This window comes from Hordeum vulgare, chromosome 1H (assembly GCF_904849725.1).
Source record: "Hordeum vulgare subsp. vulgare chromosome 1H, MorexV3_pseudomolecules_assembly, whole genome shotgun sequence".
NCBI lineage: Eukaryota > Viridiplantae > Streptophyta > Magnoliopsida > Poales > Poaceae > Hordeum > Hordeum vulgare.
The window spans coordinates 501,164,854-501,236,942 of record NC_058518.1 but is presented as its reverse complement, the minus strand read 5'-3'; the positions used below and the strand labels follow the sequence as shown (position 1 = coordinate 501,236,942).

Genomic DNA, 72,089 nt, shown 5'->3' with positions numbered 1-72,089 from the left:
ATGCGCGAGTATTCACTCCCTTCCTGCCCGACGGCGCCACCGCTGCTTTGCCTAGCTTCCGCGCTGACCGTCGCATCCGGCGGTTGCTGGATCCAAGCGGAGGAGGTGGGGAGAAGGGACCAACTGAGGGAGTAGTTGCAATGCGGAGAACTCCGCGAAAGGCAGACAATCCTCCCACTTCATGCCAAACGAGATAACACAGGCTCTCAGCATGTCCTCAAGAACTTGATTCACTCTCTCCACTTGACCACTAGTCTGAGGATGGAACGCTGTGCTGAAGCGGATCTTCGTGCCCATAGCAGACTGAAAAGAGTCCCAGAACTTGGAAGTGAAGATACTCCAACGATCTGATGAGATCATCATAGGTACACCGTGCAACGAGACAATCCTCGAGGTGTACAACTCTGCCAGCTGAGCTGCTGAAATGGACTCCTTGACTGGAAGGAAATGCGCCACTTTACTCAATTTGTCGATGACGACGAAGATAGCGTCATTGCCCTTCTTGGACTTCGGAAACCCTGTGACGAAGTCCATCTCAATGTGATCGAACTTCCACTCGGGAATCGGCAAAGGCTGCAAGAGGCCCGCTGGTCTTTGATGTTCTGCTTTCACCCTTCGACATACATCACACTCATTAACGAATTGAGCAATTTCACGCTTCATACAGGTCCACCAGAACGACTGCTTCAAGTCATGGTACATCTTGGAACTTCCCGGATGAATAGAAAGCAGAGAATTATGAGCTTCTTCCATGATCATCTTCCTGAGATCACCTTTCGGGACGACAAGGCGGTCCTCGAAAAACAAAGTGTCCCTGGCATCAGCAGAGAAACACTTATACTTGGGAAGGCTCTTTCCCACACCAATCTTGACCTTCTTCACCATAGTATCAAGTAACTGAGCTGCTCTGACCTGATCTTCCAAGGTAGGAGAGATCTAAAGGTTCGCAAGAAAACCCTGAGGAACCAGCTGAAGATTGAGCTTCCTGAAAGACTCAGAGAGACCCGGCTGGAGAGGTTGCAAAATCAGACTGTTGCAATATGCTTTCCTGCTCAATGCATCTGCCACAACATTTGCCTTGCCTGGCGTGTACTCAACACTCGTATTAAAATCCTGGAGCATTTCCACCCAACGTGTTTGCCGAAGATTCAAGTTAGGTTGAGTGAAGATATACTTGAGGCTCTTGTGATCGGTGAAAACTTCAACCTTACGTTCCAACAAGAGATGTCTCCAAGTCATCAACGCGTGCACAACAGCTGCTAGCTCGAGATCGTGCACAGGATAGTTCTTCTCCGTAGGCTTCAGCTGCCTGGAGGTATAAGCCACCACCTTCCTATCTTGCATCAAGACTGCACCAAAGCCCTGGAGAGAAGCATCGCAAAAGACCTGGTACGGCTTGGAATCATCCGGAGGAGCCAATACCGGAGTAGAGGTAAGCTTCTCTTTGAGTGTATCGAAAGCCAGTTGACACTCTGGAGACCACACATACTTGACACCCTTCTGAAGAAGACTAGAGAGCGGCTTGGTGATTTTGGAGAAGTTCTCAACGAATCTTCTGCAATATCCGGCAAGACTGAGAAAGCTTCGAAGCTGCTTCACATTCTGCGGAGGTTCCCATTCAACAATGGCTTGAACCTTGGACGGGTCAACCTTAATGCCCTCGGCAGAGATAATATGCCCAAGATACACCACTTCTTTCAGCCAGAACTCGCACTTGGAAAACTTGGCATACAGCTTGTATTCTCTCTGTTTATCAAGCACCAACCTGAGATGTTTCTCATGTTCTTCCTCATCCTCAGAAAAGACCAGAATGTCATCGATATAGAGCAAGACAAACTCATTCTTGAATGGCGAGAAAATATAGTTCATCAACCGGCAAAAAGTCGGAGGAGCATTAGCCAGACCGAAAGACATGACCGTATACTCATATGAGCCAAAACTGGTCCTGAATGCCGTCTTCGGAATCTCTTCCTCGCGAATGCGAATCTGATGATAGCCCATTCTGAGATCAAGTTTGGAGAATACTTTAGCACCTTTCAGCTGCTCGAACAACTCATTTATGTTCGGAAGTGGGTATTTGTTCTTGATTGTCTTCTTGTTCAATGGGCGGTAATCGACACACAGCCGTTCCGTACCATCCTTCTTCTTGACAAACAGAACACCACATCCCCACGGAGACGAGCTTGGTCTGATCAAACCCAAACGCTCCTGCTCATCGAGTTGCCTCTTGAGTTCCTTCAACTCTTCTGGACCCAGCTTGTACGGCCGCTTGCACACTGGCTTCGTGCCTGGCTCAAGCTCAATGACGAACTCCACTTCACGGTGCGGAGGCATCCCTGGCAACTCTTCAGGAAACACGTCCTGATATTCGCAGACTACTGGAACTTGCTCAATGGGATTGATCTCACCCTTTTCATTCAAGGAGAACAAACGGATTGTGTCATCGCGCGCCGCGAATATAATCACATCCTCCGAAGAGTGGGTCAGTTTCACTTCTTTAGCTGCACAATCAATTGATGCTTTGTTCATGGCCAACCAGTCCATACCAAGGATCAAATCAATGTTGGACTTGCCCAAGACAATAGGAGATGCCAGAAAAGCATAATTGTTCATCTTGACAGAAACGTCCCGAACCACTCTGTTGGCGCTCATAAGCGTACCGGGTGACACCACACGCAATGCCTTCTTCAAATAATCAGAATCAAAATCATGCTCGGCAAAGAATGTACTAGACATGAACGAATGAGAAGCACCAGAATCAAACAAGACTTTAGCAGGAAAATCATTGACTAAGAGATTACCCATGATCACATCCGATGAATTTTCTGCCTCAGCTGCATTCACCATGTTGAATTGAGCTGATCTGGGGTTGAACTTCACAAGAGCGTTGCTAGGAGGTTTGCCTGGAGGAGGAGGCGGCAGACGAAGCTGAGAAGTGCATTTGTTGGCATAGTGACCCTTCTGCCCACATTTGTGACAAGTGACATCTGCTGGCTGCCGGAACTGAATCTGAGGAGGCCCTTGCTTCTGATGCTGATATCTCTGCTGGAATCCAGGGTTGGGTGGGCGGGAAGAACCACGTCCACCTGAGTGCTTCGGCTGCTGAGAGTGCCGAGGAGGAGGAGGAGAAACCCAAAACCTCTGTTGCTTCTGAACCATCTGAGTCGAGGAAGAGCTGGAATCTCTGAAACGTTTCTTGGAGTTCTCCACCCTGAGCAAGGATGCCTCTGCTCTGAGAGCTAAGTTATAGAATTTGTCAAACTCCTCAGGGTCGTGCAAAGCGAGTGCTAACTGCAAATCCTCCTTCAAGCCACCCCTGAACTGGTATATCTTGCTCTTCTGATCCGGAACATCCTGCAACGCGTAACGGGCCAGCTCGTGAAACTCAACATTGTACTTGTACACAGAATTGTTGCCCTGCTTCAAGCGCCTGAACTTCTCGCGCATCTCCTCAACAAAACTGGAAGGAATGTAGTGGGACCTGAAGTCACGACAAAACTCGTCCCAAGACATCACCCTGCCACCTCTGGAGTCCTTAAGCTGCTGCCACCAAATAGAAGCCTGCCCCTTCAACTGGAATGTTGCAAACTTGACATAATCCTCTGGACGCACATTGCTACACTCGAAATGCTTGTTCATATCACGGATCCAATCTTCCGCATCAAACGGCTGGTCGCAAGAAGTGAACGTCTTAGGCTGATTTGACAGGAACTGACTCAGACTGGCGAAGTGATTGCCACCCTGCTGGAAATTGCCTTGCTGATGATTGGCTCTCTCCTGGATCAATTGCAACAGCATCTGAGTATTTGCATTGGTAGCTGCCATCATCGCCTGCCAGGCCTCTGCAGGAGGAGGCGGCGGCGATGGCGGAGGAGGAGGTGGAGGCGGCATATCCTCACGCGCTGGGGTCTGACGAGTTGGTGGAGCCATCCTGAAGACGGACAGCATATTAGTCCACAGAATATTTGAAGATAAGCTGAATCAAAAGACAGAATATCTGAATAGAACTTAGCATTGCACTCGAACAACATAGCAAGAGTGCATTCTCAAAGTAACAGACGACAAAATTCCGATAAGGGCCACAACAAACAAGTGTGAGCTAGAACTGCTCGGAACAAACATATGATCGAGATTTCCCAAACCTCAATCAAGCGTCTGTAGGAAGATAGTCCTATAAGATACTACCAGATATCCCACCTATGAATTCCCGAAATAACTGGTCATGCAATCAGGCACCCGGATACAAGGAGTATTTCACACAACTCCTAAACTAAGCCGTCACCTGTATCACACCCTTCAACACACGACCAGCATCTCGGACCTTCGTCTACCACAGATCCTCGTGACCACCACGATACAAAGTGTGGTAGTACCCCCGAACAATCTACACCAGTACTGGGGACGTCAGGGTTATCTCACCACTACCCGTATTGAAGCAACAACGAACACCCTCCGTTCTTAGGTACTCAGAAATCTGAATGATGGCAATGTGCGCGATAATCCCTGGAGCTCAACTCCCCTGATACTTAGAGCAGATAGGAGGCACCAGGACATGATTCCGTCACATCGAAATCATATAGATTTCGAAAATACCCGCGTGATCCTAAAAAAAAATTTTGAGCGAGAAAAGGAGTAGAGTTAAAGATTTCCTAAGACGGAAGCCTCACCAGAGCAAAGAAGAGGAGAAAAATGAAACCTACTCTCCGATATAACTAAGACTCAAAACATTTACTAGACTCGACTCGGCCAAATACGATCACACAAAGGCTCCTATGGTCGTAAGGCTCTGATTACCAACTTGTAACGACCAAGATGCGGTCCTTTCCGATCTGGGGGTCGAGGCCCCCGAATAGGAAAGAAGCGCATCTAAGTGTTTCGCAAGCAAGTAAACATAGCACATAATAATAATTACAGTAGACAATCTGGGATCCAACTGTCTTCTTATTAATAATGCAGAGCACAACGCAGATACAAACAAGGTAGTTCCGGTACGGACTACAAAACAAGGAAAATGCTATGCTACCCGCTGCAGGCCCACGATCACGACCACGGCTCAGTCCTCTGGATAGTTCACGTAAAGGCGATCTGTCTCCTCGTCGTACTGCCATGCCAGCTGGGTACCGTCGGGATCATCAGTCTCTGGGGTACCTGTACCTGCTGGGAGTGTCGGAGGAATCCGTGAGCCACGGGGACTCAGCAATCTAAGACCTTGGTGCCAGAACTAGTCATGTTAATGGGTAAGGAAGGGGTGAAGTGTTTCAGGCTGCTGCATCCTAAGATTGAATAAGTGGCTAGCTTACGCGAAGGAGAACTGACAGTGGTGTACGCTAACGATCGTGAATACTCGATCAGAAAGTGATCCTGAACACCTACCTACGGCAATCATAACCCCACCGTGTTCCCGATCGAAGAGAGGTCTTCGAGGGGACAGTCACGGTTACACACACAGTTGGCATATTTTATTAGTTTATGTTTAAGTTCTCTAATACCGGATGTTAACAAAATATTCCAAGTTGCCACATAACCGCGGGCACGGCTTTCCGAAAGATTAAACCCTGCAGGGGTGCTCCAACTAGTCCATCACAAACGAACACAGGCCGCAAAGGCATCCTCTATCACGAATCTCGTGATCTCGTCGGATTCCTTAGAGGAAAACCTCAACTCTGGGGAAACCAAAGCTTCACTGGGATTCCTATACGCAAGATATACCGCTAAGGTAAGACAAGACTAGCAGGACCTCCCGACGTGTCGACGACCCTGATAAGAGCCGCGTATCTCAGTCTCAGGACACGACGGATGAGCGACGCGTACAGTGGCCTGATAGAAATCTCTCAAGTTGCCTTGAGTTGGCCCCGCCCAGTGCTCTAATTTGGACCAACACTCATGAGGAGCACTGGCCCGGGTTGTTGATTAAATTCCTCGGGGTAGCCATTCCCTATGCAGTTTATTATTAGGTGATTAGCAAATAGTACCAAAGTTGGGTCCTGCCGGACAAGCCTTAACACAACGCGATTTATCAAGGGGGTCCCCATAACAACCCCGAACGTGTTAGGAGCGATCCTTATGGAATCAAACGCCGGTAACCGGTAACTAAGGCGGCAATAACGGAACAAGACACCCGGCAAAAGGCTAGGCCTCCCGTCATTTACCAGGTATACAGATATATTAATTAAATAACAGAAATTAATATAATGATATCAAGCTCATGTCATCACATGAGTTAAAAACACCTGCAACTAACAATGCTAACATTAGTAGCTGAGCAAGCCTACCTAGCCATGCAAGTTTGCTGGGAAAGAGTAAGGTGTTTAGGCTCATGGCATATGAAGAGGCAATATATTTTCAGTGGTAGGAAGCAAGCAATATGACGTGGAATCGACACTAACATAACAAGTCTAGATATGGGATCAAGGTCATGTCATCTTGCCTGTGATATCCTCAGCTTGGAATGGTTCTGGATCGTCCTGCACGTACTCTCCTGACTCCACGTATTCGTTCTCCGCTCCCGGTGCTACCCAACACAAGAATAACAGCCAATGAACAGAAGCACCACAAAATGCAACAATCACATGATGCATGAGATGAAAGTTGAGCATGCAACACTATTCCTATCGCTAGCACAAGCAAAATAGACTACAACAAGTTTCTGGACAGAACTTTGCACTAACTTATTTGGACATGCATTAGAATGATATGAACAGATGCATCTCGTAAAAATGGTGCAAAACCATGTAAAGAACTTTGCAAACGGAGCCAACGAAACACGATATGAAGCCCTACGTGAAAGATTCATCACCACACACACAATTGGCACAAATCTGGTGTTCCCAGGTTGCCAAGACATATATTAACCCAACATGAATGAAATGGAGCAAGGTAGAACACCCCAACAACAATTAAACACAAACTTTGAACAAAATGGCAAAACTACATAATCTGCCAGTACGGATGACAGGCTTCCCCCGGGGTTCTGCCTTGCCATTGAAATGCTTGCCTTTTTTTCTTTAAGGGATGCTTGGGCGGAAGAAAACGATGATTGTACGGGTACACATTCGTCCTACATTTGTCTAGATATATACTTTCTGTCTGATCCAAACAGTGCGAGCATGCATTGTATCCCTTGTTTGACTGTCCTGAAATGTTACTAAGAGCAGGCCAATTATTGATGGTTACGAAAAGCAACGCTCGAAGGTCAAATTCCTCTTGTTTGTGCTCATCCCACACACGTACACCTGGTTCGGCCCACAGTTGTGAAAGTTCATCAACTAATGGCCTTAGGTACACATCAATATCGTTGCCAGGTTGCTTTGGACCTTGGATAAGCACTGACATCATAATGAACTTCCGCTTCATGCACAACCAAGGAGGAAGGTTGTAGATACATAGAGTAACGGGCCAGGTGTTGTGACTGCAACTCTGCCCCCCAAAAGGATTCATGCCATCTGTACTCAGACCAAACCATAAGTTCCTTGCATCAGCTACAAATCTCGGGAACTCTCTCTCGATTTTTCTCCACTGCCGACCATCAGCGGTGTGCCTCAACTTATCGTCTTTCATACGATCTCCCATGTGCCATCACAACAACTTTGCATGATCTTTATTTCTGAACAGACGTTTCAACCGTGGTATTATAGGAGCATACCACATCACCTTGGTAGGAACCCTGTTCCTGGGTGGCTCGCCCTCAATATCACCAGGGTCATCTTTTCTGATCTTATACCGCAATGCAGTGCATACCGGGCATTTATCCATATTCTCGTACTTCTCACCGCGGTAGAGGATGCAGTCATTAGGGCATGCATGTATCTTCTACACGTCTAATCCTAGAGGGCAGACAAGCTTCTTTGCTTCGTACGTGTTGGCGGGCAATTCGTTCTTTCTTGGAAGCATCTTCTTCATCAGCACCAGCAACTTTTCAAATGACGAGTCAGTCACACCGGTCTCTGCCTTCCACTTTAGCAATTCTAGTGTGCTACCCAGCTTCTTCTGGCCATCTTCACAAGTTGGGTACAACAATTTGTTGTGGTCCTGTAACATCTGCTCGAACTGCAACCTCTCCTTTTCTGTGTCGCAACCTCGCCGTGCATCAGAAATGACCCGGCCAAGATCATCAGCAGGCTCATCTGGTGTAACGACCAAGATGCGGTCCTTTCCGATCTGGGGGTCGAGGCCCCCGGTTAGGAAAGAAGCGCATCTAAGTGTTTTGCAAGCAAGTAAACATAGCACATAAAATAAATAAAGTAGACAATCTGGGATTCAACTGTCTTCTTATTAAAATACAGAGTACAACGCAGATACAAACAAGGTAGTTCCGGTACAGACTACAAAACAAGGAAAATGCTATGCTACCCGCTGCAGGCCCACGATCACGACCACGGCTCAGTCCTCTGGATAGTTCACGTAGAGGCGATCTGTCTCCTCGTCGTACTGCCACGCCAGCTGGGTGCCGTCGGGATCATCTGCCTCTGGGGTACCTGTACCTGCTGGGAGTTTCGGAGGGATCCGTGAGTCACGGGGACTCAGCAATCTAAGACCTTGGTGCCAGAACTAATCATGTTATTGGGTAAGGAAGGGGTGAAGTGTTTCAGTCTGCCGCATCCTAAGGTTGAATAAGTGGCTAGCTTACGCAAGAGAAGAAGTGACAGTGTTCTGTACTACCGGTCGTGAATCCTTGATCAGAAAGTGATCCTGAACACCTACCTACGGCATTCATAACCCCACCGTGTTCCCGGTCGAAGAGAGATCTTCGAAGGGACAGTCACGGTTACTCACACAGTTGGCATATTTTATTAGTTTATGTTTAAGTTTTCTAATACCGGATGTTAACAAAATATTCCAAGTTGCCACATAACCGCGGGCACGGCCTTCCGAAAAGATTAAACCCTGCAGGGGTGCTCCAACTAGTCCATCACAAACGAACACAGGCCGCAAAGGCATCCTCTATCACGAATCTCGTGATCTCGTCGGATTCCTTAGAGGAAAACCTCAACTCTGGGGAAAACCAAAGCCTCACCGGGATTCCTATACACAAGATATACCGCTAAGGCAAGACAAGGCTAGCAGGACCTCCCGTCGTGTCGACGACCCTGATAGGAGCCGCGTATCTCAGTCTCAGGACACGACAGATGAGCTAGACGTCGGGATGGCTAAACCTCTGGGTGACCAGTGGGGCCCCGGACATCGCTCAGGTGGGACCAACACTCATGGGGAGCACTGGCCCGGGTTGTTGATTAAATTCCTCGGGGTAGCTATTCCCTATGCAGATTATTATGTGATTAGCAGATAGTACCAAAGTTGGGTCCTGCCGGACAAGCCTTAACACTACGTGATTTATCAAGGGGGTCCCCATAACAACCCCGAACGTGTTAGGAGCGATCAATATGGAATCAAACACCGGTAACCGGTAACTAAGGCGGCAATAACGGAACAAGACACCCGGCAAAAGGCTAGGCCTCCCGTCATTTACCAATTATATAGGTACATTAATTTAATAACAGAAATTAATATAATGATATCAAGCTCATGACAACTCATGAGTTATAAACACCTGCAACTAACAATGCTAACATTAGTAGCTGAGCAAGCCTACCTAGCCATGCAAATTTGCTAGGAAAGAGTAAGGTGTTTGGGCTCATGGCATATGAAGAGGCAATATATTTTCAGTGATAGGCAGCGAGCAATAACGTGGAATCGAAACTAACATAACAAGTCTAGATATGGGATCAAGGTCATGTCATCTTGCCTGTGATATCCTCAGCTTGGAATGGTTCTGGATCGTCCTGCACGTACTCTCCTGACTCCACGTAATCGGTCTCCGCTCCCGGTGCTACCCAACACAAGAATAACAGCCAATGAACAGCAGCACCACAAAATGCAACAATCACATGATGCATGAGATGAAAGTTGAGCATGCACCACTATTTCTAACACTAGCACAAGCAAGATAAACTACCACAAGTTCCTGGACAGAACTTTGCACTAAATTAGTTGGACATGCCTGGGAATGAAATGAACAGATGCATCTCGTAAAAACGGTGCAAAACCATATAAAGAACTTTGCAAACGGAGCTACGGATCAACGGAATCAACGAAACACGATATGAAGCCCTACGTGAAAGATTCATCACCACACACACAATTGGCACTAATCTGGTGTTCCCAGGTTGCCAAGACATATATTAACCCAACATGAATGAAATGGAGCAAGGTAGAACACCCCAACAACAATTAAGCACAAACTTTGATCAAAATGTCAAAACTACGCAATCTGCCAGTTTCTGCATCTTAGCTGTTTGTGAGCAACATGCAACATAGCTACAGGTCTTCAAATATGACAAATAATATATGTGGCTGTTGCCAACCAAGAACACTACAAGCTCCAGCAAGAATCACAGCAAAAGGAATTAAACTCTAGAAGATACAAGGCTACAAACTTTCCCAAAACCATCAGATCTCAGGGACTTAGTGAAAATTCCTGCACCTGAGTTTCTGTTTCTGTTCTGAAGCTTTTTGACAGCAATCAAAACACAAGTTACTGGACTCCAAATGACTTGAAAATTGACAGGCAGCTTCACAAACATACCAGGTTCAAAACACTAGCACTGAACTAAGTCCAGTTCTCAACAGAATGACCAGCACATCCTCATCTACAGGGGAAGAAAATGTTTCCAGCATTCCAGACTTAGTGAAATTTTCAGAGTTTAAAAATCTGGAATTTTCCAGCCACATGCCCACTTTGTCTAGGCATAGTTTGCACACACATGTCACCAAGAGGTTATTGACAGCACTATGGTGTTGAGCACAAACCCCTACTACTAACACACAAAGATCCATGCCCTTGGGCTCCATCTATACCATGGAAACAAAGCCCAAACTTTCAACAAAATGTAAATGCAGCTCCTCAAGGTATTCTTCTAAGATGACAATTACATAGGTGAATATTATGTGCACAATGAAAAAGTGACATGGGGGTTTGAACCCCATGTTTGTGTCATGCACATGAACAACACCCACACCCATATCACAATATTATTAGATCAAACACATCACAATGGAACCCTAGGCCATCAAGAGAGTATGCACCCCCCACATATGGGCATGTGATGGTACACACTCTCACATGCATTACTAGGATCTTCCTAGGAATCATGTCTTACTCAAGGAGCAACCCCCACAACGTTCTATTCTAGCTTAACTAGTAAGCTCCACCTTCACATGCTACCATAGTTGGCCAACTAGATCATCACTTCACATCAAACATGTGATGAGGGGGAGGCACCCACACCCCACTAAATCAATGAAAACAATTAAGACTACATGATCAACTTAGCCCACACCAAAGTTCAAAAGTTGGGGCTATACAAGAGTAGCTAGTGCATCTTATCACCTCAAAGCACAACACACACAATTGTCAAGGCATCTAGCATCATCCACTTATCAAGGTTAACTCCACTTCACTAAGGTGCAACCACCATAAACATCACAAGGATAGCGATATCATCTATCACCACTTAGTGTGCAAAACACACACATAACTAAATCTACCCTAACTATATTAGCAGGAACAAAAATACAACACCACTGTGTAAAAGAGTTAGCTAAACAGTAGAATTAACAAAACTAACAAGCCACTTTGTATAGGAGTTAGGAAAAAAGAAATTAAATAGGCAGAAAAAGAAAAGAAAGCAAAAAATAGAAACAGGGGCTGCTGGGATTCGAACCGAGACCCCTGGTGTCCAGCAACAGCAACACTCCACTGCGCTGCTGCACTAGTTGTTGCCAGGAGAAGAGAAACTGCAAGGTAAGTCGCGTGCAAGCCACTAAACCGAAATAATCCGAACAAACTTAGCAAAAAGGCGCCGAGGGGGGGACTCGAACCCACGCCCTCCCACAGGCGCATGCATATGACAGTGCACTTCTACCATCAGGCTACGGATCGATGACTGGCTAGAACGGGAAGGGAAAACAGGTAAACCAACTCCGCTGCGGAGGAGAGCTCCGCCGGCGGCCGGACCAGAGAGAGCTGGCGGCGCCACTCTCGTCTACCACCGGCAGGGGTAGCTCCTGGCGGGGGACGCGGGAGCCTCAGGGGATCCATTCCCGCCCTGAGCACGGGAAAAGGCTCCCCCTTGGCTGCCCGGAACTGCATCGGCGCTACCTGCTGCTGCCGCTGCTAAGACCACACCGACGTGTTGCTGCTACCACTGCTAACGCATGCTGCCGGCTGCTGCTGCTACCACTACTAACGCATGCTGCCGGCTGCTGCTACGAACACACACGCACACCAACTCGCCCAGCTACTGCACCGCACGCAACTGTTGCCGAACTACTGACAGGGAAGAAAACACGAAGCACCACGGCGACTCCGGCCGACCTAAGGAGGAAGAAGCACAGGGGCGACGTGCAGCCTCACCTTGGGGCGAAGAGGGGGCGCCGAACTGACTGAGAGGAAGCCGGACCGGGGAAGGAGACGCCGAAGAAGTTCCTCCGCCGTAGACCGAAGCAGGGAAGGAGTTCGCCCGGTTCGCCCCATTGACGAGGACGAGCTCGACGGGGGGGGGGGGGTCGCTCCTCGGGGGTCCTAACGCCGGGAATGGGATGCGGGGAGCCGCCCCGAGCCCCCGGACATGGCGGCCGTGCCGCCCGACGACGCACGCGGGGGTAGACGCCGGCGACTCTCCCTTCTCTGTACTCTCTGCTACCTACAGGAAGCTTACCTGGGGAGGAGAGGAAGAGATGGAGGGGGAGGAAGGAGATGGCGGCGGCAGGAGGAAACCCTATTCGAGGGGAGGCTCGGACGCCCAAATATATAGGGCCCTCGACGTCCGCGCTCATGGCACCGTCAGTTCTCCCTCTCTCTCACGTGCTGACGGAAAGAAGAAAGCGGGGAAGGAGATGACACGCCGTCAGGGGGAGAAGGAAAGGAGGCTCGCCTGGGCTCCTCGCGCTGGAAGGGAGTCCTTCTGGCCCAGCACGGGAGAGAGACCTACTGGGCCAGGGAAAGGAAGTAACACATAGGAGGTTTTTTCCAATTAGATAAACAAAAAAAAATGCACCCAGGGAAGAGAATATTACCCAAAATAAACTACTAGGATAAAAACTAAAAGGAAAATCCTGCTGGTCATAAGGAATTATGGCCCAATAGAAAAAAATAGGAAAGCAATATTTGGACCCTTTTGAAATAAATGCAAAACAGAATTTTTTTTTACTGTTTTGAGTTTATTTGCACCTCTAGAAATCAAAGAACAAGCCAGAAAAATTGCACCTCCTCATAAACACATTTTATCTAACCACCAGACATTTTAGAATCATTTTTGGGAAGAAGGAATTTTGACATGGAATAATAGGAGGGAAAAGGAGTTTAAATAGCAAGAGCTTAAAATGACTAGCACTCACTCCTACATTACACACACCATTATCACATGCATCACAAGATAGTGCAATACCACCCCATAACCCTAGCAAGATCACATGCACTCACAACACCACAACACAACTCCTAGTAAGAACATATGCAACATGATCATGACATGCAATCAACAGGTATGGCAAGGAATGATATGTTATGCATGTATGCAAGGGAAGTAAGTACTAAGGAACACACATGAAATCATGGCACAAAATGATATCATCACAATCTCTGACAAGGTGGCCCCACATGGAAGGTTACAAAAAATGGAAAGTCCTACACTTGGGGCATTACAAGCCCGACCACATACCTCCACGGTTTTACCTCTAGATCATGTCTCTGCGAAGCTCGGGCGGAGCCCTGCCGAGATTAGATCATCACCAACCTCCGGAGCACCGTCACGCTGCCGGAGAACTCATCTACCTCTCCGTCTCTCTTGCTGGATCAAGAAGGCCGAGATCATCGTCGAGCTGTACGTGTGCTGAACGCGGAGGTACCGTCCGTTCGGCACTAGATCGGAGCGGATCGTGGGACGGATCGCGGGACGGTTCGTGGGACGGTTTGCGGGGCGGATCGAGGGACGTGAGGACGTTCCACTACATCAACCGCGTTTCTTAACGCTTCTGTTGTGCGATCTATAAGGGTACGTAGATCGGAAATCCCCTCTCGTAGATGGACATCACCATGATAGGTCTTCGTGCGCGTAGGAAATTTTTTGTTTCCCATGCAACGTTCCCCAACAGTGACATCATGAGCTAGGTTCATGCGTAGATGTCTTCTCGAGTAGAACACAAAAGTTTTTGTGGCGGTGATGTGCGTTTTGCTGCCCTCCTTAGTCTTTTCTTGATTCCGCGGTATTGTTGGATCGAAGCGGCTCGGACCGACATTACTCGTACGCTTACGAGAGACTGGTTTCATCGCTATGAGTAACTCCGTTGCTCAAAGATGACCGGCGAGTGTCGGTTTCTCCAACTTTAGTTGAATCGGATTTGATCGAGGAGGTCCTTGGATGAGGTTAAATAGCAATTCATATATCTCCGTTGTGGTGTTTGCGTAAGTAAGATGTGATCCTACTAGATACCCATGGTCACCACGTAAAACATGCAACAACAATTAGAGGATGTCTAACTTGTTTTTGCAGGGTATGCTTGTGATGTGATATGGCCAACGATGTGATGTGATATATTGGATGTATGAGATGATCATGTTGTAATAGTTAATATCGACTTGCACGTCAATGGTACGACAACCGGCAGGAGCCATAGGGTTGTCTTTAAACTAACGTTTGTGCTTGCAGATGCGTTTACTATATTGTTAGGACGTAGCTTTAGTAGTAGTAGTATGAGTAGCACGACAACCCCGATGGCGACACGTTGATGGAGATCATGATGATGGAGATCATGGTGTGACGCTGGTGACAAGAAGATCGTGCCGGTGCCTTGGTGATGGAGATCAAGAAGCACATGATGATGGCCATATCATGTCACTTATGAATTGCATGTGATGTTAATCCTTTATGCACCTTATCTTGCTTAGAACGACTGTAGCATTATGAGGTGATCTCTCACTAAAATTTCAAGACGAAATTGTGTTCTCCCGATTGTGCACCGTTGCGACAGTTCTTCGTTTCGAGACACCACGTGATGATCGGGTGTGATAGACTCAACGTTCACATACAACGGGTGCAAAACAGTTGCACACGCGGAACACTCGGGTTTAGCTTGACGAGCCTAGCATGTGCAGACATGGCCTCGGAACACATGAGACCGAAAGGTCGAGCATGAATCGTATAGTTGATATGATTAGCATAGAGATGCTTACCACTGAAACTATTCCCGACTCACGTGATGATCGGACTTGAGATAGTGGATTTGGATCATGTACCACTCAAATGACTAGAGAGATGTACGTTTTGAGTGGGAGTTCTTAAGTAATATGATTAATTGAACTAATTGTCATGAACATAGTCTAATGGTCTTTGTGAATTACGATGTAGCTTGCGCTATAGCTCTACTGTTTTTATATGTTCCTAGAGAAAATTTAGTTGAAAGTTGATAGTAGCAAACTTTGCAGAGGATTGTCCTCGTTGCTGCGCAGAAGGCTTATGTCCTTAATGCACCACTCGGTGTGATGCACCTCGAGCGTCGTCTGTGGATGCTGTGAACATCCGACATACACGTTTCTGATGACTACACGATAGTTCAGTGCAAAATACTTAATGGCTTAGAAGCAAGGCGCCGAAGACGTTTTGAAACGTCACGGAACATAAGTGATGTTCTAAAGAGATGAAATTGTGATTTCATGCTTGTGCCCTTGTTAAGAGGTACGAGACCTCCGACAAGATTCTTTGTCCACAAAGTAAAGGAGAAAAGCTCAATCGTTGAGCCTGTGCTCAGATTGTCTGAGTACGACAATCGCTTGAATCAAGTGGGAGTTAATCTTCCAGATGAGATAGTGATGGTTCTCCAAAGTCACTGCCACCAAGCTGTGAGAGCTTCGTGATGAACTATAACATATCAAGGATAGATACAATGATCCTTGAGCGATTCGCGATGTTTGACACTGCGAAAGTCGAAATCAAGAAGGAGCATCAATAGTTGATGGTTAGTAAAACCACTAAGTTTCAAGAAAGGCAAGGGCTAGAAGGGATACTTCGTGAAACGGCAAAACAGTTGCTGCACTAATGAAGAGACCCAAGATTAAACCCAAACCCGAGACTAAGTGCTTCTGTAATGAGGGGAACAGTCACTGAGGCGGAGCAACTCTAGATACTTGGTAGATAAGAAGGCTGGCAAAAGTCGAAAGAAATATATTTGATATACATGATGTTGATGTGTACTTTACTAGTACTCCTAGTAGCACGAGGGTATTGGATACCGGTTCGGTTGCTAAGTGATCAGTAACACGAAATGAAAGCTACGACATAAACGGAGACTAGCTAAAGGCGAGGTGACGATACGTGTTGGAAGTGTTTCCAAGGTTGATATTATCAAACGTCGCACACTCCGTCTACCATCGGGATTGGTGTTAAACCTAAATAATTGTTATTTGGTACTTGAGTTAAGCATGAACATGATTGGATCGTGTTTATTGCAATACGATTATTTATTTAAAGAGAATAATGGTTACTCTATTTGCTTGAATAAATCACCTTCAATGGTTTATTGAATCTCGATCGTAGTGTTACACATGTTCATAATATTAGTGCCAAAAGATACGAGGTAATGATAATAGTACCACTTACTTGTGGCACTGCCGCTTGAGTCATGTTGGTATAAATTGCATGAAGAGGCTCCATGCTGATGGATCTTTATACTCACTTGATTTTGAATCACTAGTGACATGCAAATCATACCACATGAGCAAGGCCTTGTTTTCATTGAGATGAAACAAGATAGTAACTTGTTGGAAGTGATACATTTTGATGTATGCAGTCCAATGGATGCTGAGGCACGCAGTGGATATCATTATGTTCTTACTTTAATGACGATTTGAGCAGATACAAGGGTATTTACGTAATGAATCACAAGTCTGAAATATTGAAAGGTTCAATTCTGTTTCAGGAGTGAAGTTCGTCGTAACAAGAGGATAAACTGTCTACGATATGATCATAGAAATGAATATCTGAGTTACGAGTTTTGGTACGCAGTTAAGACAATGTGGAAATTGTTTCTCAGTTCATGCCACCTGGAACATCATAGTGTGATGATGTGTCTGAACGTCATAGCCACGCACTATTTGGTATGGTGCATGCTATGATGTCTCTTATCGAATGACCACTATCGTTTATGGGTTATGCATTAGAGACAACCGCATTCACTTTAAAATAGGGCACCGCGTATTTCCGTTGAGATGACACAGTATAGACTAAGGTTTAGAGAAATCTAAGCTGTCGTTTCTTGAAAGTTTGGGGCTTCGACATTTGTGTGAAAAAGTTTCAGTCGAATAAGCTCAAACCCAAAGCGAATAAATGCATCTTCATAGGATATCCAAAACAGTTGGGTACATCTCCTATCTCAGATCCGAAAGCAAAGTGTTTGTTTCTAGAAACGGATCCTTTCTCGAGGAAAGGTTTCTCTCGAAAGAATTGAGTGGGAGGGTGGTAGAACTTGATGAGGTTATTGAACCATCACTTCAACCAGTGTGTAGCAGGGCGCAGGAAGTTGTTCCTGTGGCGCCTACACCAATTGAAGTGAAAGCTGATGATGGTGATCATCGAGCATCGGATCAAGTTACTACAAACCTCGTAGGTTGACAAGGTCGCGTACTACTACAGATTGGTACGATAACCCTGTCTTGGAGGTCATGTTGTTGAGCAACAGTGAACCTACGAGTTATGGAGAAAGCAATGGTGGGCCCGGATTCCGACAAATGGCTGGAAGCCATGAAATCCGAGAGAGGATCCATGTATGAAAACAAAGTGTAGACTTTGGAAGAACTATTTGATGGTCATAGGACTATTGAGTAAAGATGGATCTTGAAAAGGAAGACAGACGACGATGGTGATAAGTCACTATTAAGAAAAGCTCGACTTGTCGCAAAGATGTTTTCGACATGATCAAACAGTTGACTATGGTGAGACTTTCTCACTCGTAGTGATGCTAAAAGTCTGTTAGAATTATGTTAGTAGTTGTTGCATTATTTTTCAAATATTGCACATAGGATGTAAAAACATTGTTTCCTCGATGGTTTCCTTGAGCAAACATTGTATGTGATACAACCAGAAGGTTTTGTCGATCCTAAAGATACTAACAAGTATGCAAGCTCCAGCGATCCTTCAATGGACTAGTGCAAGCATCTCGGAGTTGGAATATACACTTTGATGAGATGATCAAAGATTTTGGGTTTGTACAAGGTTTATGAGAAACTTGTATTTCCAAAGAAGTGAGTGGGAGCACTACAGAATTTCTGATAAGTATATGTGGTTGACATATTGTTGATCAGAAGTAATGTAGAATTTCTGTGAAGCATAAAAGGTTGTTTGAAAGAAGTTTTTCAAAGGAATACCTGGATTGAGCTACTTGAACGTTGAGCATCCAGATCTATGGAGATAGATCAAAACGCTTAATAGAAGTTTCAACAAGATGCATGCCTTAACAAGTTTTTGAAGGAATTCGAAATAGATCAGCAAAGAAGGAGTTCTTGACTGTGTTGTAAGGTGTGAATTTGAGTAAGACTCAAAACCCGACCACGACAGAATAAAGAGAATAGACGAATGTCGTCTTCTATGCCTTGGCCGTAGAATCTGGAGTATGCCATCCTGGGTACCGCACCTGATGTGTGCCTTGACTCAAAGTCTGTTGATAGGTACAGAGAGTGATCCATGATTGAATCACTAGCAGCGGTCAAAATTTATCCTTAGTAACTGATGGACTAAGGAATTTTTCTCGATTATGGAGGTGGTTAAAGAGTTCGTTGTAAAGGGTTACGTCGATGCAAGCTTTGACACTAATCCGAATTACTATGAGTAGTGAAACGAATTCGTATAGTAGAGTAGATATTTGGAGTATTTCCGAATAGCACATAGTAGCAGCATCTATAAGATGACATAAAGATTTGTAAAGAATGCACGGATCTGAAAGTTTCAGAACCGTTGACTAAAACCGCTCTCACGAGCAAGACGTGATCAGACCCCATGACTATATGGGTGTTGGATTCGTTGGAATCACATGGTGATATGAACTAGATTATTGACTCTAGTGCAAGTGGGAGACTATTGGAAATATGCCCTAGAGGCAATAATAAATTAGTTATTATTATATTTCTTTGTTCATGATAATCGTTTATTATCCATGCTATAATTGTATTGATTGGAAACACAGTGCATGTGTGGATACATAGACAAAACACTGTCCCTAGCAAGCCTCTAGTTGGCTAGCCAGTTGATCAAAGATGGTCAAGGTTTCGTGACCATAGGCAAGTGTTGTCCCTTGATAACGGGATCACATCATTAGGAGAATCATGTGATGGACTAGACCCAAACTAATAGACGTAGCATGTTGATCGTGTCATTTTGTTGCTACTGTTTTCTGCGTGTCAGGTATTTGTTCCTATGACCATGAGATCATATAACTCACTGACATCGGAGGAATGCTTTGTGTGTATCAAACATCGCAACGTAACTGGGTGACTATAAAGATGCTCTACAGGTATCTCCGAAGGTGTTCGTTGAGTTAATATGGATCGAGACTGGGATTTGTCACTCCGTGTGACGGAGAGGTATCTCGGGGCCCACTCGGTAATACAACATCACACACAAGCCTTGCAAGCAATGTGACTTAGTGTAAGTTGCGGGATCTTGTATTACGGAACGAGTAAAGAGACTTGCCGGTAAACGAGATTGAAATAGGTATGCGGATACTGACGATCGAATCTCGGGCAAGTAACATACCGAAGGACAAAGGGAATGACATACGGGATTATATGAATCCTTGGCACTGAGGTTCAAACGATAAGATCTTCGTAGAATATGTAGGATCCAATATGGGCATCCAGGTCCCGCTATTGGATATTGACCGAGGAGTCACTCGGGTCATGTCTACATAGTTCTCGAACCCGCAGGGTCTGCACACTTAAGGTTCGACGTTGTTTTATGCGTATTTGAGTTATATGGTTGGTTACCGAATGTTGTTCGGAGTCCCGGATGAGATCACGGACGTCACAAGGGTTTCCGGAATGGTCCGGAAACGAAGATTGATATATAGGATGACTTCATTTGGTTACCGAAAGGTTTCCGGGCATTACTAGTAATGTACTGGGAATGACGAATGGGTTCCGGATCTTCACCGGGAGGGGGGACCACCCACCCGGGAGGGCCCAAGGACCTTGGGGGTGGCGCACCAAGTAGGTGGGGTTAGCCCAAGGTTGTCTTGCGCAAGAGAAAGAAAAACCAAAAGAAGAGAAAAAAAAGGAAAGGTGGGAACAGAGAGGACTCCACCTTCCAATCCTAGTTGGACTAGGATTGGAGGAGGACTCCTCCTCCCCTTGGTGGCGCAGCCCTTGGGGCTCCTTGACCCTCAAGGCAAGCCTCCCCTCCCTCCTCCTATATATATGGAGCAATTAGGGCTGATTTGAGACAACTTTTTCAAGGCAGCCCGACCACATACCTCCACGGTTTTACCTCTAGATCGCGTCTCTGCGGAGCTCGGGCGGAGCCCTGCCGAGATTAGATCATCACCAACCTCCGGAGCGCCGTCACGCTGCCGGAGAACTCATCTACCTCTCCGTCTCTCTTGCTGGATCAAGAAGGTCGAGATCATCGTCGAGCTGTACGTGTGCTGAACGCGGAGGTGCCGTCCGTTCGGCACTAGATCGGAGCGGATCGTAGGACGGATCGAGGGACGGTTCATGGGACGGTTCGCGGGGCGGATCGAGGGACGTGAGGACGTTCCACTACAGCAACCGCGTTTCTTAACGCTTCTGCTGTGCGATCTACAAGGGTACGTAGATCGGAAATCCCCTCTCGTAGATGGACATCACCATGATAGGTCTTCGTGCGCGTAGGAAAATTTTTGTTTCCCATGCGACGTTCCCCAACACATCCACCCAAAGGAAAGGTCGTCTGGCACTAGTGGCACGGTGGTCGTTGACCCAACAGACATAGTGTATTAAACGATCTACAATCAAACCCTTTATACCCGTCTCAAACGCCTCGGCAAGCCTTCTGGTCACTGACTGGTCACAAAAACACGACCCGATCGGACCATTCACATTCGCCTTAAATGCCCAGTCTCATCGACAGCCCTCATAACCATGTGCAATATGATGATGACATGAGGGCTTGCGAACGTGTCCGTCACGTAGGACGTGACCCCATCCGGATCACCTTTTCACTTTTCTTATTATTTTTTCTTTCTCTCTCTTCTCCTTCGCCAATTACGTATGAGTGACTAGACATATAAAAAAATATAAAATACAGCTGCACTAACAAAAAAGTAAGGACTCAAAACGATACGCGGGGTCACTCATCGGAGCCCCCTTGAGAGTATAAGGATCCTATTTGCTAAAATGGGCTGTAGCTGCTCTTAGATTGGCAAGTCTGGGTGTAGATGCATTTTGACGAACACGAGCATGCGTACCGCTCTGATACTTGACCATGCTTACGATATTACTCCCTCCATTTTTAAATATAAATGTTTTTAGAGATTTCATTAAAAGATTACATACAAAGCAAAATAAATGAATCTATACACTAAAGTATATATATATGCATCCGTATGTAGTTTCCTAGTAGAACCTCTAAAAACACTTATATTTAAAAACGGAGGGATTAAACATTTAGAGTCAACTAATCCTCCAATCCATATTAATTAGATTTAGTACGAGGTATACCTAACATGGATTAGAGGGAGTAGTCACACACATGCGCGAGCGTGTCATATTAGTAAGTTCACTATGGCAAATCAATCCATGGTTGAATGGTTATAGAGATAGTTATATCTTCAATTCATTAAGGTTCAAGTCGGGTTGCTTACATTATTTCTGGATTTATTTTAAAATTTTCGGCAATACATTTTTAGTGAAAGGCGACCGTTTCGTCGACGACAAGGTGCGTGTGTACACAATAAGTGTTTCGTAAATCTCAAGATGATATGTCGACCCAGTCTCTCAAAAATTCTCATAACGATAGAATGTGCGTGTGTATGCAATAAATGTATACACGTGTATATGAACGCTTGCTTGCGTTTGTACCGTGTTGAAAAAAGTAAGTTTCCGTGTTTCTAAAAACGATTTAACCGCGACTCATTACCGCCAGCAAACTTGTTTTGCCTTAATAACCGATTAAATTACGTGATATTCTTTCTTCCGGACCGTTGGGGTGGCAATTTACCCGCCCGAACGTAGCACCACCAGAACAATCGAGAGAGTCGCGGAAGGAACGGACACGTACGCAGAAGAGTCGCTGGACGCAGCTGTCGTAGTACGTTGTACTGACGGCGAGCCTTGACACCGGAGCAACGTGCCGATCCATCGACGCCGGCCACCAGCGAGGCAAGGTGCTGCACAGCTGCGTTTCTTCCTCGTTCTCTTCAAGTGTCTTCCTGCTTTTTTCCCCGTCCGCAGTACAACAACCGTGCCATAGCTCCCTAGCCGTGGCGACAGCGAAATGACACGAAGAGTGGGTGCATGGACGACGTGAGAGGGAAAAAGAGAGATGGCGATCGATCGGCATGTCCGCGTCACAGCTCTCGTATCTTTAATTTGTTTCATGCCTGCGTGAACAACATTCACATGTCGCAGAAGGCAAGGCGCCGTTTGAACTTTGAAGATACATTGGAGGAGATTGACTTTAAGTTGAAGATTGCTCCCCAAGGCTAAAATTGAGCATGCAATCTTACGTCCACTTTAATTGGAGGATTGCTCCTCAAGCCTACAATCTTCTGCTATTTATTTTACGATTGATGGCGTTATGCTGCAAATTATATTATAGTGTTGTTGCTATTTTTAGTGATATTTAGTTTTTATTATGGCTCACCGCGAACATACTTGTGCACGACACGTGTGCCGTCACGATAAAGAAATGATTAGAAATCCTAGCAGTCTCTATGGGTCTCAAAGGCATTTTCGACGAAAGCATGTCCTGTAGCTGAATCCATTACTCTTCCTCACATTTGACGATCATTTTCGAAGAAGGCATGTCCTCGTCTAGTTCGTCGGGTGTGTGTAGATACCTTAATGCAATGGCATAATTATCCCGTCTTCATCCCCATTGCACTCGCGTTGGTTTTGGCGTCGCCGGAAGATCCAATCATTTCATATTGTGAAAGTTAGCCTTCGCCCGCAAAAAAGAAAAGGAAGTTGTGGCCATAGACCACAATGCTTCCGCATTGGTTCACATGCCGTCGCCTGCTTGTGGTCTCTTCAATAACATCTTTCAATGGCGTTTTTGGCATCTACATGTGGTTTGATCTCCTCGACTGGCCTTCATTTTTTTGTTCTCGAGGTCGATAATCTTCAAATCATCAAACCGTTGCCCTCTCCGCGGCAACATTCTATGACCCGTCGTCAATATTGCCTCCAGCTATGCAAACCAGGTTCAAAATCAAGCTATGCTCACGACGCGTGGTCGGGTTTGTGCGGGTAAGAGAAGTCGCCCGTCTTCATTGGACATGCCCGTAAATTTTAATTTTATCCGTGGTTATTTTATAACTCCATAAGGCTCCTTTAATTAATTTAATAATAATAATAATAATAATAATAATAATAATAATAATAATAATAATAATAATAATAATAATAATAATAATAATATAACTCGATTATTAGTCACCTTTGAAAAGAGAAAACCCTCAGCGCAGAAGAGAGTAGAGAAGCCGGCGTCGGTATCGCGTGATGCACCGCTAGAAAAACGACCTACGCGCGCATGTTATCGTTGCTGCTGTGCCTTCAATTCCTCCCTTCCCTTGTACACGACGCCAAGTCAAGCCGCGGAATAAAACCGGGCCGGGCGCCTCCCCATAAATCACGCCGCCCCGCCGTAGGCCGACCAAGAAACTCCTCCAGCTCCCGACTTCCCAACCACAGCTGGCCGCCGGGATGCCCATCGCCGAGGCGGCAGCGGCAGCGGTGGCGGCGACGTGCGAGACGGCGCGCATGTCCCCCGCCGCGGCGAAGCCCGGGGCGGCGATAGGCACGACCACGCGGCGCGGGTGGCTGCGCCGGCTCGTGACGCGGGAGTACCTGCCCCGGAGCCGCCGGTGGAAGGCCCGCCCTGCTACGGATGGCGCGGGCGGGGTTGCTGCGGGGCCGTCGTCGTACCGGAGGCTGGCGTCGTCGCTGTCGCGGTCGCTCCGGTGGAAGCGGATGCCGGCGCTGCCGTCCCTCAGCCTGCGCGCCGGGTCGGCGTCGGCGGCGCTCGACGAGGTGGCCTTCCGCGTCATGTACGTCGTCGAGGCCGTCGTGCTCGGCCTCGCGCTCTCCTGCTTCTTCCTCTGCTGCGGCTGCCACATCTAGCCCGCCATGCTCCAGCGCTCCATCGGACTACTCTGTCACTGTTTGTTCGTTAGTTTGTTCTCCCTTCTTTGGTAACTACTACTCTACTCAGTAGGAGTAGGAGTACTATTTTCTTCGTTTTGATCGATCGACTACTCTGTCTGTAAATTTTCCGCCATGATTAAAAGCCATGGAGAAAAATTCCTAGTCTGCTCAAGATGATTTTCGTCGTTTGGGAATGATGAACGGATGATGGTGTTTATTATTATAATTTGTCGCTGTCTCGTGCAAATCCAACGAAGACGACAACAAAAAAAATCCAGCTTTGGGTAGTTGGGGATTGGGAGTGGAGGAGGACTGGAAGAAGAGGTCATGGCCATGGAGGAGGCGACAGCGAGGGTGTTTGGCTTCCCGGCGGAGGTGCGGCCGGGGGGCACGCGGGTGGGCTGGATCGGCATCGGCGTCATGGGCGGCGCCATGGCCGCGCGCCTCCTGGCCGCCGGGTACGCGGTGACGGCCTACGCGCGCGCGCCGGCCAAGGCGGTGGCGCTGGTCGCTGCCGGAGCGCGGCTCGCGGACTCGCCGGCCTCCGTGGCCGCGGTATCCGACGTGGTCTTCACCATGGTCGGCAACCCCGGCGACGTCCGCGCCGTGGTCCTCGACGCAGCCTCGGGCGCCCTCGCGGGCCTCCGCCCCGGCGGCGTCCTCGTGGACTGCACGAGCTCCTCCCCCGCCCTCGCGCGCGAGGTCGCCGCGGCCGCGCGCGCCGCTGGCTGCCACGCCGTCGACTGCCCCGTCTCCGGCGGCGACGTCGGCGCCCGCGACGGCACTCTGGCCCTCCTCGCCGGCGGCGACGAGGCCGTCATCGCCTGGCTCGGCCCGCTCTTCGCGCACCTCGGCAGGCCGACCTACATGGGCCCGCCCGGCAGCGGACAGAGCAGCAAGATCGCGAACCAGATCGCGGTGGCCGGCGCGGTGATCGGCCTCGGCGAGTCCCTGGCCTTCGCCGGCGCCGCCGGGCTCGACGAGCGGCTGTTCCTCGGCGCGGTGTCCAAGGGCGCCGCAGGGTCGCGCGTCATGGACATCTTCGGAGAGCGCGCGCTGAGCCGCGACTTCGCGGCCGGGGGCGCCGTGCGGTACATCATCAAGGACCTCGGCATGGCGCTGGAGGTCGGCGACGGCAAGGAGGAGGAGGCCAACGTGCTGCCAGGGTCGGCGCTGTACCGGCAGATGTTCTCGGCCATGGCGGCGAACGGCGACGGCGAGCTGTGCCTGCAGGGACTCATCACCGTCGTCGAGCGCCTGAACGGCATCCGCAAGTAAGGCAGGGCAAGTGTTCGTCAAAAGGCCGCAGCCGGATATGAACCCCATGGTCATGTATCATTAGTTTTTCCCTGGACAAAATTCGATCTCTATGTCATGTTTTTAACAGAAGATTTGTGGATGCTAGCATCGATCATAATATTATCAATTTGTTTTGCTTATTTGTGGATGCTATTCTTGATTTCTTGTTGATGTTAACAGCGGTATTTCAGTTCTTTTTACCAAGTGTGGTACTCTGATTGAATTACCAACCCAAAATTCAGATTCATATAATGCAATTCTACATTTGCATCTCCAGAAAACCCTAGTTAGTAGCAGTGAGCAAAACATGAGAGAATGCTACACATGCCATCTTCTGTTCAGATGGTATGATGTGGTACTAATCTGACAGCCGAGGATCAATTTGCAAACCTTGCAAACTTCCAAGGGCCTTTTGCTCAGCCAAGTGAGATTTTCCAGGTGTCTGTCAGGTATTTGCACCGTGCAAGATAGCATATCTACTCTGGAGCCCTTCTGCACTGGTTCAGTCTCCTTATCTCTTTCACCCCCAGAAACCTTCAGCAGCAAGAATGGCAGCGCCGGGCTCCCTAGCACTTCTCCAGGCGCCGTCCTTCGCCGCGGCCAAGTGCCGGCCGGTGGCCATGAGCCGGGGAGCGGCACGGGCCGTGTTCGCCGTCCGTGCCTCGGCGGCTTCTGCCGCCACCAAGGACGCCGTCCTCAGGCCCTTCCGTGAGAACCGTGCTCTCAAGGTCTCACTCTCCACCTTGACACCTTCCGTGCAGTAATAAATTTCCATTCCTTTGATGGACTCTGATGATAGATGTGGCATTGTGTTGTATCTGTCACTAGTTCTGATAGATGTGGTAGCGTTTTATCTTCAGACTGGTTGGATAGTGCAAGTTTAGAAGTCATCTCTGGGTTTGAAGCGTAGAGCAATAGAAATTTCATTGCTTTGATACGATGGAATGTGCCTGCTGGACTCTGATGACAGTGATTGGCCTTTTGCACCTGCAGATCATTTCGGGGCTCCAGAATTTCGACAGGTCCAATGTTGCATCTGTCGTCACGGCCGCAGATAAGGTGTGGATGCTGTTTGGTGCACTCATTTTCCATGCTCTGTTTTTTTGTACAGTTTAGCTCTTGCAGAGGGGTGAAATGTTAACCTTTGAACTTTTTCTGGGATAAAACCTGGTCGCTTTGCAGACATTTTTGTATGTACAATAGATAGTTTATTGAATAACATAATGGTGTTGAGTTTGCTGGTGATGTACTCTGGAGTTGATAATATTGCCAGCTTAGGTCACTGCTGAGCTTGTCAATCGACAAGTCTGCAAGTAGAAGGCAGCGTTTGATTCGTACCTAAGCCTCGCCGTTTGTCTTATCAGAAGAATCAGAACCAGCACATAGTATCCTTCACATAGTAGTACTACATCAATTGTGAATTCTGTTTTGGAGAAGTCATTGTCAATGCAGGTTAATTAGCTGCAGCAACAAAATATCCTCTTGAAACTGAGTCAACGTCAAAGAAATCAGTAGCCAGGAAGCAACTGCATTATTAGTATTCAAGAAGCAAGCGTTGTTATCATCCCACTCTGATACTCCTTTCCAACTAATAACTCAACCGATGGTTTTCTAATAAATATCACTGTTAAACTTTGTATGAACTTAAAAGAAAAAACTAGAAAGTATGCAAAGCAGAATTGAGTACAAGTGCCCTCTATTTTGTAACCAAATGTTCTCAGGAGGCCAAGGCCATAGTTAATCTTTCTTTGGATAAAAATATGATCCACTGATCCAAAATATAACGGTTATGTCAAGTATGCTACAGTATTATCTTAATAATCTTGTGCTGTCCTGCATATGTCACAGAAATAATTTTGTGTTGTCATCTTGTTTAATGAATGCAGGGAGGCGCTACCCATGTTGATATAGCATGTGACCAGGACTTGGTAAAGCTCGCGCTGGAGCTGACTAACCTTCCGGTAAGCTGATCATTCACCGAGTTATAAGAAAACATCAACTGTAGATCCTTTACCCAACTGTGAAGTTAACTATGCTAATGCAAAGTGCAGATCTGTGTGTCATCTGTCGATCCTTCAGCATTCCAATCTGCGGTAGAAGCTGGTGCGCAAATGGTCAGTCTCTAACTTTGGATGGCACCTGTGCAACAAGAATCAACTGCAGTTTTATTTACTCTGCTAGCCACTGGCCTTCATAAACTTTTCTCATGCAGATTGAGATTGGAAACTACGATTCCTTTTATGACGCAGGCATCGAATTCTCTTCTGAGCAAGTAAAAGTTTCAGCTGATTACCTTTTGTACTCATCGTTATTGCTACTGGTTCATCTGTTTAGTGAGACGAACCATCATTTCTATGTGGAAATTTGAATACACGTTTGATCAATTTCAGATACTGAACCTGACAAGGGAGACAAGGAAGATACTTCCAGGCATCACATTGTCAGTAACAGTTCCCCACACTCTGAGCCTCCCAGATCAGGTACATCATCCTCTTTCATACATTCAGTTACAAGGTTTCTTGAAATGACAGTTAACAAGTGCATTTATCTTGAATCCTTTTCTGCAAAATTACAGATGAGACTTGCAGAGCTACTTGAAGAGGAAGGTGCTGATATCATCCAGACTGAAGGTGGGAAGTCTTCTAGTCCAACAAAGCCTGGGGTGCTTGGACTAATCGAAAAGGTAGCGCTAAAATGCTAAATAGAAGTATAGAACACGTAGTATCAATCACCATTATTATTTTGTTTCACAAATTCATAACTGGTGTTCAACCGAATTGTAGGCAACACCAACTTTGGCAGCCGCATACTCCATCTCCAGGGCCGTCAGCATACCGGTGATGTGCGCATCGGGGCTAAGTTCAGTGACTGCACCAATGGCAGTAACTGCAGGAGCCGCTGGTGTGGTATGTATCTTTTATCTCAAACTTCTGCGTAATGACGAGAAAGCCATGAAACCATGTGAACTCTGTGGCTGAAAATAAACCAACACTGATCTAGTACATTCTAGCTGCCATTACTTTTTGTGATGTGTACTTAAATCCGAAATATACTCTTTTTTTCTGCCTGCTGGAACATGTGAGTCTTTTTATTCACAAGATCTGATCTTCTCCTCCCCACTGGCTGCAGGGAGTTGGCTCTGCGATTAACAAGCTCAACGATGTCGTGGCGATGATCGCCGAGGTGAGGAGCATCGCGGAGGCTCTGGGGACGACGGCCTCAAGGAATGTGTCTGAGGACCTGAGAACAATTCACAATTAGTACTACTAGGTCGCCACTGCTTTTCTCTGGACAAACTCGAGAAGTCAGCAAGGAATCAGGAGATGTAGTTCCAGCAGTTTAGTATTCCTCCTGTCTGCTAGCCTTTTGTGCAGGTCTAGAGAAGATTCCCTGAAAGAGCTAAGATAACTAGATCGGTTTACGCCTTCCTCGTTCTTTATTTTTCTTATATCTATAGAATTGGAACGATTTCCTTGCCGGTGGTAAAACTTTGGTCTTTGAAGGTAGTCATGAAGCTACTCTGAATATCGAGCTAGCAGGGTTTCTGTCATCACCGGGCGTTCAAGTTTGGTCTGTTCTTATTGTGTTTAGCTAGCATATCTGCTAAGTATCTTATTTGCCTCTAGGACATAAAACAAAGGTTGCCTACACATGGTGTTGGCCAAGTTTTGCAAATTCATCAAATATTACAGTTGCTGATATGTTCTTCCTCCGTTAATTGTTCATAGTTTCAAACACCTCCATGCAATCTACCTAGAAGCAAAGTCAGTTGCATGCCAGCATAAGAAGGGCTAAATAAATAACGTGCAAAAAGAGCATAAGTTTGTACTCGTATACCTGATCAAGAAATTGAATCAACGCATCAATGAAATTGCTTCTTGATTCTCTGGCTACCGCTCCGCATCAAGGGATGCATCAACGAGACCTTCACTGTCTTAGCAGGTGGTGGCATCAATCCATGGCGCTTCACTGTCGGTTTGCTAGTGTAAGCTTTTTCATAGTTTGCTACTAGAGCAGCAATAGCCGATGCAGTTCTTATCTATGTTTGAACATGATTTCCTTCTACATTTGGGGTTGATATTTAGTGCTCCATGACCAGATGTTCGACTCAGCCTCTGCTCATGTTAATGCCCGACTCGGTATAATATGTTGATCGACAGAAAGATATACCCTACTTTGTGTATAGCCTTGCCACAAAATCTTCAAAGTTCTCATTGCTTGAATTTGCAATATGTGGTATTTAGCAATTGGCCAAAAAGGATCTTGAATCAACTCCTCACCCCCTTTACTAGATTGTGGGCTGATCAAATCATTAACATGAGTGATGTTAATGATCGATGGTTCTCGACTTATCACACATCTTGTATTACCGTTGGGTGTCTAATAGTGGTTGTGTGCGTCGTCTGATCCAGAGGCCAATGGAAACCCTCCTTTTTGAAAAAAGCGTTGTGTATCCATAATTTTAGTTTTTAAGCCATCGTGTACTCCACATATGCACTGCCTTTTGATAGTCTGAACTCCCACCATGGTGCTCTTCCAAGTGAAGGATGGGTCCTTCAATTGAATTGCAAAAGATTCTCATTCGGATAATACTTTGCTCTTAACACTATGGCACACAGTGAGTCAGGATCTGAAATCAATCTCCATGTTTTGTTTTGCTAACATTGCAAGATTGAATAAGTATATATATATCTAAATTCCATTCCGCTCTTCTTCTTTGGTGCACACATCTCCATCCCAGCAAACCAATGCATTCTCTTTTAATTTTCCTCGACACCCCACCAAAAATATGATATCAAAACAGTAATTTCCTTAATTACATATAATTTAGGGATTTTGAAGACGGGCATCACATATGAAGGGATAGCTTGTGCCACCACTTTGAGAAGCACATCTTTTCCACCTAAATATATAACCTTTTCTTTCCATCCATTGATTCTTTTGCAAACTCTCTCCACTGAATATTGAAATAGTCACACCTTTAAGCACCATTCGAAAAATATTGCATGCAGCCTTCCGTCATGGTGCTTTCAGATCATGAAATTTGTGATGTAATTTCATGTAGTTTCCTAATCATATAGGATCCAAGAGGACATAACATTACAACCATTTTTTCTTTCAAATCCTCTATTTTATGAATCCCATAGGTCAGAGGCCCCCTAGGTCTAGCTGAAGGTATAAATATCAAATGCCCATTCATTCCTTTCTTAGAATTACTATATGACTTTATTGCTTTATTGATTCAAGTACAACTGACCTTTATTATTTTTGTTCATTTCAATTGTTTTAAATCTACTATTGTTCATTATTGCCTCAATCAATTGCACATTCAATACTTCCTAACACAACAAAGCTGGAGTTTGGTTTAGTGTTTCACTTACCGAGCCACCACGAGTGGCGTGATGGCCCGCACTAGTCTCGCAGATTGTGAGCACTATTGCTGTTTCACTAGAGGGCTCGTTCCATGGCTTGAGAAAGTATTGTTTTGGTGATTGATTAGTCGATGTAACTGCCATCAACAACATATGAACATGAGAACCATCCTTCAGTGAGCACTGTGCTAAAGCAATGACATATATCATACACAATAAACCCTTTCATTGTTTTTTTACTCTCTCAACTTTATACTATCATGACATGTGGAAACGCTCGGACCACTTTGTTTCATACAAGACTACAGTTCAAGAGTACAACTACATTAGGGCTAGGAAGGAGCCCATACCCCACTTCTAGTCCATCATTTTTTTCGGGTTAATTAGCACATTATCCTCTTTTTCATTAATAATGGAGTAACAAAACATATATACATAGGTTAAGCAAAGAAAAAAAGGTAAAAAATACCAGGACATACACAAATGTCCCTACTTTGACATAGCTAACTACTCCCTTGCTTCCAACATGATACATAGTCCATCAGTCGTTATACTCACTACCATAGGGTACTCATTGATTTCCCTTTGAAAAAATTGCAAGTTTGCTCCTCCATATGTTCCAGACAATGTATGTTGCTAGAGCGATCTTTCTTTCCTTGACGTATCATCCTAATGTAGCGTTGATCTTCTCTTCCACCATGTATTTACCAAAACCAAGTCGATCATTGATCACGCCGCCTGCGGGTGCCTTACCTCATTTTTTTTGCCAAACTTTACTTGTGCAGGGGCATCCTATGAACAAATATGAATCCCCTTCGAAGACCTGATCACATAAGAGTAGGTGGGGGTAAATTTAGTACAACTTCCATTATGACAACAATGTGAGAAATGACGCTTACACCCAAAAGAATCCTCTTATGTTCAGCATATTTGATATTATGAGGGTCTTTGACTAAATCGAGTGGCACTATTTGCTTGATGTTCTTCAGGGTTTTGGCTTTGTACAGAGCTTGCGAGATATGAACTTTGGTTATTGCTTCTTCCTCTTCTAGGGTGCTCCTTAATGGAACTCTGAGGATGCCTTTTGTCCATAGAAGAGGGTTGCCACAAGGCTACCCTTATGGAAGGAGAAGCATGACCAAGAGACGTGCACATGAGAGTTGGGTGGAGGGCTAGTGGGTGGAAGAAGGATTACCTATTCCGGAACATTCTGAGAGTGGATGGGCTTTCTCGAAATAGATGATCGGATACCGGTTGGTTGAGCATGCCCTATTATTGCAAAGCTATCAGTCGCGATGAGTTACTTCAAAACACAAAAAACTAGCTATTTCATGTGATGGTTCATTCACATACCTCGGGGAATGTATGGACTCTACCTTTCCAACCGATCCAACTAACTCAACACTGATGGTGGAGCTTGAGCAAAATTTAAGAGGAGGCCATGACTTGAAGGGGTACAAATTAGTTGGGAAGGAGGAAGTAATCTCTAGTTCAAACACCATTTAGGTCTAAAATCTAGCATGCTCTTCAATTAATGCAAACATTAAAGAGGGGGCATGGCCCTTGTTGGTGTACACTAAGCTCTGCAACTACTCAATGCAATATTCAAACATACTTGTTTCGTTATTCCAAATAGTTGCTAGCTAGGCATGCACATGTTTAAACTAGCTAGAACAACAACCTTCACAGGTTTGAAAATTTCCAAATAAAATTTAAGCTAATAGAATGTTGGTATAGCAGAAATAAGCATCCACAATTCATTTCTCTTCATGCCATTTTGTAAAAGGAATGACCATCCCGCATAACTTGCACCGCTATTGTCACCACACACCCAACGTGCAGTAGGAATGAACACGAAGCCACCATATATCTTGCCTGCACATCCCTAATAGTTGCAAGTGTTGCTTCCATTTCCTTCATTGGTATGACAAGAGGCATCATTGTTCAACTTTACGTATCTTGGATTAGGTGCCTCCGAGAGGTAACACAAGCTGCCTACCGTGATACAGTAGTGGTGATAGAGATCATAGTCACATACTACCAACAACCTATAATAGAGGTAACATTTAGTAGATTTGTAAAAAGACCTTGCTTGGTTTGTTTTATTAATTATTTAGCGTTCGCAAATACACCCCAAGTGTTATTCTTCTTAGTATCGGTCTTATTTTTAGATAATGGCCCATACATAGCCCCGACAGCCTCATAGTGTCATTCTCCCACCCCCTAACCCTAGGAGAATAGGGTTGTGGTGCACTTGGCTCTCCCGTACTTGCTAGGGCATTTCCGCTGGCACTCCTCTTCTCTTCTCGAGACGTCCCTGTCACCACCGCTCGACCCTCATGAGATATGCTCCCCAAATCCACTCCCCCCCCCCCGTCAAACCTCGTTTGTGCGTGGTCTCTCACCATTCCTTGGTCAGTTCGGGTCATGTAGCCATCCAAACCCTAGATGGTTGACCATTTTAGGAGACAGACTTACATAGTACTTGAAGTTAAGGATCAAATGTGCAACAAAATAAGGCCAAGGACGAAAGCTACACTTACTGGATGATAAAAATTAAAAATGCACTTATTTGTTTTATGTTGGCGAGGAAACTGACTTGGTAGCAAGTATACCCATTCCCATGTGGAACAAGAACGCTGTCCTCCCCCGCCCCTGCCATAGAATTCAAAACAATGTTGTGCCTTGTCTATCCAGTAGAAGACATTGTCTCCTGCAAAACATACACGCACACACATATTGTAACAAAGGATTGGATGGAAAGGTTCAATAAATATGGAGTGGGATAGTATGATCTTTTTTTAGGGGGAGGATAGTATGATCTTATAATTGTACCATCCCTCAAATTCAATACCAACAAGAGTTTTTCGAAAGATAACTTACCTACACAATCTAGAATATAACATATGAACTAAAGAATATTGTAGATCATGAAAATGAAGATAAAAATGAATCATGTATAAATAGGATATAATATCCCACATGAAATCACTATGAATCAAATAAAACACTATCACTACAGGAATCAGCTATTTTGATGATAAGTATAATCTTTGCCGTCAGCAAATCGTCGGGGCAGACGGCAAACGGGAAGTTTGTCGTCATGGGCAGACGGCAAAGAGCTACTATCGCCAAAAATCATGAAAAGCAGACGGCAAAAAAAAACCACACGGCAAAAAATAGTTTTGCCGTCAACTATATGGGTAGATGACGGCAAAGGCATGATTTTTGCTGTTACTTATGCTATGGATGACGGCAAACAAAGATGTCCACGTTCCTGTTAACTGACCCAAACGGCACGCAGTTTTGCCGTCTTGGATTAGCAAGAGAAGACGGCAAAAATTAGTCTTTGCCGTCACGTACGTCGTTATGAAGACGACAAAGACTAAAAACACAGATGGCCTACCTCCGCGAGTGGAAAAAGAACACACCACATAAAAAAAACCAACGAGCGCACTAGCCCCTCCCTCTCGCGACTGGTGCTTCCCTCCCTCTGGTGAAAATATCTAGGGTTCACAGCCACCGTCGTGTTGGAGAATGTCGCATGGGAAACAAAAATTTTCCTACGCGCACGAAGACCTATCATGGTGATGTCCATCTACGAGAGGGGATGTGTGATCTACGTACCCTTGTAGACCGTACAGCAGAAGCGTTAGTGAACGCGGTTGATGTAGTGGAACGTCCTCACGTCCCTCGATCCGCCCCGCGAACCGTCCCGTGATCAGTCCCACGATCTAGTGCCGAACGGACGGCACCTCCGCGTTCAGCACACGTACAGCTCGACGATGATCTCGGCCTTCTTGATCCAGCAAGAGAGACAGAGAGGTAGAAGAGTTCTCCGGCAGCGTGACGGCGCTCCGGAGGTTGGTGATGATCTCGTCTCAGCAGGGCTCCGCCCGAGCTCCGTAGAAACGCGATCTAGAGGTAAAACCGTGGAGGTATGTGGTCGGGCTGCCGTGGAAAAGTCGTCTCAAATCAGCCCTAAAACCTCCGTATATATAGGTGGGAGAGGGGGAGCCTTGCCTTGGGGCTCAAGGAGCCCCAAGGGGGTCGGCCGAGCCAAGGGGGGAAGGTCTCCCCCCCCAAACCGAGTCCTACTTGGTTTGGTGGGTGGAGTCCTTCTTTCCTTTCCCACCTCCTCCTTTTTTTTCTTTTCTCTTTGATTTTTCTTCCAATGCGCATAGGGCTCTTTTGGGCTGTCCCCAGCCCACTAAGGGCTGGTGCGCCACCCTCAATGCCTATGGGCTTCCCTAGGGTGGGTTGCCCCCCCCGGTGAACTCCCAGAACCCATTCGTCATTCCCGGTACATTCCCGGTAACTCCGAAAAACTTCCGGTAATCAAATGAGGTCATCCTATATATCAATCTTCGTTTCCGGACCATTCCGGAAACCCTCGTGACGTCCGTGATCTCATCCGGGACTCCGAACAACATTCGGTAACCAACCATATAACTCAAATACGCATAAAACAACGCCGAACCTTAAGTGTGCAGACCCTGCGGGTTCGAGAACTATGTAGACATGACCCGAGAGACTCCTCGGTCAATATCCAATAGCGGGACCTGGATGCCCATATTGGATCCTACATATTCTACGAAGATCTTATCGTTTGAACCTCAGTGCCAAGGATTCATATAATCCCGTATGTTATTCCCTTTGTCCTTCGGTATGTTACTTGCCCGAGATTCGATCGTCAGTATCCGCATACCTATTTCAATCTCGTTTACCGGCAAGTCTCTTTACTCGTTGCGTAATACAAGATCCCGCAACTTACACTAAGTCACATTGCTTGCAAGGCTTGTGTGTGATGTTGTATTACCGAGTGGGCCCCGAGATACCTCTCCGTCACACGGAGTGACAAATCCCAGTCTCGATCCATACTAACTCAACTAACACCTTCGGAGATACCTGTAGAGCATCTTTATAGTCACCCAGTTACGTTGCGATGTTTGATACACACAAAGCATTCCTCCGGTGTCAGTGAGTTATATGATCTCATGGTCATAGGAACAAATACTTGACACGCAGAAAACAGTAGCAACAAAATGACACGATCAACATGCTACGTCTATTAGTTTGGGTCTAGTCCATCACATGATTCTCCTAATGATGTGATCCCATTATCAAGTAACAACACTTGCCTATGGCCAGGAAACCTTGGCCATCTTTGATCAACGAGCCAGTCAACTAGAGGCTTACTAGGGACAGTGTTTTGTCTATGTATCCACACAAGTATTGTGTTTCCAATCAATACAATTATAGCATGGATAATAAACGATTATCATGAACAAAGAAATATAATAATAACTAATTTATTATTGCCTCTAGGGCATATTTCCAATAGTCTCCCACTTGCACTAGAGTCAATAATCTAGTTCACATCACCATGTGATTTCAACGAATCCAACACCCATATAGTTTTGGGGTCTGATCACGTCTTGCTCGTGAGAGAGCTTTTAGTCAACGGTTCTGAAACTTTCAGATCCGTGTGTTCTTTACAAATCTTTATGTCATCTTATAGATGCTGCTACTATGTGCTATTTGGAAATACTCCAAATATCTACTCTACTATACGAATCCGTTTCACTACTCATAGTTATTCGGATTAGTGTCAAAGCTTGCATCGACGTAACCCTTTACGACGAACTCTTTAACCACCTCCATAATCGAGAAAAATTCCTTAGTCTATTTAGTTACTAAGGATAACTTTGACTGCCGATCAGTGATTCAATCCTGGATCACTGTGTGTACCTCTTAATAGACTTGCTGCAAGGCACACATCAGGTGCGGTACTCAGCATGGCATACTTTAGAGTGTATGGCTAAGGCATAGAAGACGACCTTCGTCTATTCTCTTTATTCTGCCGGGGTCGGGTTTTGAGTCTTACTCAAATTCACACCTCACAATGCAACCAAGAACTCTTTCTTTGCTGATCTATTTTGAACTCCTTCAAAAACTTGTCAAGGCATGCATCTTGTTGAAACTTCCATTAAGCGGTTTTTGATCTAGCTCCATAGATCTTTGATGCTCAACGTTCAAGTAGCTCAATCCAGGTATTCCTTTGAAAAACTCTTTTCAAACAACCTTGTATGCTTTATAGAAATTCTACATTACTTCTGATCCACAATATGTCACCCACATATACTTATCAGAAATTCTATAGTGCTCCCACTCACTTCTTTGGAAATACAAGTTTCTCATAAACTTTGTACAAATCCAAAATCTTTGATCATCTCATCAAAGTGTATATTCCAACTCCGAGATGCTTGCACCAGTCCATTGAAGGATCACTGGAGCTTGCATACTTGCTAGTATCCTTAGGATCGACAAAACCTTCTGGTTGTATCACATACAATGTTTGCTCAAGGAAACCATCGAGGAAACAATGTTTTGACATCCTACATGCAATATTTCATAAATAATGCATCAACAACTAACATAATTCTAACATACCTTTAGCATCGCTACGAGTGAGAAAGTCTCATCATAGTCAACTGTTTGATCTTGTCGAAAACATCTTTGCGACAAGTCGAGCTTTTCTTAATAGTGACTTATCACCATCATCGTCTGTCTTCTTTTAAAGATCCATTTTTACTCAATAGTCCTATGACCATCAAGTAATTATTCCAAAGTCTACACTTTGTTTTTATACATGGATCCTCTCTCGGATTTCATGGCTTCCAGCCATTTGTCGGAATCTGGGCCCACCATTGCTTTCTCCATAACTCGTAGGTTCACTGTTACTCAACAACATGACCTCCAAGACAGGGTTACCGTACCACTCTGTAGTAGTATGCGACCTTGTCAACCTACGAGGCTTGTAGTAACTTGATCCGATGCTCGATGATCACCATCATCAGCTTTCACTTCAATTGGTGTAGGCGCCACAGGAACAACTTCCTGCGCCCTGCTACACGCTGGTCGAAGTGATGGTTCAATAACCTCATCAAGTTCTACCACCCTCCCACTCAATTCTTTCGAGAGAAACCTTTCCTCGAGAAAGGATCCGTTTCTAGAAACAAACACTTTGCTTTCGGATCTGAGATAGGAGATGTACCCAACTGTTTTGGATATCCTATGAAGATGCATTTATGTGCTTTGGGTTCGAGCTTATCAGATTCAAACTTTTTCACATAAGTGTCGAAGCCCCAAACTTTCAAGAAACGACAGTTTAGATTTCTCTAAACCTCAGTCTATACTGTGTCATCTCAACGGAAATACGCGGTGCCCTATTTAAAGTGAATGTGGTTGTCTCTAATGCATAACCCATAAACGACAGTGGTAATTCGATAAGAGACATCATAGAATGCACCATACCAAATAGTGCGTGGCTATAATGTTCAGACACATCATCACACTATGATGTTCCAGGTGGCATGAACTGCGAAACAATTTCCACATTGTCTTAACTGTGTACCAAAACTCGTAACTCAGACATTCATTTCTATGATCATATCGTAGACAATTTATCCTCTTGTTATGATGAACTTCACTCTGAAACAGAATTGAACTTTTCAATATTTCAGACTTGTGATTCATTAAGTAAATACTCCTGTATCTACTCAAATCGTCAGTGAAGTAAGAACATAATGATATCCACTGCGTGCCTTAGCACTGATTGGACTGCACACATCAAAATGTATCACTTCCAACAAGTTACTATCTTGTTTCATCTCAATGAAAACAAGGCCTTGCTCATGTGGTATGATTTACATGTCACTAGTGATTCGAAATCAGGTGAGTAGAAAGATCCATCAGCATGGAGCCTCTTCATGCAATTTATACTAACATGACTCAAGCGGCAGTGCCACAAGTAAGTGGTACTATCATCATTAACTCGTATCTTTTGGCACCAATATCATGAACATGTGTAACACTACGATCGAGATTCAATAAACCATTGAAGGTGATTATTCAAGAAAATAGAGTAACCATTACTCTCTTTAAATGAATAATCGTATTGCAATAAACACGATCCAATCATGTTCATGCTTAACGCAAGCACCAAATAACAATTATTTAGGTTTAACACCAATCCCGATGGTAGAGGGAGCGTGCGGCGTTTGATCATATCAACCTTGGAAACACTTCCAACATGTATCGTCACCTCGCCTTTAGCTAGTCTCTGTTTATTCCGTAGCTTTCATTTCGTGTTACTAATCACTTAGCAACCGAACTGGTATCCAATACCCTCATGCTACTAGGAGTACTAGTAAAGTACACATCAACATCATGTATATCAAATATACTTCTTTCGACTTTTGCCAGCCTTCTTATCTACCAAGTATCTAGAGTTGCTCCGCCTTAGTGACTGTTCCCCTCATTACAGAAGCACTCAGTCTCGGGTTTGGGTTTAATCTTGGGTCTCTTCATTAGTGCAGCAACTGTTTTGCCGTTTCACGAAGTATCCCTTCTAGCTCTTGCCTTTCTTGAAACTTAGTGGTTTTACAAACCATCAACTATTGATGCTCCTTCTTGATTTCTACTTTCGCAGTGTCAAACATCGCGAATCGCTCAAGGATCATTGTATCTATCCTTGATATGTTATAGTTCATCACGAAGCTCTCACAGCTTGGTGGCAGTGACTTTGGAGAACCATCACTATCTCATCTAGAAGATTAACTCCCACTTGATTCAAGTGATTGTCGTACTCAGACAATCTGAGCACACGCTCAACGATTGAGCTTTTCTCCTTTACTTTGTGGACAAAGAATCTTGTCGGAGGTCTCGTACCTCTCAACAATGGCACGAGCATGAAATCACAATTTCATCCCTTTAGAACATCACTTATGTTCCGCGACGTTTCAAAACGTCTTCGGCGCCTTGCTTCTAAGCCATTAAGTATTTTGCACTGAACTATCGTGTAGTCATCAGAAACGTGTATGTCGGATGTTCACAGCATCCACAGACGACGCTCGAGGTGCAGCACACCGAGTGGTGCATTAAGGACATAAGCCTTCTGCGCAGCAACGAGGACAATCCTCGGTTTTACAGACTCAGTCTCCAAAGTTTTCTACTATCAACTTTCAACTAAATTTTCTCTAGGAACATATAAAAAACAGTAGAGCTATAGCGCAAGCTACATCGTAATTCGCAAAGACCATTAGACTATGTTCATGACAATTAGTTCAATTAATCATATTACTTAAGAACTCCCACTCAAAAAGTACATCTCTCTAGTCATTTGAGTGGTACATGATCCAAATCCACTATCTCAAGTCCGATCATCACGTGAGTCGAGAATAGTTTCAGTGGTAAGCATCTCTATGCTAATCATATCAACTATACGATTCATGCTCGACCTTTCGGTCTCATGTGTTCCGAGGCCATGTCTGCACATGCTAGGCTCGTCAAGCTTAACCCGAGTGTTCCGCGTGTGCAACTGTTTTGCACCCGTTGTATGTGAACGTTGAGTCTATCACACCCGATCATCACGTGGTGTCTCGAAACGAAGAACTATCGCAACAGTGCACAGTCGGGGAGAACACAATTTCGTCTTGAAATTTTAGTGAGAGATCACCTCATAATGCTACCATCGTTCTAAGCAAGATAAGGTGCATAAAGGATTAACATCACATGCAATTCATAAGTGACATGCTATGGCCATCATCACGTGCTTCTTGATCTCCATCACCAAAGCACCGGCACGATCTTCTTGTCACCGGCGTCACACCATGATCTCCATCAACGTGTCGCCATCGGGGTTGTCGTGCTACTCATGCTATTACTACTAAAGCTACTTCCTAGCAAAATAGTAAACGCATCTGCAAGCACAAACGTTAGTATAAAGACAACCCTATGGCTCCTGCCGGTTGCCGTACCATCGACGTGCAACTCGATATTATCTATTACAACATGATCATCTCATACATCCAATATATCACATCACATCGTTGGCCATATCATATCACAAGCATACCCTGCAAAAACAAGTTAGACGTCCTCTAATTTTGCTGTTGCATGTTTTACGTGGTGACCATGGGTATCTAGTAGGATCGCATCTTACTTGCGCAAACACCACAACGGAGATATATGAGTTGCTATTTAACCTCATCCAAGGACCTCCTCGGTCAAATCCGATTCAACTAAAGTAGGAGAAACTGACACTTGCCAGTCATCTTTGAGCAACGGGGTTACTCGTAGCGATGAAACCAGTCTCTCGTAAGCGTACGAGTAATATCGGTCCAAGCCGCTTCAATCCAACAATACCGCGGAATCAAGAAAAGACTAAGGAGGGCAGAAAAACGCACATCACCGCCCACAAAAACTGTTGTGTTCTACTCGAGAAAACATCTACGCATGTGTTGGGGAACGTCGCATGGGAAACAAAAAATTTCCTACGCGCACGAAGACCTATCATGGTGATGTCCATCTACGAGAGGGGATGTGTGATCTACGTACCCTTGTAGACCGTACAGCAGAAGCGTTAGTGAACGCGGTTGATGTATTGGAACGTCCTCACGTCCCTCGATCCGCCCCGCAAACTATCCCGCGATCAGTCCCACGATCTAGTGCCGAACGGACGGCACCTCGGCGTTTAGCACACGTACAGCTCGACGATGATCTCGGCCTTCTTGATCCAGCAAGAGAGACGGAGAGGTAGAAGAGTTCTCCGGCAGCGTGACGGCGCTCCGAAGGTTGGTGATGATCTTGTCTCGGCAGGGCTCCGCCCGAGCTCCGCAGAAACGTAATCTAGAGGTAAAACCGTGGAGATATGTGGTCGGGCTGCCGTGGCAAAGTTGTCTCAAATCAGCCCTAAAACCCCACTATATATAGGAGGAGGAGGGGGAAGACTTGCCTTGGGGTCCAAGGACTCCCAAGGGAGTCGGCCGAGACAAGGGGGAAGGTCTCCCCCTCCCAAACCGAAATCTACTTGGTTTGGAAGGTGTAGTCCTTCTTCCCTTTCCCACCTCCTTTTTTTTCTTTCCACTTTTATTTTCTTTCATATGCGCATAGGCCTCTCTTGGGATGTCTCACCAGCCCACTAAGGGCTGGTGCGGCACCCCAAACACCCATGGGCTTCCCCGGGGTGGGTGGGCCCCCCCGGTGAACTCCCGGAACCCATTCGTCATTCTCGGTACATTCCCGGTAACTCCGAAAACCTTCCGGTAATCAAATGAGGTCATCCTATATATCAATCTTCGTTTCTGGACCATTCCAGAAACCCTCGCGACGTCCGTGATCTCATCCGGGACTCCGAACAACATTCGGTAACCAACCATATAACTCAAATACGCATAAAACAACGTCGAACCTTAAGTGTGCAGACCCTGCGGGTTCGAGAACTATGTAGACATGACCTGAGAGACTCCTCGGTCAATATCCAATAGCGGGACCTGGATGTCCATATTGGATCCTACATATTCTACGAAGATCTTATCGTTTGAACCTCAGTGCCAAGGATTCATATAATCCCGTATGTCATTCCCTTTGTCTTTCGGTATGTTACTTGCCTGAGATTCGATCGTTAGTATCCGCATACCTATTTCAATCTCGTTTACCGGCAAGTCTCTTTACTCGTTCCGTAATACAAGATCCTGCAACTTACACTAAGTCACATTGCTTGCAAGGCTTGTGTGTGATGTTGTATTACCGAGTGGGCCTCGAGATACCTCTCCGTCATACGGAGTGACAAATCACAGTCTTGATCCATACTAACTCAACTAACACCTTCGGAGATACGTGTAGAGCATCTTTATAGTCACCCAGTTACGTTGCGACGTTTGATACACATAAAGCATTCCTCCGGTGTCAGTGAGTTATATGATCTCATGGTCATAGGAACAAATACTTGACACGCAGAAAACAGTAGCAACAAAATGACACGATCAACATGCTACGTCTATTAGTTTGGGTCTAGTCCATCACATAATTCTCCTAATGATGTGATCTCGTTATCTAGTGACAACACTTTCCTATGGCCAGGAAACCTTGACCATCTTTGATCAACGAGCTAGTCAACTAGAGGCTTACTAGGGACAGTGTTTTGTCTATGTATCCACACAAGTATTGTGTGTCCAATCAATACAATTATAGCATGGATAATAAACGATTATCATGAACAAAGAAATATAATAATAACTAATTTATTATTGCCTCTAGGGCATATTTCCAACAGTCTCCCACTTGCACTAGAGTCAATAATCTAGTTCACATCACCATGTGACTCCAACGAATCTAACACCCATATAGTTATGGGGTCTGATCACGTCTTGCTCGTGAGAGAGGTTTTAGTCAACTGTTCTGAAACTTTCAGATCCGTGCGTTCTTTACAAATCTTTATGTCATCTTATAGATGCTGCTGCTACGTGCTATTCGGAAATGCTCCAAATATCTACTCTACTATACGAATCCGTTTCACTACTCATAGTTATTCGGATTAGTGTCAAAGCTTGCATCGACGTAACCCTTTACGACGAACTCTTTAACCACCTCCATAATCGAGAAAAAATTCCTTAGTCCATTAGTTACTAAGGATAATTTTTGACCGCTGCTAGTGATTCAATCATGGATCACTCTCTGTACCTCTCAACAGACTTTGAGTCAAGGCACACATCAGGTGCGGTACTCAGCATGGCATACTTTAGAGTGTATGGCTAAGGCATAGAAGACGACCTTCGTCTATTCTCTTTATTCTGCCGGGGTCGGGTTTTGAGTCTTACTCAAATTCACACCTCACAATGCAACCAAGAACTCTTTCTTTGCTGATCTATTTTGAACTCCTTCAAAAACTTGTCAAGGCATGCATCTTGTTGAAACTTCCATTAAGCGGTTTTTGATCTAGCTCCATAGATCTTTGATGCTCAACGTTCAAGTAGCTCAATCCAGGTATTCCTTTGAAAAACTCTTTTCAAACAACCTTGTATGCTTTATAGAAATTCTACATTACTTCTGATCCACAATATGTCACCCACATATACTTATCAGAAATTCTATAGTGCTCCCACTCACTTCTTTGGAAATACAAGTTTCTCATAAACTTTGTACAAATCCAAAATCTTTGATCATCTCATCAAAGTGTATATTCCAACTCCGAGATGCTTGCACCAGTCCATTGAAGGATCACTGGAGCTTGCATACTTGCTAGTATCCTTAGGATCGACAAAACCTTCTAGTTGTATCACATACAATGTTTGCTCAAGGAAACCGTCGAGGAAACAATGTTTTGACATCCTACATGCAATATTTCATAAATAATGCATCAACAACTAACATAATTCTAACAGACCTTTAGCATCGCTACGAGTGAGAAAGTCTCATCATAGTCAACTGTTTGATCTTGTCGAAAACATCTTTGCGACAAGTCGAGCTTTTCTTAATAGTGACTTATCACCATCATCGTCTGTCTTCTTTTAAAGATCCATTTTTACTCAATAGTCCTATGACCATCAAGTAATTATTCCAAAGTCTACACTTTGTTTTTATACATGGATCCTCTCTCGGATTTCATGGCTTCCAGCCATTTGTCGGAATCTGGGCCCACCATTGCTTTCTCCATAACTCGTAGGTTCACTGTTACTCAACAACATGACCTCCAAGACAGGGTTACCGTACCACTCTGTAGTAGTACGCGACCTTGTCAACCTACGAGGCTTGTAGTAACTTGATCCGATGCTCGATGATCACCATCATCAGCTTTCACTTCAATTGGTGTAGGCGCCACAGGAACAACTTCCTGCGCCCTGCTACACGCTGGTCGAAGTGATGGTTCAATAACCTCATCAAGTTCTACCACCCTCCCACTCAATTCTTTCAAGAGAAACCTTTCCTCGAGAAAGGATCCGTTTCTAGAAACAAACACTTTGCTTTCGGATCTGAGATAGGAGATGTACCCAACTGTTTTGGATATCCTATGAAGATGCATTTATCCGCTTTGGGTTCGAGCTTATCAGACTGAAACTTTTTCACATAAGTGTCGAAGCCCCAAACTTTCAAGAAACGATAGTTTAGATTTCTCTAAACCTCAGTCTATACTGTGTCATCTCAACGGAAATACGTGGTGCCCTATCTAAAGTGAATGCGATTGTCTCTAATGCATAACCCATAAACGATAGTGGTAATTCGATAAGAGACATCACAGCATGCACCATACAAAATAGTGCATGGCTATGACGTTCAAACACATCATCACACTATGATGTTCCGGGTGGCATGAACATTGTCTTAACTGCGTACCAAAACTCGTAACTCAGATATTCATTTCTATGATCATATCGTAGATAGTTTATCCTCTTGTTACGACGAACATCACTCTGAAATGGAATTGAACTTTTCAATATTTCAGACTTGTGATTCATTAAGTAAATACTCCTGTATCTACTCAAATCGTCAGTGAAGTAAGAACATAATGATATCCACTGCGTGCCTCAGCACCCATTGGACTGCATACATCAAAATGTATCACTTCCAACAAGTTACTATCTTATTTCATCTCAATGAAAACAAGGCCTTGCTCATGTGGTATGATTTACATGTCACTAGTGATTCAAAATCAGGTGAGTACAAAGATCCATCAGCATAGAGCCTCTTCATGCAATTTATACTAACATGACTCAAGCGGCAGTGCCACAAGTAAGTGGTACTATCATCATTAACTCGTATCTTTTGGCACCAATATCATGAACATGTGTAACACTACGATCGAGATTCAATAAACCATTGAAGGTGATTATTCAAGAAAATAGAGTAACCATTACTCTCTTTAAATGAATAATCGTATTGCAATAAACACGATCCAATCATGTTCATGCTTAACGCAAGCACCAAATAACAATTATTTAGGTTTAACACCAATCCCGATGGTAGAGGGAGCGTGCGACGTTTGATCATATCAACCTTGGAAACACTTCCAACATGTATCGTCACCTCGCCTTTAGCTAGTCTCCGTTTATGCCGTAGCTTTCATTTCGTGTTACTAATCACTTAGCAACCGAACCGGTATCCAATACCCTCATGCTACTAGGAGTACTAGTAAAGTACACATCAACATCATGTATATCTAATATACTTCTCTTGACTTTTGCCAGCCTTCTTATCTACCAAGTATCTAGAGTTGCTCCGCCTTAGTGACTGTTCCCCTCATTACAGAAGCACTTAGTCTCGGGTTTGGGTTTAATTTTGGGTCTCTTCATTAGTGCAGCAACTGTTTTGCCGTTTCACGAAGTATCCCTTATAGCCCTTGCCTTTCTTGAAACTTAGTGGTTTTACAAACCATCAACCATTGGTGCTCCTTCTTGATTTCTACTTTCATAGTGTCAAACATCGCGAATCGCTCAAGGATCATTGTATGTATCCTTGATATGTTATAGTTCATCACGAAGCTCTTACAGCTTGGTGGCAGTGACTTTGGAGAACTATCACTATCTCATCTGGAAGATTAACTCCCACTTGATTCAAGCGATTGTCGTACTCAGACAATCTGAGCACACGCTCAACGGTTGAGCTTTTCTCCTTTACTTTGTGGACAAAGAATATTGTCGGAGGTCTTGTACCTCTTAACAAGGGCACAAGCATGAAATCACAATTTCATATATTTAGAGCATCACTAATGTTCCGCGACGTTTCAAAACGTCTTCGGCGCCTTGCTTCTAAGCCATTAAGTATATTGCACTGAACTATCGTGTAGTCATCAGAAACGTGTATGTCGGATGTTCACAGCATCCACAGACGACGCTCGAGGTGCAGCACACCGAGTGGTGCATTAAGGACATAAGCCTTCTGCGCAGCAACGAGGACAATCCTCGGTTTTACAGACTCAGTCTCCAAAGTTTGCTACTATCAACTTTCAACTAAATTTTCTGTAGGAACATATAAAAACAGTAGAGCTATAACGCAAGCTACATCGTAATTCGCAAAGACCATTAGACTATGTTCATGACAATTAGTTCAATTAATCATATTACTTAAGAACTCCCACTCATAAAGTACATCTCTCTAGTCATTTGAGTGGTACATGATCCAAATCCACTATCTCAAGTCCGATCATCACGTGAGTCGAGAATAGTTTCAGTGGTAAGCATCACTATGCTAATCATATCAACTATACGATTCATGCTCGACCTTTCGGTCTCATGTGTTCCGAGGCCATGTCTGCACATGCTAGGCTCGTCAAGCTTAACCCGAGTGTTCCGCGTGCGCAACTGTTTTGCACCCGTTGTATGTGAACGTTGAGTCTATCACACCCGATCATCACGTGGTGTCTCGAAACAAAGAATTGTCGCAACGGTGCACAGTCGGGGAGAACACAATTTCGTCTTGAAATTTTAGTGAGAGATCACCTCATAATGCTACCGTCGTTCTAAGCAAAATAAGGTGCATAAAAGGATTAACATCACATGCAATTCATAAGTGACATGATATGGCCATCATCATGTGCTTCTTGATCTCCATCACCAAAGCACCGGCACGATCTTCTTGTCACCGGCGTCACACCATGATCTCCATCATCATGATCTCCATCAACGTTTCGCCATCGGGGTTATCATGCTACGCATGCTATTACTACTAAAGCTACGTCCTAGCAAAATAGTAAACGCATCTGCAAGCACAAACGTTAGTTATAAAGACAACCCTATGGCTCCTGCCGGTTGCCGTACCATCGACGTGCAAGTCGATATTAACTATTACAACATGATCATCTCATACATCCAATATATCACATCACATCGTTGGCCATATCACATCACAAGCATAACCCGCAAAAACAAGTTAGACGTCCTCTAATTTTGTTGTTGCATGTTTTACGTGGTGACCATGGGTATCTAGTAGGATCGCATCTTACTTACGCAAACACCACAACGGAGATATATGAGTTGCTATTTAACCTCATCCAAGGACCTCCTCGGTCAATTCCGATTCAACTAAAGTTGGAGAAACTGACACCCACCAGTCATCTTTGAGCAACGGAGTTACTCGTAGCGATGAAACCAGTCTCTCGTAAGTGTACGAGTAATGTCGGTCCGAGCCGCTTCGATCCAACAATACCGCGGAATCAAGAAAAGACTAAGGAGGGCAGCAAAACGCACATCACCGCCCACATAAACTTTTGTGTTCTACTCGAGAAGACATCTACGCATGAACCTAGCTCATGATGCCACTGTTGGGGAACGTCGCATGGGAAACAAAAATTTTCCTACGCGCACGAAGACCTATCATGGTGATGTCCATCTACGAGAGGGGATGTGTAATCTACGTACCCTTGTAGACCGTACAGCAGAAGCGTTAGTGAACGCGGTTGATATAGTGGAACGTCCTCACGTCCCTCGATCCGCCCCGCGAACTATCCCGCGATCAATCCCACGATCTAGTGCCGAACGGACGGCACCTCCGCGTTTAGCACACGTACATCTCGACGATGATCTCGGCCTTCTTGATCCAGCAAGAGAGACGGAGAGGTAGAAGAGTTCTCCGGCAGAGTGACGGCGCTCCGGAGGTTGGTGATGATCTTGTCTCGGCAGGGCTCCGCCCGAGCTCCGCAGAAACGTAATCTAGAGGTAAAACCGTGGAGATATGTGGTCGGGCTGCCGTGGCAAAGTTGTCTCAAATCAGCCCTAAAACCCCACTATATATAGGAGGAGGAGGGGGAAGACTTGCCTTGGGGTCCAAGGACTCCCAAGGGAGTCGGCCGAGCCAAGGGGGAAGGTCTCCCCCTCCCAAACCGAAATCTACTTGGTTTGGAAGGTGGACTCCTTCTTCCCTTTCCCACCTCCTTTTTTTTTTTCTTTCCTCTTTGATTTTCTTTCCTATGCGCATAGGCCTCTCTTGGGATGTCTCACCAGCCCACTAAGGGCTGGTGCGGCACCCCAAACACCCATGGGCTTCCCCGGGGTGGGTGGGCCCCCCCGGTGAACTCCCGGAACCCATTCGTCATTCCCGGTACATTCCCGGTAACTCCGAAAACCTTCCGGTAATCAAATGAGGTCATCCTATATATCAATCTTCGTTTCCGGACCATTCCGGAAACCCTCGCGACGTCTGTGATCTCATCTGGGACTCCGAACAACATTCGGTAACCAACCATATAACTCAAATACACATAAAACAACGTCAAACCTTAAGTGTGCAGACCCTGCGGGTTCGAGAACTATGTAGACATTACCCGAGAGACTCCTCGGTCAATATCCAATAGCGGGACCTAGATGCCCATATTGGATCCTACATATTCTACGAAGATCTTATCGTTTGAACCTCAGTGCCAAGGATTCATATAATCCCATATGTCATTCCCCTTGTCTTTCGGTATGTTACTTGCCCGAGATTCGATCGTTAGTATCCGCATACCTATTTCAATCTCGTTTACCGGCAAGTCTCATTACTCGTTCCGTAATACAAGATCCCGCAACTTACACTAAGTCACATTGCTTGCAAGGCTTGTGTGTGATGTTGTATTACCGAGTGGGCCCCGAGATACCTCTCCGTCATACGGAGTGACAAATCCCAGTCTTGATCCATACTAACTCAACTAACACCTTCGGAGATACCTGTAGAGCATCTTTATAGTCACCCAGTTACATTGCGACGTTTGATACACACAAAGCATTCCTCCGGTGTCAGTGAGTTATATGATCTCATGGTCATAGGAACAAATACTTGACACGCAGAAAACAGTAGCAACAAAATGACACGATCAACATGCTACGTCTATTAGTTTGGGTCTAGTCCATCACATGATTGTCCTAATGATGTGATCTCGTTATCAAGTGACAACACTTTCCTATGGCCAGGAAACCTTGACCATCTTTGATCAACGAGCTAGTCAACTAGAGGCTTACTAGGGACAGTGTTTTGTCTATGTATCCACACAAGTATTGTGTTTCCAATCAATACAATTATAGCATGGATAATAAACGATTATCATGAACTAAGAAATATAATAATAACTAATTTATTATTGCCTCTAGGGCATATTTCCAACAGCATGAACCTAGCTCATGATGCCACTGTTGGAGAACGTCGCATGGGAAACAAAAAAATTCCTACGCGCACGAAGACCTATCATGGTGATGTCCATCTACGAGAGGGGATGTGTGATCTACGTGCCCTTGCAGACCGTACAACAGAAGTGTTAGTGAACGCGGTTGATGTAGTGGAACGTCCTCACGTTCCTCGATCCGCCCCGCGAACCGTCCCGCGATCAGTCCCACGATCTAGTGCCGAACGGACGGCACCTCCGCGTTCAGCACACGTATAGCTCGACGATGATCTCGGCCTTCTTGATCCAGAAAGAGAGACAGAGAGGTAGAAGAGTTCCCCGGAAGCGTGATGGCGCTCCGGAGGTTGGTGATGATCTCGTCTCAGCAGGGCTCCGCCCGAGCTCCACAGAAACGCGATCTAGAGGTAAAACCGTGGAGGTATGTGGTCGGGCTGCCGTGGAAAAGTCGTCTCAAATCAGCCCTAAAACCTCCGTATATATAGGTGGGAGAGGGGGAGCCTTGCCTTGGGGCTCAAGGAGCCCCAAGGGGGTCGTCCGAGCCAAGGGGGGAAGGTCTCCCCCCCCCCAAACCGAGTCCTACTTGGTTTGGTGGGTGGAGTCCTTCTTTCCTTTCCCACCTCCTCCTTTTTTTTCTTTTCTCTTTGATTTTTCTTCCAATGCGCATAGGGCTCTTTTGGGTTGTCCCACCAGCCCACTAAGGGCTGGTGCGCCACCCTCAATGCCTATGGGATTCCCCGGGGTGGGTTGCCCCCCCCCCCGGTGAACTCCCGGAACCCATTCGTCATTCCCGGTACATTCCCGGTAACTCCGAAAACCTTTCGGTAATCAAATGAGGTCATCCTATATATCAATCTTCGTTTCCGGACCATTCCGGAAACCCTCGTGATGTCCGTGATCTCATCCAGGACTCCGAACAACATTCGGTAACCAACCATATAACTCAAATACGCATAAAACAACGTCGAACCTTAAGTGTGCAGACCCTGCGGGTTCGAGAACTATGTAGACATGACCCGAGACACTCCTCGGTCAATATCCAATAGCGGGACCTGGATGCCCATATTGGATCCTACATATTCTACGAAGATCTTATCGTTTGAACCTCAGTGCCAAGGATTCATATAATCCCGTATGTTATTCCCTTTATCCTTCGGTATGTTACTTGCCCGAGATTCGATCGTCAGTATCTGCATACCTATTTCAATCTCCTTTACCGGAAAGTCTCTTTACTCGTTCCGTAATACAAGATCCTGCAACTTACACTGAGTCACATTGCTTGCATGGCTTGTGTGTGATGTTGTATTACGGAGTGGGCCCCGAGATACCTCTCCGTCACACGGAGTGACAAATCCCAGTCTCGATCCATACTAACTCAAGTAACACCTTCGGAGATACCTATAGAGCATCTTTATAGTCACCCAGTTACGTTGCGACGTTTGATACACACAAAGCATTCCTCCGGTGTCAGTGAGTTATATGATCTCATGGTCATAGGAACAAATACTTGACACGCAGAAAACAGTAGCAACAAAATGACACGATCAACATGCTACGTCTATTAGTTTGGGTCTAGTCCATCACATGATTCTCCTAATGATGTGATCCCGTTATCAAGTAACAACACTTGCCTATGGCCAGGAAACCTTGGCCATCTTTGATCAACGAGCCAGTCAACTAGAGGCTTACTAGGGACAGTGTTTTGTCTATGTATCCACACAAGTATTGTGTTTCCAATCAATATAATTATAGCATGGATAATAAACGATTATCATGAACAAAGAAATATAATAATAACTAATTTATTATTGCCTCTAGGGCATATTTCCAACACGTCGCCGGTGCCCTCCCCGGCCGCCCTCGTCCGTCTGCGCGACATGGCGGGAGGGTAGGCCACCTCCGGTCGGGCCTCCCTCCACCACACCTCCGGTCGGTCCTCCCGCTAGTGCCCTCCCCGGCTGACGCCGCCGGTGCCCTCGTCGGCCGCCGTCGTCCGTTTGCGCGACATGGTGGGAGGGTAGGCCGCCCTCCCTGCCTGTCTCCGGTCGCCACCAAGCGGGAGTGTAGGTCGAACCACCGGTCGGGCCTCCCTCCAGCACCGCTAGTGCCCTCCCCGGCTGACGCCTCCGGTAGGCCTCCCTCCACCACACCTCCCAGCCGCCGCCGTCGGACCTCTAATTCCTGTAGTGTGTATGGCATTGCTTTGTTGATATTGCTATAGCTGATTCCTGTAGTGTGTATGGCATTGCTTTGTTGATATTTACTCTAATGCAGTCAGTGAGTGTATTAGTTCAGGTACTTTCTTGTGTTAAGTAATACATACTAGATACTAGTCCCTCCGTTAACATATATAAGATGTTCTAACTTTTTTTCTGAATCGGATGTATATAGACACGTTTTAGTGTGTTTATTCACTCATTTCAGTCCATATATAGTCCATATTGAAATATCCAAAACATCTTGTATTTGTGAATGGAGAAAGTATCATTTATCTGAGTTCTTGTTTTTATCCTAAATTTCTCAAATCCTTTTGCTCAGTATCGTTGGATTGCTTATACGGCCATTTCCATCGGATGTTGTTTTGTTGTCGCGTTCTTGATTGGAACAAAATAGCCAGGGTAAGATGAAAACCTTATTTGGACATCTAGATTACAAAGTTATAGTCCCATGTTCTTTTGAAAATGTTCTTAACTTTCAGTATGTTTTCCTTTTATTTTATTTTCAGTTTGTTTCTAACTTTGAATTCTGTAGGTTAAATCAATTCTGTAGGTTTATCAGTTCAGTCTTACATGCGGTGTTACACATTACATGTATCCCTTAATTGGTTTTTACTATCCTTTTCTGTGCGGTAACTATCTAATGATTATGTCTGTTTCAATTTATGTAAGAGAACATTAAAATATACTAAGTAAGAACTACTAGAATTAAAAAATAATTTGATATACAGCAGAATCACTGAGTAAAAGAAATAACTTCAAATGAATGATAGAATAGTAGATAGATATCCTTCAGGAGAAGCCTAGATAATCAACATACCTTTTTTTGCACGGAAAAACAGTTTTCTGCGTGTTCTGTTAATAAAGGAGGAAATAATTTAATAATCTCCTTGGTTCTACCTTGAAATAACATAAGATAACTCTGTACTTATTTGGTTGCGTATGAAATCGATGGAGGATGACAGGTTCTCTATCAGTAGCAGGTTGCGTATTGTTCTTGTATTGCCATCGTAGTGTTGCGATTTTTGTGATAGTCTAGTTTCTGATTATTTCACTTATAATTTTAAGACTTTTTAGGCGCATACTATTTTAATTCTCATAATATATCACCGTGTTCTTCTACATTCCCATAGGGACCTGTTCCTGAAAAGCCCAATTAAAAGCAACCCAAGGTCCTGGTGTTCCATTGAATATGTTGAATTTGAACATTTATAAATGGTGTACTAAATGTAAACTTATTTCTTTTGTAGGATAGGACTTGAATTTTGTAGTTGATTGCCAATAGACTGCCAAACATGGTGATGTCTCTGGACAATTTAAGGGGCTTCGCCTTAGCCACGTCATCGAGTGCTTTTATTGGATCTAGCTTTGTGATCAAGAAGATTGGCCTGAAGAAAGCTGGGGACATTGGGGTAAGAGCAGGTTGTGCCTCTCTCCTATATCTATTTCAATGTTTTTTTCATCGCAGACAAGGTGAAAGATAAATTTTTAATATTTGTACTGCTTTAATCCATTAATAATTAATCTATGCTTTTTACCCTCATGATTTATAGGTTCTCGAGGCTACTCATACTTATATGAACCGTTATGGTGGATAGGAATGGTAACTAGTAAGTATCACTTACACTGAGTTGTTTCTTTATGTGGTGGCGTTATAGCAAAGGCACTCCGTAGAGATACTAACCCAATTTTCTTTTCTTTGTGGGGCAACACCCCACAAAAAACTGAGTTTTGTTGCCACACAAATATCTTCGAATAGATGTATATTTTGGTAGTTTTTACGTCGGGCATTAGATGTCAGGTGAGGATAGTGTCCGTGCTTGTACCATTGATGATAAGAAGGATGGTCACCTCCTTACAATACTAGAACACAGGAGCCTAGTTTCACTATAGTTTTATTTGGAATGAACAACATTTTCTAATGATATGATGTAGGCTTGAAGTAATGTTTACCGCTCTCTATTATTTCTTGCAGTGATTCTGGATGAGGTGGCCAATTTTGCAGCATATGCATTTGCTCCAGCAATACTTGTTACTCCTCTTGGAGCATTGAGCATCATATTTAGGTTTTCCACATGCCATCCTTCCTAAGCCATAATTCTGGTGAACTGATAATAGAATGTTTCCTTAATTCTCTTTCGTTCGTGCAGCGCAGTGCTAGCACACTTCATTTTGAATGAGAGGTTGCATATGTTTGCGTGGTTGGTAGTGCATTGTGTGTTGTTGGTTCAGTTGATATAGTGTTGCATGCCCCAATGGAAAGAAAGATTGATTCAGTTAGCGAAATATGGCAACTCGCAACTGAACCAGGTATCTCTTTTCAAGTCCTTAAATAGTTCCTGGTGCCATTTCTCATAGTTTTCCCTTTGTACGAATGTTCATTGTGACCATGTGTCCTTAATAATATACTTTGCTTTATAACCAATTTACCATTAGTGGTTGTTTGAAACGCATTGTTCGGTAAACAATAGATGCAGTAATATTTTCTAATTCTCACCAGAGTTTTCCAGTTAGTTTCATATTTTTCCCAAGTAGGGCTCAGAAATATCTTGGCTACATTATTAGACAAAAAATATATCCTTCTGTTAGCCGCTCCTTTTGTGCTTGTTCCCTTATAGTGTTTGCTAATGTTCATTCTTTTAATGGATGACAGTGCTGCAGTGCTACTGATTTGGCTTTAAAAACATAAAATGCTACATACAGGAATCAGTTCCAAAGTTAACAGTTCAATTTCTTTGCTTGTTTTGTGGACAAGACATGTTGTGTCATTCTACTAGAGTTAATACCATATATGTTTATATGCACTATATCTATGTGATACTTCCATAAAAACTATATGGTGTTACACCACCAAGAAAGTATATGAGGGAAGTTGTTTCCCTTTGTGCAACATTCTTTATGTTTGTGGTTATGTTTTCTATCGCACTTTTTAGTAAAATATTTATGTTATCAAATCCATTTTTGACATGCAACTATAATCTGTGCTGGCAGGTTTCATAGTCTATTCTTGCTTGGCTGTAGCTCTTGCACTTGTTTTAGTGTTCTGGGTTGTTCACCATACCGAGCAAAGGAAAATGCTCGCATATGTTGCAATATGTTCACTATTCGGGTCTCTTACGGTAGGTTTGCAATACATCATACCAGGACATGAGTTGTTCAAATTGATTTATAATGCCCTGATGAAGTACTATATTTGGAACAGGTTATCAGTGTTAAGGCAGTGGCCAATGCTTTAAAGCTCTCATTTAATGGAGTGAACCAATTTGTCTACATCCAAACTTGTGATTATATGTTGTTTAGTGCAGCTGAATTATTTAAACAAGGTAGGCTTTCTCGTCATATTCGATCAACTCAAGTATACTGCCATACATATGAATTGATGGTTCTACGCATCTTTGAGATCTGTTATGGTTAGTGCCTCGATATCTCATTTACAAGTAGAGACCACTTGAGATCTTCATGATTTAGAGACCACTTGAAGCTATGTATTTGACCCATTTGAACCCATAGAATGACATAGCAGAATTGTTAATATGCTCTAATTGTTAATATCATGTCATTGTTTTTGGCGGGGTAGGGAACACTGATTTTACTTTTCCATCGCTATCATATGCTTAGGTAGCAGGCACGATTGGAACAACTAAATCTAAATCTGAAGTCCTGAACCTGCAAACATGGATCGAGGGAAGGAGATTGCGGGAGAGAATATGATTGCTTCAGGTCGTTTTATTAACTGGGAAAGAAAGAAATGCTGGAGATATATATTTGAAGGCATCTCTTTTAATTTTTTTGCAACTTGTATTAGTTAATCTGAACCGTAATAACTTGGTCCCATCATTAGATGTACGGCTCGTTTCTGAACCGTAATCTGAACCGTACAGCTTTGATAATAGTTAATCTGAACCGTACAACTCATTTTTTCCCCAACTTGTATTACTTAATCTGAACCGTAATCTGAACCGTACAGCTTTGATAATATGATATATGCTTCACATGCTGTTGAACTAAAATAGATGTATTGATCCAGCAACATCAGACGTAGGCGTCATATGTAGCAAATAATAGGTATATGATGTTAGCTGGTGATTGAAATTGATGTAAAGAAGAATAGTGGTATCCTATCTTATGGATTTTCCATTTTTATATTTAAGTTAGACAGATAGCAGACAATAACTAGTCTTTTGACGAAATCGTTTTCCCTTGGTTCCACAAGTCTGTAGTATTTCTATAGGCATAACCAGACTGTCAGACTTGGACCAATCTGATGAGTCTCGAAATATACTATGGCTATAACTCTCAGACATGATAATCAGGTCCTTATACTTTACCTCGTGTCTTTGGTAGTGGCTCCAACGGGGATTTCATCAGGCATCTAGCTAGTGAAAAAAAATCAGAACTCTTTGTGTGAATCTATAACTATTGACTGGCGACAAATTTCATTTAGGTACAAATGATTTAGCGCACCTTATTTTGTTGTTATGGACATGAAAACCTTTATTTATTGTGTGCCAAAATATGACATATGTGCATGACTTCATTTTATAGGTTGTCGTACGGATGTTCTTTGGACTACGATATTGACATGAAGACATTTATCGTAATGCCAAATATTATGACATTGATGTGCTATGGATTATGCTATATATACATGGATGTGCTATGGATTATGCTATATATACATGGATGTGCTATATGTTGTATGGATTATGGATGTTATATATATGATGTATGGATTAAGGATGTTATATATACGATGTATGGATTATGGATGTGTTATATGTATGGATTATGGATGTTATATATATGCTCTATGGATTATGTTATATTTATATATATGTTGTATGGATTATGTTATATATTTATATATATGCTGTATGGATTATGGATGTGTTATGTTATATATGTATATATATGCTCTATGGATTATGTTATATATATTTATGCTCTATGGATTATGCTATATATATATATGTTGTATGGATTATGTTATATATATATATACATTGTATATTTATGCTCTTTGTTGTCATGTTCATGACGGCAAATAAATGTGGCGCCCCAACATGTGGTTTGCCGTCTTGTGTAACTTCAGAAGACGGCAAAAATTTGGCATATTTTGCTGTCATGTATAGGTTAGAAAGACGGCAGAAAAAATGTCATATTTTGCTGTCATGTATAGGTTAGGAAGACGGCAAAAAAGGCTAACGTCGTCCGTTAGCTAGGCCGTTCCGTTTTCTGACCATTTTTTTTGCCGTCTATCAAAGTAGCTGACGGCAACATAATTCCACTGACGGCAAACATTTTGTCGTCTGTTGTCCCGGTCGCTGACGGCAAAGACGCCCTTTGCGGGCACATGATCTGACGACATTATTTGCCGTCATGGGCTGACGGCAAAAATTTTGCCGACTGTAATTCGCTCTTTGCCGTCTGTAGCGTCCTGACGGCAAAATGCTCGATTCCTGTAGTGTATGAATTCAAACTAGCAGGAACATCAACCGACACACATGTAAGAACTTCCGAATAAAATTTAAGTGAATAAAAGGTTTGTATAGCAAAAACCACCATTTACTTTATCTTCATACTATTTCTTAGGAATGCATGATGATGCTTTATTGTTATTAAATACTCCCTCCGTTCCTAAATATAAGTCTGTTGTTAGATTTCAATACGAATTACATATAGATGTATATAGACATATTTTAGAATGTAGATTTACTCATTTTACTTCGTATATAGTTCGCACTCGAATATCTAAAAATACATATATTTAGGAACAGATGGAATAATAGATACATGGTTTGCCAGGGTATTTAACAAGAGTTCTGATTAGAAAATCGGAACCTAGCTATTTCATGTGCCGCTTCATTCACTTCCCTCGGATAATGCACGTACTCTATCTTCCTAATCGATGCGGCTAACTCAACACAATCTACATTATTTTCCCTTGCACAGTGCATGATTTCTATCTTCCGAATCGATCCAGCTTGCTAATCGACAAAAACCGTTGTGGCTTAATTTCAAATAGTTCCTTAGCTTGCACATGTCTCCATCATTTCAGTGGCATCAAATTCAGTTTGGACCGCTACACACCGTCACATTTTCTAGGACCAACCCATCCCTTATAACTTGCACTACTTCCATTGTTACGCTTGAGACATGTCACATGTGGTAGAATGAACACGAAGGCGCCTGCCTTCACAATTCCCTTCGCATCCTTAATAGTTGCACCAGTTGATCCCACACCATCATTAGCGCACAATATTACGCATCAATATTCAACTTAATTAACAGATCCTCGATTTCTTGATAATTGAAATCAATAGGCATGCCTATGATAGCCATCGCCCAATGCGTTTGCTGCCGACGAATCCAATAGGGGTGCATGCTGCCTACCTCAATAGAGGTCATGCAAGTCCACAGTCTACATGGAGCAAATCTTAAATTTGTACTGGTTTGTTTTGTTTCATTTTTTTTGGGTGCTCAAATACACCCTATAGTGTTCTGCCGGCCCATATATAGCCCAGGCAGCCCCACCCAGAGACACACCCTCGGTCTCATGCTCCCAGCCTGCTGTAGGGTCGGTGCTCCCGTCCTCGCCGGAGCGCTTCCGGCGGCGCTGCTCTTCCGGCCCGCCGTCCTCGCCGCGCCAGCTCGACCCTCCCCAGGTATGCGCCCCCAACTCCGCTTTCCCCCTTATGGATCTGGCCTTTGGTCGCTCACCGTTCCTGGATCCTGTACCCACATCCAAACCCTAGATGGGTTTTGATCCCATCAGATCAAGCAACTCTATTAATTAGCAGCTCTCTTTCCGATCCATGATGACCCCTAACCAATAGATTTCAGTTGCTCATGACTTTGGAGTTAGCGTATGCATCTAGAGACATCTGAGAGAAAAATAATAGCGGAACGTTGATCCAGCGCTGGGCATCTACCACCTCAAATGCATGACGCGTGTCCTTATCTTATCTTCCCCAACCGCTCTTTTTTCTTTCCTGAAGCAGTGTTGGGCCCTTGTCACTCTCATGGCGCCCGTGCTGAGCAGGACCCTTGGGCCCGCCGCGGGGGCTGCCGCGGGCCGCGCTCGCGCCGCCAGGGAGGAGGCTCGCCGGCGCCAGAGAGTGTCTGGTGGGAGACCGAGAGGGGCGGGCTGGCCGGGGCGAGGTGTGCCTCCGCCGTTGCTGAGAAGACCGCCGGGGAGGTGGAGTCTAATGCGGTCGTTGCTTCTACAACACAACCGTTGTTTCAGGAGTTCCGTTGGATTTTTGGATCCCGTCTCCTACCTCTCCCTCTCCATTTATCCCTCTTCAGTTTTTTGCAACGCGGTCGTTGCAGAAACAACGCAGCCGTTGTTTCAGGAGTTGTATAAATTATTTTTGCAACGCGACCGTTGTTTCAGGAATTATTTTTGCAACACCGTCGTTGTTCCTGCAACGCGGTTGTTGTTTCTGTAACTCGACCTTTGTTTCAGGAATTATTGGGTGTGGGGAGGCGACCGAGCCGCGTAGATTGGATGGCTGCACGCGTACATGGAATGGTCATCGAGGTGACGAATGTTTACTAAACATCCGTCGGTGGACGCGTAGCAGTCCCCAATCGTTTTATAGGAAAAGATTCATTGTTATGAGCACCCCGTCTGATGTTTTTTACTAGCTCGCCCAACGTGTATGGATCATAACTCATAACACCAGTTTAGACAGTTGGGAACTTGGTATTGATAGGATGTTAATGGTGACTGATATGTAATTTAAACAATCAGATGATTTGGTGCACATAAAATTTGCATCCTATTTTTAGTTATTCTAAAAATAGAACTAAGTCGGTGGCTCTCGGATACAGCGACCTGAGTTAATATGTAATGTGTTACATGTTACTTTAATTCTACACGGGCAATCATACTTGTTTTCCAGCACACACAATTAAACTACATACACGTACGTGGAGGTAGATTGCTTAGACCTCATGGTTATGCATACACTTCCTTCAGTACAATTGCCTGTTTTGACCTGTTTCTTTCTTGAACTAAACTGCAGCTTGGTTTTGCTAGCATCTGTGTCGTTCGAAAGATATTTCCAATTAATTGAATGCAGTTATGAATTATCTGTTGACCATATTCAATTATTGTTTTATTTTTTGTTTGACATTGCCTATTTTTTTAAGGAATCTGCCATATATAATTAAAAGATGGACTCTGAGAAGGTGCTTACTGATGCTAGTTTACCCGATGACCTGGTGGTGAAAGTCCTTTCTCGGGTGCCTTTCAAGTCTTTTTGCCGCTTCAAATGTGTTTGCAAGGCCTGGCTTGCCTTCTCCTCGGATCCACACTACCGTCAGAAACTACCAAAAATTCCCACTGGTCTTTTTCATGGATGCAAAGATGGGTCTGTTGCGCAGCTTGTTAGCCTATCACGAAATGATGAGGAAATTGATGGAGGTCTTACGTTCTTGCCGCACCATGAACATTTAATATTTGTGGATTGTTGCAATGGCCTAGTTCTTTGTCAGTACAAGAGCAACTATACTTCTCCAAATATTTGCCGCTTCATCGTGTGCAACCCTGCAACACAAGAGTGGAGGACGCTTCCTGATATCCACCCTGACCCTGACCCAATTGCCTCCAGATGTACAACTTTTTTGGCCTTCGATCCATCATGGTCGGCACAGTTCTATGTCTTCAACTTTTCTGACGAATTGCCACTTGGTATCAACAAACTTGAGCTGTTCTCGTCTGACCTATCCACGTGGACTGTGGATGCTACATGGAGTTTGGATGTACAGATTTATGAACCACACCACTTTGTAGGAGGAGTACTGTATGTGCACACAGTAGACGGTGAAATTCTAGTGTTGAAGGCAATGGGTTCTGGCATACCGCCCCGTCATTTTACCATCGAGTTGCCGGGTCGCCTTTGGAGTCTCGTGTATGGTTGCTTTGGTCAATCATCAGGGTTGTTGCAGTGTGTATTTCTAGAGGAGAGCGGTGATACAGCTGTAGTTTTCAGTCTTGATGCTCATCATTCTTATGAGTGGTCTTTGAAGTGTCGTGTTAGTATGAGAGATGCACTTGGAAGAGATGACTTTGTTCACAATAATAGTTGGCCGCATTGGCTTGGTTATCATATTGTCGCTCTTGATTTGGAAAGAGGGTTCATCTTCCTTGTTGACATGGAACAAATAAAGCTTTTGTCGTACAACATCAACACTGGGAAACTTAGAAAGATCCAGGATGATTGCCGTAGTAACTACCTTTATTATGTGGCATGCTACTCAAAACTTCCAGGCTGAGCCATGTACGTGATGCGGTGAGTAGTACCAGCGCGCATCGCTTAATTATGTGCAACTTTTACATTTTATTTTCGTCCATGCGGAGCTGCATGTGTATTCCTCTCCTTTCTAAGACATAGACAGAAACTTGTTACTTGTTCAGGGTCCAAGTTTACAAACCTGTTAATGTTGTGGATGTTTGTGTATGTTGGTAATTGGCGAGGAGGCACAATTATAGAGAAAAATGGCGTTGTGAATGAGTTTAACTGTCTAACCAGTAACAAGCAAGCTGCTTGGCTAAGCACACGTCATGCATGTTCTTACCAGGATGTTAAAACGTGAGGAATGATTTCTTTATCCGTTTAATAAAAAATGACCTTCTTTAATTTGCACATAGCCAGGATGTTCCAAGTGAATTCTGCACATTGCACATTTCTTTATCCGTTCAATATTCGTGAGGAGGCACAATTCTTGATGTTAAAACGTCATGAATGATTTCTTTATCCGTTCAATAAAAAATGACCTTGCTTGGTGGAGGAAAAGAAGGTAAGCAAATTAAGGAGATGGGCAATGTGCAGGATTCACTTGCGCTCTTAGTTCCGGTTGATTCCACACTTACATGTACTACATCCATCCATAATTACTTTGTCGCCCAAATGGATGTATCTGACACTAAAATACATTTAGATACATCTATTTGAGCAACAAGTAATTCCGGACGGAGGAAGTAGATGTTTCCTACTTATATATACACCTTTTCATGCAAAATGGCTATCTCTGTTATTGCTAGTTCTTTCCAACTATAATTATTTAGATACGGAGGGAGTAGCTTATAATTGGGATTTCTAGAAACATAAGCTGGTGCAGCCGAGTGTCTAAACTATCCTTTCTGAACAGAAGCAGCAGAGGTAGAAGATATGTAAATAGTACCATCACGGGGAAATGCGCCAGGTTAGCTGATCAAGGAAATATTCCTATCGGAAGAACAATCAGAAAAACAAAGGAGATAATCAGTTGACACTTTTCACACAAGGACCGTTTTTCGTATTAAGCACGAGAGTCAGTAAGGAAGAAAGACCTCTGAGTAGCTATCAAAACAAATTAATGAATAAAATATAAACAAATTCAGATGAAACCAAGGCGTATTTATGAGCCATTTTCTTGAATAACTGCACGTGTTGGAGCATTCTCACCTAATTGCACATGCAGTAGCATGTACTCCCTCCGTTCCTAAATATAAGTCTTTCTAAAGGTTTCACTAATGAACTACATACGGATGTATATAGACATACTTTAGAGTATAGATTCACTCATTTTGCTTCGTATGTAGACTCCTAGTGAAATGTCTTAAAAGACTTATATTTAGGTACGCAGGACTACTAAATAATTACAGAATTGTTATAACACTGCCGTTATTAGAAACATGCAAGGACTCCGTGGCCCAATGGATAAGGCGCTGGTCTACGAAACCAGAGATTCTGGGTTCGATCCCCAGCGGAGTCGGCGCTTTTTTTTAACATTTTCAAGTTACATTTTCTGATCCGATGACAAAATACTCTTTAGGTTATATGTCTACTTTTTTAAACGCGATTCCCTAGGACCCGATTCATTAAAAAAGGTCGAAGAGAATTGTTCAGTTAATTTTAACGAAAAATCGAATGAAAATCGTTACATCACGTCCGCAAAACAATGTACACATGGCGATGTGAAAACCCACACAAAAATGCACACATGTTATGGAGGAGAAAAGCATCGTCGAGGTTGCAACCCGACATCATCGTCATCATGCCTCCGCGAGGGCGACTCCGACTCCGTCATCAACGACCATCGAAAAAGCCCTCATCGTGAACAAGCATCAAGGCTTGTGCCGACCAATGCCAAACAGTCAGCCACACGCACCGCTGAGCCAGCGCGAGCGCCAAAGCTGACCACCTGTCTATGTCCCCTCTTATCCAAAGCAAAATTATAATTTTGTTTTCTCGACCGCCCAGCTCGTGACACATCAAAGGCAACAACATTACGTTTTTACTTGTTAATTCTCATCAAGAACCTTGCATCCAATGAAGTTACATAAATAATACACCCCTTGTATTATCCATGTTCAGTTCGTAGCAGCAGTATGCTGCAAAGCACACACCATTGTTTTTTACAGGTAGTGATGATCGACGTGCGGTTTATTCGGGTAGAAGAAGACGGCTCCACATTTATAGCGTGTGGGTTGTTTATTCAAGGCAAAAAGAAGTTGCCTCCATGGTTTACACGTGTGGGCAACAAACACATGGACATGATTTGTCACGGTACAAAGCTTATCATGATCCTAGCATCATTAGGAGTTGCTTGATATCATCATGTGGCCGGTGGCCCTACACCCTTGTCGATCTTAGCTATGCTCAGAGTTATGCAAGTATCGGTCCAACATGAATGATGAACCGAATGTGGTAGTGATCATCTTACTAATGATGAGATGGGTATAAGTATGAATTGGACTAAAAATGACGATGAAAGTCTGTGTTGGAACATGATGGGTGTCTCATTGATCCCGCACATAGTACAAGAGTTTTCAAATATGCTTTCCAAGTTAGAGAGTACAAGCACACAATGCGGCCCACTGATATCTCTTGATTTATTAATTAACCCTGTTCTTTGTTCATGAGTCTCAATAATTCGAAATGTTAGTTGGATGTGGTCTAGCTTGCGAAGTGTGTGAACAGCCTGACCAGAACTAGTTTGGTGCCTGCACACATCGTTTGAGATCGGATTTCCATTTACAGATTCACATTCAGATAGGCGACTACTTTGGACTAGAGTCGTTGTGAGTTACTGTCGTGGTAACATCCTCACCCTGTATCCAATTGAAGTACTCCATCCTAGGGGTGTAACTGATGAATCATGTGTGCAACAATACACCATTGCAGGGTTGAAACCTATTCGAAGAGTCGTGTCTACGATTATGGACTACTTAAAGACTTATGTTTGACCATATTGAGCATGAATGGATAATCTGAAACTGTGTGAGTAACTTCGGTCGCCTTCTCACGGGTGAGTCAGGAGAGAATTCATGGTGACGTATTGATGTGGTGACATGCTAGATGATGGGCTAGTGTGGGCTCTCTTACCTTGATCAAACTACTAGTCATAGTTCTTGTTAGCCAAAAGTCAAAGGTGACAATCTTCTTTCATTAATACATAATGCATGAGTAGATAGTTTTGACTTGTTTAATTAACTTTTTGCATATGAGACCACTAAAGCCAATGATGATTTCTACATGGGGTTCGACGTTGACTAATTAGCTTGAAGTTCTAGACAATAGTCTGGTACCTTTGTTTGAGGAGTTGGATGCTAAGAGTTCGGCTAGAGATGTTCTAAGAATCAAATGGCGACTTCTCAACAGGCTTATAGCTAGATCGGGGTGAATATCTGACCTAGTTAAAGTCATCCTGCCACGACACTTAATGTTTATTCGCTATTTAATAGCATTACATGCAATGAACTGATCACTGCATGTCTTGTTTGGTAGTCTCAAGTCATTGAATGCATACATAACCCGCATCTTTTATTGGTTGATTATTTTATTTATGTCAAAAAACAAGAAACATGGTAAGAGTTAATGCATCGCGTTTAAGTATATTTTAAGATTACTAGCAAAAGGGTCCGTGCGTTGCAACGGGAGAAAAAAAATACCACACGCTTTTAATCTTTTATAATCATTTTGATTTATTAAAATAATAAGCTAACTAACTAATGTAGTCACTCTTATCCTATTTTGTTGAGAAATCAACCCGTCCATTGTTAATTCCACCATGATGAGAAATTGAACGGGACAAGCAAAGCAAAACAAAGAGGCTACGTGAATTGATCAATGGACTGTTATCTTATTTCACTCATGGGGTAGAGAATGTGGGATCAGATGACAAACTGAAGGTGGTGTTCCATTCTCTGTCTCTACAACAACGCAATCTTACATTCAATACATTCATTCATCAGCAAAAAAATCCCCACAAAACAAAATTTCTTGCCGGTGCTTGGCACACGGTTGGAGGCATGGGGAGAGGATCACACCAGATGATGAGTTCCTGCCGGAGAAGGGGATACGATGAGGGGAGCAAGGGTTAGGTGCCTCTATCTGGCCATAAGGAGTCGTTGTTGCCGCGCCATAACCTCGGAGTTCCCCGTGTGAGCCATGGAGGCCCGCCTCCACCTGCAAGTACTTTGCTCCGTCGCGTCTTATCCGCGCGCCGCCGCCGTTCTGCATCGAGTAGACGCATAAGTCGATGTAGTTGTCGCGTTGATTTGATCCAGAAGCCGTGCTCGAGCGCCAAAATGGGGGCAGCAAGCGGGCAGAGGTACGAACGCGGAGGCGGGTGGGTTGAGATCGACAGCAGTGGTGGTTGAGGTCGGCCGCAGCGGCGAGTGGTGTGGCAGCGGCCTGGGCACATGTCAGGATGGACCAGGGTCGACGCGATGCGCTCGAGCGCCGCAACGGGGCAGTGAGCGGGGAGAGGTACAGCCGCGGAGGCGGGTGGGTTGAGATCGGCAGCGGTGGCGGTTGAGGTCGGCCGCGGCGGCGGCCTGGGCACAGGCCAGGGTGGCCCGGGGTTGACAGGAGGAGGTGATGCGTACGGGTATAATTTTTGCAGCGAATCGTTTTTTCTTTTGCGTTGCAGATAAATGATGGAGCGCGGGTTGAATAACAAAAATTACAGGGGCTTTTTTATAAAAATGCCGCGGTGGATTTTCCGACGGAAGCAATAGCCGCTTTATTATTAGGTATAGACTAGCAAAAGGGCCCATGCGTTGCAACGGGAGAAAGAAATACCACACCGCACACGCTCTTAATTTATAAAAAATGTCTATAATTTGAGAATTTATAGTTACGATACAAATAAAGATGGTCTTATCCTACAAAAATACAGTTCAAAATTTCACAGGTCTTCTATTTTAACACGGTTTGCATGTAGATTTAATACGTACAAAGAATCAGTCAAGTGACCTTCAGTTTCATCTCTAATCCTGATTTTGTTGACGTGTTCATCCCCAACCCGGATGAGTACCGGTATGAAAGAAAGACGAATAATGACTTATTTATTAAGATTGCACCCTAGATAGTATTTTTATTAAACGTTTAACAGATAAAATAATATCATATTTAAATTCTACATATTTTTCTAATCAAATTTCATGTATAATATGTTAAATTTGGAGTTACGGTTTAAAAGATATGAGTATTTTAAAAAATATTTAATATATACTACGAGTTTAATGTCATAAACAGTAAAATCTTTTTTATAAAATCACCTCGATGGGTTTTCCGACGGAAGCGATAGCCTCTTTATTATTAGGTAAAGATTTGATTTTCGTAAGGTGATTTATACACCTCGACGGAGGGAGTAAGAGTGTTAGACTGTTTGGTTTCCATTGCTGTAGGGTACTGGTTTACTTGTATGGTTCCAGAAACGATTGAAGTTCTCAATTTGTAATGAGTACGACAGATCTGGTGTAGCTTTCTGATGCGCTAGTCCCTAATACGATCATGACAAACCATCTCTGCTGTAGGTGAAGCTTGATTAATCCCTTTAAACAGCAAAGACTCCGTGGCCCAATGGATAAGGCGCTGGTCTACGAAACCAGAGATTCTGGGTTCGATCCCCAGCGGAGTCGGCGCTTTTTGTAATTCAGTTTTTCTGAAGGGTGTTTTTTATGACAGAAAGTGGTAAGACTGCCTATGTTGTTGTTTTCTAAGTTTTTTTTATGACAGGGAGTGGCAATACTGCTTATGTTGCTGATGTTATGTCATGCTGGTAAAATAGCACAGATAAATGTCGTTACATTTTGTAATACAATTTTCTAATGTTTTTTTATGACAATTTATGTTGTTGTTTTCTAAGTTTTTTTTATGAGAGGGAGTGGCAAAACTGCTTATGTTGCTGATGTTATGTCATGCTGGTAAAATAGTTCGATCCCCAGCGGAGTCGGCGCTTTTTGTAATTCAGTTTTTCTGAAGGGTGTTTTTTATGACAGAAAGTGGTAAGACTGCCTATGTTGTTGTTTTCTAAGTTTTTTTTATGACAGGGAGTGGCAATACTGCTTATGTTGCTGATGTTATGTCATGCTGGTAAAATAGCACAGATAAATGTCGTTACATTTTGTAATACAATTTTCTAATGTTTTTTTATGACAATTTATGTTGTTGTTTTCTAAGTTTTATTTTTATGAGAGGGAGTGGCAAAACTGCTTATGTTGCTGATGTTTTGTTTGTTTTTCAAAACAAAGGATCATGCTGGTAAAATAGCGCAGATAAATGTGTCGCAAATAAGTTTATCTGTGTAAAGACCATTCTAATTAACAAAGTTGTTGTTATTCTAAGGCACACATCATGTTTTTTCACACGTACATGTAGACGTTTCCTACATATATGTACAAATTTCATGGGCTAGATATTCTTATCCGTGGGCTACCCAACCTGCACACATTCTTTTCCTTTAAATAACTTTTAAGTGTTGGAGCACTAGTGCTGAGGCGAAGATTGAGATTGGAAAGCATTATTCCTTTATGTCGTGGGCATCCAATTATCTACCAGAATGTAAGATATTCAGCTTGTTTCATTAAAATTGCCACATGTGCTACAATTTTTTTAGATAAAAGGTGTCATCCCGACTTTATATTAGTAAAGTCAGCAAGCATCACATAAAGGTTCCACAACCAACACATCACCCAACTAGGCAAAGTAAACATAAACCATACATACAGCCACAACAGGCAACATAAGTTCATGACACGTAGGCCACCTAAAAACCACAACACAAAAGACTAAGGAGAGGAACGCTAGAGCCCATCCAGGGATGTTGAGCTTGAGCTGCATTCAGAATAGAATTCGCTGTAGCCCTTACGCCGGAGATCAGAAGCTCGACTGCATCCTTGTCGCCCTTCTTAGTCAATGATTTCCACAGCTACAAAGATTAACATTTTAAAAATACAGTCAGGAGCATTGTTAGGAAACTGATACTCAATAGTAAATTTGTTCTGGTCCAAAGAGATAAAACACATAGATGAAGAGCCAAACCAAAATAGCCGTTTGCAGTGGCGGAGCCAGAATTGAAGCAAAGCGGGTCCAAAAAAATTCTCGACGACATGCGAAAACTTTGGCACTTATAACTACCTGAGAAAGACATCATGACATTTAAAAAAAAGGCCATATATGGTAACAAACAAAAGAATCTCAAACGTTGAATAATTCTAGAATTTAATCTCATTGCTTAACAATCCAACCAAAGAGACAAAACATGAGAATACTAGAAATAATACCAGGATATATAAGAGCACTAAATCAGTTGTTTATTTCATCTGTGTCTCCCATGACATGATCAGCGACACAAGGCGAAGAACACCTTCAAGACATGAAAATTGTAATTTCATAAGAAAAGATATAAACATGGTGAAACAATAAAGATTAATTAAAACTGGTGGAGGTGGAGGTGGCGGCGGCGCACAGGACCGCGGACGGTGGAGCGACAAGAGCGACGCACGGGAAGGGGAACTGGGTAGGGATGAAAACGGAGCGGAAAAGGACGAAACTGAGTGCTATCACATTTGTTTTCATATTATTTTGCACAAGTGTAAACGAATACAGAAACCCCGAAAATGAATACGGAAACAAATACTACCGGAAACAGACACGGAGCGAATACAAAACGGATACAGAAATGGAAGTGGGCGTTGACCGGAACTTTAAAACCCCTTGAATCATAGAGTAATACAGACAACAACAAGAATTAATGAATTGCTAACATGTCTACAAAAATATAATTTGATCATGTTAGCAACATATCCTAGTATTGTATGAGTACATGACAATTGTGTATCCGGTCTAGCTGAGTACATATATGGTAGTATAAGTTGGGCCTCAAATGATCCATTATGCTAATTGTGTCATTGTGTGTTATTTGATGGTTGGGCTACAAAGCAGTCGTAGGCCTATAGTAAAAATAGAAAATTCCATATTCACGGAAACGAAAAGTTCCATTTCCACATATGTTCCACCGGAAAACACTCTTTTGTTTTTGTTTTCGTTTTCACATTAAAAATTCCATTTTCATTTTCGTTTTGCAAATTTCCATTTCCGCTTTCATATTTCCTCTCCGTTTTCAATTTTCCGTCGGAAAAGCGGAAAGTTTCCATTCCATTTTCATCCTAACTAAGAGGCAGTGGGTCAAAGGGAGACAACGTACGAGCGATCCTAGGTCGTGGTCGCCCGATCACTTCCCTCATGTCCTGTATCCGGGCCTTGGGTTCCTGGCTATGTTTTTGGACTAGGCCTCAGGCCCATGTGAAAAAAATAGCATAGTAATAGCTAAAAAAAGTCACGCCTCGGGCCTAGGCCCTGGGGGCCTGGGGTGTAGATCCGCTCGTGGCCGTTTGAGTTGTCCCACCAGGAAACAAGCCAAGGGCCTAAGATCCTCGAAAGTAGACTGTGCCCAAGACCAAAAATGCTAAACTTACGGATGATTTATACAAACTTTAACGGACTAACCCCTCTCCTCTCACTAATCTTGCCCCCCCCCCTGATTTTTAGGGTGGGCCCGCTTCATCCTAAACCAATCAAAATATCCCATCTAAGCTTAGTCCGTAAACGTTTTGTAAACTCCCTGTAGTTGTAGCATTTCTCGCCTAAGACATGCCCAATCATTCTTTGAATCAGCTCTAAGAAAATTGAGCCAAAGGACAATGAAAAATAATATGACCGTAGTTTTCAATCGATCTGCACAAGGCACATAATTCAGGGTCAGGGTCAGGGTCATTACGCTTCCGGATATGAATCGACTTGGAGACTGACGTTGTGTCAATAAGGTTCAAATACATCAATTTTACTTTAAAGATGTCATTACTTGTTAGCTTCCAATGAAGCCTATCGGACTCGTCCGATAACCGGACATCCATGAGTCTTCTGACTAAGTGTAACCAAGCCTCCCATCGATGACCTATTAAAGCTCTTCGGAATTGAATATTTAGAGGATTAGACTATAATATTGTGGAAACGTACGTCTCCTTACGTTGCACAATATTATCGAGAGATGGATATTGTATGGTAGAGGCGTCTTCCCCAACCACGTATCCTCCCAGAATCTCGTGGACTCTCCATTTCCAATGATAAATTTAGCTCCATGGAAAAAAAGGCAGCTTTCATTTTCATCAAGCCTTTCCACAATGGTGAATCATTGGGTCTAACTGTGAACTGGGCCAAGGTTTTAGATAGTAAGTATTTATTACGCAAAATTTGTACCCACATACCTTCTGTCTCCATAGATAGTCTGAATAGCTATTTACTGTGCAGACACATGTTCTTTACCTCTAAATTCTCAATCCCCAGACCTCCCTGGTCCTTGGATCTGCACGTAATATCCCACCTAGTAAGCCTGTATTTCCTCTTAACTTCATCACTCTACCAAAAAAACGGGATCGATAAAATTCCAACCTTTTGCGTACCCTTACCGGCCTCAAGGAAGGACAGAAGGAACATAGGCATACTCGTAAGCACTGAGTTAATAAATATTAGCCGTCCTCCGTAAAACAAAAGCTTACCCTTCCAGCAACTTAGTTTTTTTCTCAAAACGATCCTCAGTACACTTCCACTCTTTGTTTGATAGCTTACGGTGGTGAATTGGTATTCCTAGATAACTGAATGGTAGGCTTCCCAATTCACATCTGAACAGTTGTTTATATATATCTTGTTCATCTTCCCAATTCACTCTTGTGGAGAATAATTTTCAAGCCCGACAATTGTTCGAATAAGCAAAGAATAAGTTTCATATTTCTTGCTTTTGCAATATCATGTTCCATAAAAAATATTGTGTCATCAGCATATTGTAGAATAGACACATCACCATCCACTAGATGTGGTATTAGTCCACACCTACATGGCCTTCCTCTTTAGCCCTTCCTATTAGAATTGTCAGCATATCCGCAACTACATTAAATAGGATGGGGTACATTGGGTCTCCCTGTCGGAGACCTTTGTGCATTTGAAAGTAATGATCAATATCATCATTAACTTTAATTCCAACGCTACCTTTTTGTACAAAGGATTGAAGGTGCTTCCTCCATATCTCGTCAAATTCCATCATACGTAAGGCTTGTTGTAGGAAAGACCATTTACCTTATCATAAGCTTTCTCAAAATTCATCTTGAAGATAACTCCATCTAGTTTCTTCGAGTGAATTTCATGGAGGGTTTCATGAAGGACAACCACACCCTCTAGTATGTTTCTGCCCGGCATGAAAGTCGTTTGACTGGGTTGTACCACAACATGTGCAATCTGCGTCAATCTATATATTCGTCCCGACTTTTATAAATATTTTGAACCTCACATTAAGCAAGCAAATATGTCAGAATTGTTCAATGCGCATTGCCCCCTCCTTCTTTGGCAACAACGTAATTGTTCCAAAGTTTATGTGCAAAAGCTGTAATGTACAGTTAACGGTCAGAAAGAGGAAAATTGAGAACAACACATCGGCTAGCCGTGCCAACAAGAAATTGAATAGAAATGGTGTTTACTGAACGAAAGCCATTAGATACAGCTAAACAAAGCCATTCAATAAATTCTACAAAATTATAGTAGGGGCAGGCTAATACG

General features: G+C 43.9%; 4 protein-coding genes, 2 non-coding genes and 1 pseudogene across 6 annotated transcripts; all 7 read left to right on the top strand.

The window, feature by feature from the left end:
* Nucleotides 1–23,690: 23,690 nt before the first annotated feature.
* LOC123450496 lies at nt 23,691–24,557 on the top strand. Its single transcript, XM_045127713.1, has one exon. It carries the CDS (start codon nt 23,945–23,947, stop codon nt 24,359–24,361), a length of 417 nt encoding a protein of 138 aa, XP_044983648.1. The 5' UTR covers nt 23,691–23,944; the 3' UTR covers nt 24,362–24,557.
* An 88-nt stretch (nt 24,558–24,645) lies between these two features.
* Nucleotides 24,646–25,794, top strand: LOC123450477 (probable 3-hydroxyisobutyrate dehydrogenase-like 3, mitochondrial). Its single transcript, XM_045127705.1, has one exon. It carries the CDS (start codon nt 24,713–24,715, stop codon nt 25,661–25,663), a length of 951 nt encoding a protein of 316 aa, XP_044983640.1. The 5' UTR covers nt 24,646–24,712; the 3' UTR covers nt 25,664–25,794.
* A 335-nt stretch (nt 25,795–26,129) lies between these two features.
* On the top strand, nt 26,130–29,234 carry LOC123450485 (uncharacterized protein ycf23-like). The gene is made up of 9 exons (XM_045127707.1): nt 26,130–26,412; nt 26,678–26,743; nt 27,571–27,645; nt 27,736–27,798; nt 27,897–27,956; nt 28,075–28,164; nt 28,260–28,367; nt 28,468–28,590; nt 28,814–29,234. Exons 1-9 carry the CDS (start codon nt 26,233–26,235, stop codon nt 28,943–28,945), a joined length of 897 nt encoding a protein of 298 aa, XP_044983642.1. The 5' UTR covers nt 26,130–26,232; the 3' UTR covers nt 28,946–29,234.
* A 24,249-nt stretch (nt 29,235–53,483) lies between these two features.
* LOC123402293 lies at nt 53,484–60,281 on the top strand (annotated as a pseudogene).
* Nucleotides 60,282–60,361: 80 nt separating this feature from the next.
* On the top strand, nt 60,362–61,492 carry LOC123419792 (putative F-box protein At4g38870). Its single transcript, XM_045107219.1, has one exon. It carries the CDS (start codon nt 60,382–60,384, stop codon nt 61,480–61,482), a length of 1,101 nt encoding a protein of 366 aa, XP_044963154.1. The 5' UTR covers nt 60,362–60,381; the 3' UTR covers nt 61,483–61,492.
* Nucleotides 61,493–62,891: 1,399 nt separating this feature from the next.
* TRNAR-ACG lies at nt 62,892–62,964 on the top strand. The gene has a single exon. It is a non-coding gene; the product is annotated as a tRNA-Arg (tRNA).
* A 4,083-nt stretch (nt 62,965–67,047) lies between these two features.
* On the top strand, nt 67,048–67,120 carry TRNAR-ACG. Its single transcript has one exon. It is a non-coding gene; the product is annotated as a tRNA-Arg (tRNA).
* The last annotated feature ends 4,969 nt before the right edge of the window (nt 67,121–72,089 follow it).

What these genes read in the sequence shown, in the direction of transcription:
- LOC123450485 (XM_045127707.1), top strand. Translation starts at nt 26,233, where the DNA reads ATGGCAGCGCCGGGCTCCCTAGCACTTCTCCAGGCGCCGTCCTTCGCC. An exon ending in TGGAGCTGACTAACCTTCCG is followed by an intron (nt 27,646 to 27,735) that starts GTAAGCTGATCA and finishes TGCAAAGTGCAG; the next exon opens with ATCTGTGTGTCATCTGTCGA. An exon ending in TAGAAGCTGGTGCGCAAATG is followed by an intron (nt 27,799 to 27,896) that starts GTCAGTCTCTAA and finishes TTTCTCATGCAG; the next exon opens with ATTGAGATTGGAAACTACGA.
- LOC123450496 (XM_045127713.1), top strand. Translation starts at nt 23,945, where the DNA reads ATGCCCATCGCCGAGGCGGCAGCGGCAGCGGTGGCGGCGACGTGCGAG.
- LOC123450477 (XM_045127705.1), top strand. Translation starts at nt 24,713, where the DNA reads ATGGCCATGGAGGAGGCGACAGCGAGGGTGTTTGGCTTCCCGGCGGAG.
- LOC123419792 (XM_045107219.1), top strand. Translation starts at nt 60,382, where the DNA reads ATGGACTCTGAGAAGGTGCTTACTGATGCTAGTTTACCCGATGACCTG.